Consider the following 61,639-nt stretch of genomic DNA (forward strand, 5'->3'; position numbering starts at 1 on the left):
CACAAAATGGCTTAAAATACGCATTAGCCACCTACTTTGAGTGAAATTTAAATTTTTTGAGGCCCAAAAAAGAAAAATAATAAAAAAATAAAAAATTTCAAAACTTCACAAAATGGCTTAAAATACCTGCGCCACCCACTTTGAGTGAAATTTAAATTTTTGAGATGCCCAAAAATAAAAAAAAATAAAAATTTCAAAACTTCACAGAATGGCTTAGAATATCAGACACCCACTTTGAGTAAAATTTAAATTTTTGAGGTGCCCAAAAATAAAAAAATAAAAAATTCAAAACTTCACAAAATGGCTTAATACCTGCCACCCACTTTGAGTGAAATTTAAATTTTTTAGGTGCCCAAAAAAATTTAAAAAAATCAAAAATTTCAAAACTTTACGGAATGACTTATAATACATGTGGCCACCCACTTTGAGTAAAATTTAAATTTTTTAGGTGCAAAAAAATCAACAAATCAAAATAGATTTCTATTCGAAATCAATTTACTAGAATTAGTCATGTTTTACCAAATGATTTCTCCTCCGTAAATCAATTTCTAAGAGCATTCCAGAAATCAATTTCACAGCAGTAATTTGATTTCCTGTTGCAGAATTGCTACCATTCGCACCTTATTACAGTTGCAGTGTTCAAAAGGGTCACGTTACCCAACTATCCATACCCTTTAATGCTGCAAACTTGTCGGACCAGCCGACAATTCATCTGGTTTCGTTTGCCATTTGCCCTGATTTTTCCTTTCTTTTTTATCCAGATGAAGTTTAGCCTTTTCTCATCTAATCATAGGCAGATCTTTCAGATCAAGATAAGGAACTTCACTTCTCCAATTTAGCTTCGTAATGGGAATCTAATTGATGTTTTAGCTTAGGATTATGAAAAGAAAGGTGAATAGTGAAGGGGACATCTGAACAAGGGGAAACCAGAAAAAGGTACATCATTGAATGAAGAAAGGTGTACAGTGAGTGTAATTGAGCCAACTAGAAAAAAAGCAAACCGAAGATGGGGACTGTCCTGTGAACTGCATCAATCATCTTTTGTTAATAGCACTGCACCATCCCAGTTGATAAGGCCTCTTTGGTACTAAAACTCAAGAACTGTCCCCAATGATTCTTTGGGAGATGGATGGCCTATGCTACTCAAGGACAGTGATGTTGATGGGACAATTTTTATTGTATTCCCTTGGCCAGGAATCTGATAATTTTTTTAATATTCATATATTAATCTTGATAAAAAAATTTAAAAAATGACATGAATAATCTCTGAATTTTGATTTAATATAAAATGTCATTAATGAATTTAAAATTTGTCTAATGTGATCCGTGAATTATTGATAAATATTCAGTATAGTCCTCAGCTATCATTTGCTTACTTCAAGTTAATGAAATTTGTTGATATGACTTCTAATCCTTCAAGTTTGAATGGTAAACAGTAATAAAAAAAAAGTCACGCATGAATTATCTAAGTGTAATATTTATCTCAAATTAATCCACGCCATCAAATAACAATAGACATGTCAACATTCTAATTGTTTTTTTTTTCCTTTTCCAAACTAGATTGATAAAAAGATAGTCATGTTAACTCATGATTTTTAAGAATCCAACTCAGAATATAATAATCAATGTCACCAAATAACTTTTAATTTGTCATTTGAGCAAACAAAAAGACTGCATTTGACATATTAAAAGTCCATGGACGATATTACACATTGGGCCAAAGTTCAGATTACATACACATCATTTTCCTTGATAAAAAAGAACAAACGATACACTTAAAAGTTTTTCCTTCTCAATAATCAAAGTCCTAACACCTTTTAATCGTGACTTAAACATCTTAAATTGTGTGAATTTAGTGGTGCTCTAATGGCACAAGAATAATTTTAGATGATATACAAGATGATGTAATTTTCACCTGTAGCTTGCCCCGTCACTTAAAATATCAACTTTAGTATATTTAGCATTGCCCGTCATGGAAACGATTCCGATGAACAACCATTAGACACATCTATTTCCTTAACACTAGCTTATTTTTCTTATTACTAATTAATCCCCTTTGTTTGCTAAGATAGAATTTCTAGTCGACGGCATGCAACAACAATTTTCTTTCCCTTCTTTCATTTTTTTCTCTCTCTTTATTATCTTTGGGGTCCGGAGACAAGATCACAAAACAGGGTGCACGGGAAAGTCGGTAAGCGTTTCCTTTTCGATTAAACAACTTGTCAAGCTCAAAAGGAAAAGAAGGGGGGGTTTGCAATTTGCACGATGCATGTGACGGAGGGGCCACAAGTGTGTACGAGAGAAAGGAGGAGGAGGCATTAAAGCTGTGGTGGAAGAAAAGGAAGCCTTTGTGAATGGATGGATGGGTTGCCTTGCCTTCCATCCTTTGAGGTCCCATCATCACCTACTCTTGTTCATTTTCATTTATCAGTTTGGAGAGGAACAAGCAAAGCTCGTTTACTTAACAATTTACCTATATTCAGAGCCTTCATAGTGATCTAGAGGTGGGTTGTGATAAAAATACCATTTTGGGGATAGTTTCTCTCCAAGTTGCCGGGCCAATAATAGAAATAATGAAATCGTTCTCTCTAATGTGTTGAGAGAACGGTTCAGTCAACGAGTTTTTCTTAGATTGTTATAATTGTTGATTTTCAAGGGACTTTATAGAGTGTGGTAATTTCATCCTCGAATTGGAATCTGCCTAGCGAAACCTTTAGCAACATTCACGCACTTTTTATGAGGATGTGAAAGAAGTCATTCCATGTATGTTTTAGTACAAGGCAGGAGGCACATAATGATTCGACTTTCCTTGGGGGTCATTTTCCAATTTTGACTAGAGATAATCCAATCCCTCTTTTTCACATCAAGTACTTAGACCATGGTCAAGAGTGACTTGCGCAAATTAAGAAAGTGGGTATTCTCATCATCAATTATCTTTTCTAATTGGTGTACTAATTCCATGATAACCATCTTCACCCCCCCACCATGAGCTACTGATGACAATTCTCAATCTCATGTGGACCATCTGGCAAAGACAAGTCATGTGGCTTAATCAAGTTTTATATTCGCTTTATCTCCTCTTCCTATATGTCAAATTGAAGCACTCTCTTCCATTGGTTCCTTCCTGTAGCGACCTCATCATACCAAAGTGTGGTGGTGGTGCCAAATCCCACTCGTTGGGAGTTTAGTCCACAAAATAATATCACGCCTCTTCGAAAATGGAGAAAAGAAGATATGTTAAAGAATAGACAGAAGAGGAATCATTGAGAAAATATGGTAAGCAAGCAATCCTTGCTGTGTTTGCTTCTCCTACTTGCAACATTGGAATCATGAAGGATGGTCATACAAAAATGTTGCACCTTTCTAATGATTTTGGGCCCTTCCCACACATGGCCATCTATTTATGCCAGTCTGATTTGTGGGAGATCTCCATCATCATGGTTTTGCTGATGCTGGGTATATGCCGGAAAGGTATGTCTGTCGAGGTGTATCAGGATCTGAGACTTCCTTGTTTATCATGATTCAAACTAGGTTAAGTTGCACGAGGATCATACAATGCTGAGGCCACCTGTATGATCATCCTTGGTGTGTTTTCTTCTCTCTCCCATGCATGCCCATCATTAGTAGTGATGGGGCAATTGAGAAGCTATTCGAGTACTCATCTCTGCATCATGCTCTATTCCATTTCATTTCCATACTTGGAAAAAAAAAAACTGAAGCAGTCACACGCCGTCTGTGGGAATCGAACCCACGACCACATGGTTAAAAGCCATGCGCTCTACCGGCTGAGCTAAGACGGCTTTGACATTAAATTTTTTATTTATTAGTATTTTACTTAGTACTCTACTCAGCTAATAGTTACATACTATCCCTGGGATCGTCCTTTCATGGTATGGTAATCACGTTAGGTTCTTCTGAAACTACACCAGTGTCTATCTCGAGCTTTCCTTTCGATTTGTCTTGAACAAGTTCTGTGCTTGTTCTAATTGCAAAGGCACTTCATCTTATCCCGTGAAAATAGAAAAAGTTGCAAATTGATATGGGCTAATCTTCGGAAGTTCTCTCACGAGAAATAGTCTTTTTAGATGATCTGACATGAATTTTACGAGCTCGCTAACCATTGGCACTTAGGACCCGCCCCAATCTTGACCGTGGAATCGAAGACGCCCGGCAATCGCCGTGTCAAGTTCCGAGTGAACTCTCATGAGTCAGTTCCTAAATCCCAATACATCTCGTGTCACGCCCCGAACCCCCGTCGAGCCCGCAACATCCCGCCTCCGGTCGAACAGAGTGCGACGTCCCAGGAATAACGTCGCCGACCCAACGATCCATCAAAATTAACTCGCGGCGGAAGCAATCAAAAAATCCCGGACATTAAAATTGGAGAACACCAGGAAGGAACAAATCGTCAAACCACCAAGCATATATTACACTTCCAAATATTTACATCATCTGCCAATACAAACCACAAAATAATTTATAAGCACACCGAACTATAAACTACAAACCACCAAAATATCAAGATCAGCTCTCTAGGTCAAGACTATCCAAAATGGGGCGCATCCTCCTCCCGAACTATCCCCTACGCCCTCTCGAAGGCGTCCACTCGACTCACCTGTCCTCGGCATCACCACCGAATCCTCCGCACTGTCCTGGCTCACCGACGACTCCGAGTCGACCTCAATCTCGACATTCAGCAGGGGCTCGAAATGGTTTAGTTGAAACAACCATGAGATCACATCTCAATAAGTCACAACCTAAGCCCCACCAGCTATCACGTAATTCCGCACACATCCAAACGCGCAACCAAACAACCACACAACCAAAGAATCAAACATTCACACATACCTGAACTCTCTACATATGCACCATGCACGTTAGCCCACAATCCCAACATACAATTCTTGCACACATGCCATCACACACTTTCCACATATCAATACACGCGCCAATCATACCACAAAGAATACATCACAGCACGCGCGGTTCGATTATAAAGCAAACCTACTTGGGCACGTCCCATACCATGCCTAGCAGATTTTACCCCATAATCGCGCACCGCATCACGCGATACAAACACACTCGCACACTAACTCACACCATGCATCACTTTCACAATCGTCACATGTCAAGCCAAATCGCGCTCGTTCTCAACTCTTTCCACCACTACCGCGCCCGCGCAAAACGCATCGTGCCAACGGTCTTCGACCTCGTCGGGCATCGACACCCGTCGGCGGGCATCGTCACCTCGCCGGGGACGGCATCGTCCCACGTAAACGAACACGCCTCAGACGGAATCCTACACACACTTTCCTTCTACCGCGCCCGTAAACGCATCAGCCAACGGTCTTCGACCACGCCAGCATCGTCACCCCTCGGCCGGGCCGGCATCGTCACCTCGTCAGGACGGCATCGTCCCGCGTAAACGAACACGCCTCAGACGGACCTTACCCCGCGTAAACGAACACGCCTCAAGGTATCACTTTTCTCATCAATCCTCCATTCACGTACCTCTCGTTCCACACTCTCCACACGTACCACACGGCCACACATAGACACGGTCACACACACAAATTCACATCTCGCACACACTCTTCACAATTACCCATCCTCATCACGCGAACACCACACAAACACCCAAGCTTGGCAAGCGAACTCAATGGGCAATCATGCCACCACACCTCACAGCCACACAATCACACATACGAGCTCATTCAAGCATCAAACTACCCATCAAAATGCCACGATAACACCGAATAATTCTCGAGAGAGAGAAAATCGAGAATATGTAAAATCGGGTCCAAACTGGGCAGTTGCGCAGTGACAGAAATCCATTTGAAATAAATAGTAAACCAGCTCCAAAAATTATTATATTTGAATATGTTGTACAAAACATCTCAATGAACATTTTCCGAGAAGAACTAGAAACCCAGTTCAAACCATAAACACCTCGTTTTGACACTCAAAGTTGGACAAAATCCGATTCGCTCGGACAGCCCCTCAGGCCATCAAAATACAACTCATTCAGTATCCAAATCATTTTGGAAAGTCTTGAAATTTTTATATGTTATAACCACAAATGTCCCCAACAATTTTTGTGAAGGAAGTATTTTGAAAATAGGCCTGGAAAAATTTGTAAAAATTCGAACAGACCCGAAGGTCGGGTGAACAGTAAATCGGGCAGTTTTATTTCGGTCCAAAGATGGACTTCCGAATGGTATCAAATGATTTCCAAAAATTCCCAAATTAAATTATGTCATACTTCAAGATGTTGGGAGCAACTTTCATGAATAAAATTTCCCCAAATTCGGCCCTCAAAATTCTCTACAAAAGTAGCAAATCGGGAAGGTACAGTAACCGCGAATCCGCGATTCACCCCGAACCTCACGGATTCAAACCCGAACCGATTTCTACCGAATTCCAACCGCCAAAACTCATTTCCCGACGTCTAATCCAACCCGCAACAACCACTAACAGCCATACTCAGCCACCAATAGCCATGATTAACCACCAATAACCATGATCAACACCTTAATCAACCTCTAATCACCCCAAACCGCACCCAAACGAGTCCGAAAAATACCCGACGTCCTAGGCGAGGTTTAGGGAGCGACTTACCCGAACTCTAGACTAACTCGGCTAGAGCGGCAAGGGGGAACGGCTGGCCGGCGGCGATCGGCGGTGGCGGCTTGCTCCGACGATGCTCCAGCGATGATCGGCGGTCCAAGGCCGAGAAAGAGATGAGAGAATTTTTGGTGAGGGAGAGAGGGAGAGAGTTCTCTGTTGGGGGCTGCCGAGAAGAGAGGGAATGAGGAGAGAGAGAGGAGAGAAACAATTAAATATTTGGTCAAGGTTTGACCAATTTTTTCCTTAATTCCAATTTTGCCCTAAAACACTTGGTCCACATTCTTCCAAACCAAAATATCTAAGGCGTTTTGTCCAATATTTTGGGGCTGATATTTATCCACACTTAATCCCCAAATTCAATTTCCAAAATCCCCAAAATTCGAATACCCAAAAATAGGCCTAGGGGCAAAATCGTAATTTTCCGGTCCCGGCGAATTCCAATTTTCGCACATACGTGTTCCATATGTGCGTGGCCAACATAATATGGCGTCGAATCGTGAAATTCACTTTCTAAGTCCTCGAAAATCGATCGCAAAGTTCCTGAATAAAATAATATTATTTTTCTAATTTTGTCGAAATTCCAATTTTTGGCCAAAACCACTCTAAATGTGCGTGGCCACCCCAAAATGACCTTGGCCGCGAAAATAACCTCAAACAAGCCTCCAAATCCAGCCTCGGTGCCCACAGGGCAAAGCCGTATTTCGAGTTCGGTCGAAATTCCATTTTTCGACCGTACTTACCCCAAACATCATTGGCCACACTAAAATGACGTCATCCTCGTAGAAATAGTCGCGCACGACCTCGCAAAATCGACATCCAAGTCCGGATCCAATTTCGCGATCAAAATCGCCCAATCTCAATTTTAGGGTCTCTCACTAACAGGCGGCATGTTTAGGGATTACGCGTATCGACCTAGGGTTATTCGAGTCATGGCGACCTCGATCGTCACCGAAGGCTCGACTCATGATCGAACTCTTAGGTCCACGTACATTTCCCAGTAGCCATTCCCAAAGGCAGTATCCCGAAAATGATCGGGCCTAAGACTTACTAAAATGAAATGAGAAATAACATCTATTTCATTGATTCCGGAAATAGGTCGAAATTCAGGATGTTATATCTCGGCCATAGAAATCGAACTCGAGATCTCGTGCAAGCGAGGCTAAGCCAGGCCATGGCCCATGATCTATCTCCTTGGATTTCTTGTGGCATGAAAATGAGCCGCATTCATGGGCATAAAAGGCACGTTTGGGCCACTGGATCTTCTCAATGGAGATGGTTTTAAGGCCTATCTATCTATCCATGCATCTATCCATGCTTGATCCACATTTTTGGCTGCAAAATGATACTTTCAAGAAGAATACAAGAAGGTCGCAATCATCGCAGTCCTGGGTCGATAAGCTGAGAAAAACTCGTAGAGGTTAAAAAAAAAAAAAAGAAAAAAAAAGGATTATGTTTTTTCAGTCTCTTTTAAAAAAATTAGCAAAACTCCTTTATAAAGTATAGTTTTTACTAATGACATTTCCAAAGGCCTTTAGTCCAAGACAGGTACGAACTTACTTTGGAAAGTAACATTCTCGGAATGCAAATAGACTTTTTTCTTTCTTCCAATTTTGCCCTCTCTCATCTTTCATAATTCCAGAAATATCTTCAAGATCCCTAACTTGCCGGCGAAGGCCTCAACTAATGGCGAGTAGCTAGCGAGCCACCAACAAGCCATTGCTAGCCTTGCCTGAGGTCAGGTGACCTCAAGCGAGGCTGGCTAGCGGTTGGCTGGTAGCTTATTTAGCTCACTGACAGCTAAGTTTTGCCGGCAAATAATTTGAGATTTTTTTTAAAAAAATTATCAAAACTCTTTTACAAAGTATAGTTTTTACCAACAACATTTAGGTCAAAGTTGCTTACCAATGTGTTTTTAAAATACACTTTACGAAACACTAGTTGAATTTCGGAAATCCCTTTAGCCCAAAGGCCTCTACATTTTTCCAAAGATATTTTCCAAAATCGAACTAAATGCACCCTAAGTAGATAATAACTCAAGCAAAGGGTATTGAGGCACTAAGCAGTGAGTTCTTGCTTAAAATAATCAAAGAGTAGAGCTCCTAACCTCTTTATCATCAGGCGTTCAACACGTGATTAGTGGAATGAAGCGGACAAAGTTGAAGATGAATGAGCCAAAAAGAAAAACAAATTGCCCCCTCTTTCCCTCACACGCAGCTTACCTCTCTGTCGCTTTACTGTTGTAAAAAAGTTGCAGTGCCACGGGCTTTGTCACCTTATCCTTCTCCTTTTCTCTTCTTTTAAAATCATAAAGAAAATCACCATTCGCTTTAGCCTGAAAAGAAAGTTTTTGAAAAATTTTCAAATAGACTTTGTTCCATGCCTACTGCATTGTATCCAAAGGAACATTCAAAAGCAACCTAAAAAAAGAGGTCTAATCCGCATGTGTATATAAACCCGGTTGAGATGAGGCTGAGTATCTAGTGACTAGTGTGTGATCAAATTCCAATATTCACACCCGCTTCTCTTTGCTTTTTGTCTCCAATGATGCATGTAAGGCACAATCGCTACTGTTTTTGCCTTTGCTTACTCATTTCTCTTGTTAGTTTCCTCAATGATTGATGCATGTTCAATGATTGTAGGGTAATTCCAAGAGGCAAGGGTGGCAAGTCCCTGCTTTCGGGAGCTGGGATAGCTACGAAGGCGTTCCTTTCACTCAGTGCTTTGACTCGGCGAGACGGGCCGAGTCGCTACGTTATGAGTACTGCAACGAGGATCGTGATTTATACGTGGATGATGGTCTTTACGAGAGTGATGAAGTAGCACCTGCTGTGATCGTTGTTCCTCGCCGAAGGGTAAGTTGAAAAAAAGCTAACGGTTTCGGAAACATGAACAAGTTATTCTTTTCTCTTGAAAATATGAGCATTCGTTATCGTGAACTTTTTCGCCGCGTGATGCGAAAGATTTCTGTTGGCGACACTTTCGCCTTGATCCAGAGGCTTTTGGATTTCCACGCTCGTCCTCTCTTTGAAATTTTTCTTTTTCATCTTGATTTGAGAAATCACGCTGAATCACTTCATTGTTCGTGAATTTGAGTTAGAAATTTGAACTCTCCAATCACATAAATCACGTCTCATCTTTTTTGTGACTTCATATGTTTTGCGAAATGTGATGAGTTCAATCTAGCAGGCAAAATCTAGACAGGTCTTCTCTAATGTGAAGAACACTTGCCTTACCACATTTGACTATCATAACTCCTCAAGCTATGGTGATCCAGATTTACATCCTCTTATGCGATTTCCACATTTGTAGAGTCTAGAATGCATATGTTGGAAGTAAATAATAATTTTGCGGAGCTTGAGATGCTCTTATAAGGATCACGATCATGAACAAAACTAACGAAATGACTGGCGGAATGTACTTACAAGTTTTTGTTATTTGTAGCAGACAGAAGTTCACGACCCTCATGCCGAAATAGTAAAAGAAAAGCGATGGCCGAACGACCTTGAAGGGTCTCCGATCCCAGGATTTCACTTCAGGGCGAGGCCGAAACCCGTTGATGAAGACCTGTACAAAGTCCCGGCCGAACTGCTTCATGTCAAACCTAGGAAGGCAGGCTTTCAGACCCTTTTCAATTAAAAACCAACATCATAACTAAGCCACCGATTTGTTTGCTAAAGTACCATTTTTGAATTTTTTTTATCATGGCCAATTAAACTTCTCACTTTGTTTGAATTTTTGCTGCAGAAAAGAGGGTCGGCCTTCTTTTCCAGCTGCTTGATTCCAGCCTGTGCCTTGTGCTAGAGAAGCTTACAACGATGAATTCTATAGAATGCTTGTGCTATGTATATCTTTTCGTGCACTTCTATGGGAAATCAAGCCGTGTAATTTCTTTGGGTGCAAGAAGTCAAGCTTTTTTGTGTTGGAATGTTCATTGAGCTTAATCCTTTTTCATCCTCTTTCTCTCCTTTCGCAAGTCACAACATTAATTCTTTCGACCCAAATTACATATTAAAACGAGGAGATGAGCTCAAACGGACAATGGCGCTTAGTTTGTACATGGAGAGACAGTCATCGACTGGTGTTGACATTCGAGTTGAGGAAATTGGAAGAGGCTGATGTGAAAGAGCAAAAAAGAACACTATGAAGGGTAGGTTTGATTTCCCTTCTACAAAAGCGGAGAAAGTCGAAAAGAGCGAAAGAAAAAAGGACAAAAAAAAGCGGGAAAGAACGTTTAATTTTACTTCATAATTTTAATATTTCAGCCTCAAGATTCACGGGAGAGAAAAGTGTGAACTTTGCAAATCTTCCCGTGACACCATCGAGACAGGCATGAACATAAATTGACATAAAGTTCGGTGCATGCAAGTGACCTTTTCCTTTTGTAGTAGACTTTTGATAGCAATTCACGTTGGAAATTAATCAAAAGCAATGCATTGAACTTCTAAAACCCAAAAGCAAAAGCAAGGAATAATCGGGAACCAAGGGGAGGCAAACCTAACGATTGCAGTCAATCATCCCATTGGACTTGCAGTTAAGAACAGTTGAGTACCGAGATCGTGGTCTCTTTTCTGATTGGCGAGCAGAGAGGGGGAGAGAGCCTTTTCACTTTACTTTCAGAGCAAATGGCCTGCTTTCTCTTCTTTTGTATTCACAGTGGGAAAGCCACGGCCAGATGATAAAAGATATTAAAGTTCTCAGTTTCTGATACAAAATTACACTGAACCATATAATTATATTCCTCAAATTGCATACATAGGTAAGAGGGAAGAAAGATGGTTAGCAGTCCAGATCCTCTGAGCACACCCCCAGAGCATGCCGTGCAAACTGCTCTGCTGAATCTGCAACCACCACAAGTGAAAGTAATGCGCAAATCACTGCTTTTTTACTGGCTCTGGCATGGGAACGAATTGACTTGTCCAGGAGGACACATTTGCCTCACATGCCAATTTTAGCTGGCGAGATACGGAACTCTAATGGGAGCCATCAGTCACTTTCACTTTCCGAAAAGTATCTCTGAGCATCGAATGGCCGATACCGGGAGCTTGCATCTGGATCATCCGAAGGGGGTGCTGCGTTCATGGGTGCAAATGCTGCAATTGGCATGCATAAATACATGAGAAATGGCACCAATACACTATTGCAACCTGAATTATAAGAACTCAACGAAAATTTCCAATGACAATAAAGAGCCATCAATCTAAGTGCTGCCTTCAGCTTGCACTAAGGAAATGAGATTGCATCCAGTCACTGTCCTTGTGAGCTTTCAGTATTTGCAATAACATAGTTTGCATAATTTACTCTACAAATAGAAAACCATTCCAGGACACAAAATATTGTTATTTTAAATTTTTTTCTCATTCTTAGGGCTTTTTGAATATTACACACGAATGCTTCAAATTCACCCGCACTTGAATGGCTAAAATAAGGATGGAACCTAATCTAGATTCTGCAATGAGAACATCGTGATAAAGTACATTCATTTTCTTCACAAAGATAATTCCTTTTCCTACAAATCGACAAAAAACACAGCTATTCATTCACATTTGCAATGTCATAGCCATCTGACATCTAGGGAAATGCTTGAACAAGAAAATTAGCAAAAAGGTATATGGAGAAAATTTTTATCTTCTAGCTTAAGAAGTTAAAGGAGGTACTAATCAACAAAAAGAGTGAACCAACAGACATGATCAATAGCATCTATATCATGCACGTAAAGATAAATTTCAGTATATTACTCATTAAAAGCATGCTGCTGCTGACGCTTGAGTGTGTCAGAACAAGTAATAACCATTAAAGGAAAATATAGCTCATACGTTTCTTATAGGTACTTTATGCTCATTTATGACTAGATAAATTTTTTTAGTGATAAATGAGATTTCATTAAGAAGGTACCAAGGGGGTACTGCCCCCATACAAAACAGCTATAGGTAAAAGCTACCATATGCAAAATAACGCACAAAAGACTGTTTCTAACATTTCCGGAAAACTAGAAGCATGAAATTGAACTTAAACATATATAGATTTCGTGATATGAAGTAAAAAGACTCATAAACAAGTCTGTAGACGAATCACAGATTGATGACATCACAACCAAGGGAGCATGTCTATAAAATTGGAAACATGACTCCCACAAATAAGGATGGATCTAGACTTAGAATCTTGGGGGGGCCAAAACGGTCAAATACGGTCCCTCGGGGGACCAATCTCCCATTCTTCCTCGTCAAAATCAAAGTTCACTTTTGATTATTTCCATATAAAGTGTCCTAATATGCAAATTATTGATTTTGTGTTATGACACTTCGTGTGGGAGTTGCGAATTTGAACCATAGATACAACTAGGTAATTGAGGGGATTGATCCCCTAACCATAGATACCCTGAAACCAAATATTCTTAACTCACGAAATATTACTTTTAAACAACCATTGATTTAGCTAATCACTACTGGTTGAGAGCTAATTTCTTGCCACTTAACATCAAACTTTTTATCAACCCATCAATCTTAGTTATACTGACATGGAACAATAGAAAGTTGTTAATTTGATAAAAGATCTTAATCAGAATTGGTCCATAATCTTAAGAGCCAGGTTAATTTAAGGGTTTCTGTATAGTGTTTTAGAATGAGAAAAATAAGAAGAATTCCTACTTTTGTAACCATGGATATTGTGAGAAATAAAATTCAAAGTTTTAATTTGGAATTCAAGTAGACTCGGTAATCCAATCTATTCACTAGGTCTCCTGATTTCTGTTAATTTGGAAGCTGTGATTCAAATTTTCATTTTTGTTGGCAAAATCTAATTGGACTGGCTTTTTCAGGGGCAAAGAGCAATTGAGATTTACATCCGTGTAAGAAAACATAAATTATGGGTAATGGCAGACCCCATTCAGAGAGGTCATGCCCACAATTACAGACCCATTCAGAGAGGTCATTCAACCAATTGATTTTGAAAAACAGATAAAAATGTGAAACTGGCCATCCAGCTGAGGGTTACAATTCATCATTTCATTAAAATCCAAAGAGTAACTTAAAGTGCTTTGCATTTTCAATTGCATTTTGTAAAGATGAAATAACAGGTAGATACTAGATACCCAGAATATTTTCCATAAACCCACTCGTTACTTAGTTCAAGGGACAGATGCCTTGTGTGATGTGGTATGATGTAGGTCCAATGCAACCAGCTCATTTCTCAAAATAAAAAATTATGCTCTGCCTTATCCTTCGTCTAGCTAAATAATGATCTGCATTTTATAATGAATGGAATACAGGTGATACCCAGATTAGTTTCCATAAACCCACTAGTCTTTAATTCCAGGAGCAGCCGCCTTGGGCGACGTAATAAGAATGTAGGTGCTAAGAATGTAGGTGCCAATGCAATCAGCTCTTTACTCAAAACAAGAAATTACATCTGCCCTATCCTTTTATATGTATAGCCAATCCATCAACTATCGAAAACAAGGTATACCACAAGATTCACAGAAGTTCGAAAGCCTACAGACGTGTGAGACAGATCATGTAGCTTGACTTCTTATATGGGAAGCTAAAAAATTCATGGTGACGTGTTACCACATAGGTCACAAACAATAGAAGTTGGTGGCAGACATGTATGTTACCTTAGGAGTAAAAAATCACTGGCAAGCAGCTCATTATTTGGTGAAACCAATGGACAAAGATGAGTCATTCAAAAAGTCAAACATGACCTTACCTTTCTCCCTCATTCTTCTCTCTCTATCATATTCAAACTTATCTCGAATTTGATTAACCTTTTCCCATGTATCACCTTGTCCATTCCTTACAAATCCTTGCTCCTGCATTCAGAAAAATTTACCGTCTTTTAGATACCTTATAATACAATGGACGTGCAGAGATTATTGACAAATCATTCAGAGACACAGCATTGTAAGTAGCGAGGAAGTAACCATATTTGCCTTCATAATAATTCCAGTCCCATGGTGATTTTATCAGATAAAAAAAGCAATACTGTAAATAAGAGACAAGGATTCTGATTCCACTCCAGTACCTTGACTTGGCCTGCATAAGACCTCCTGCTCCTGAAACATAAAGAAGATATACAACACAGTTATAGTTGGTTCATACTATCTCTTGGAAGCTGAAATAAAAGCTATGCTTTACTTTTCATGACTCAGCTAGTGAGAAGCTTCCCAATATATGATTTGTGTCTCCAATTCAGGGGGCTAAAACTTGTTTAAACCACATCAATTGAAGAGGAGAAAATTTCATGCTTATCATTGCCCAACCTGTATGGGGAAAAATCTTGATCATCATCCTCAGCAGATTCATAATTTGCATGATCTTGGGCAATTTTCTTCGAATACCCTTCATCCCAATACAGCCTCTCCCAATTCTCTCTAAGCTCATTATACAGTTCCATATACCTTTTGCACCAAGGCTCATGCTCCTGAATCATTACCGCAAGTCAAAAAAGATAATGCAACAAGTAAAAGAAATCCAAAGAACAAATTTCCAACACTTCAATTGACTCATAGCACATAGGTGAGATTCAAACAAAACTAATGTGGGTTCTTTCAATTCTCTATCACACACTGTTCACACAGTCCCAGCATATACACCAATACTCATCCTCCCGAAAGATCACCTCGAATCTTGGTCGAATGCTGCAACACAATACGGAATACAGGCGAACAGTTCTGTACATCATTACCATGAGTAGAAAAACTGAACGAACACTCAACAAAACACCCTTAATAAATGGTAAAAGGAAAGCAGTAATTTGAAGAGCTAGAGACCATGTAACCTACAAAGCCAAACACCATTTGCATGACATCCAACAACGCAATCGACACGCAACCCACATTCCAGCTGAAGACGAAATCCAAAGCCTCACTCCCATCAACATTTCACACAGCGCGACCGACAAAGGAGCTACAGACACATCTCCCACAACACGAGCGCCAAAAAAATTTCGAACAGCAAATCGAGTGTCGGTACGGACCGCCTCCTTGAGCACGAGGCGAGTGCGGCGCATGAACTGATCCCTGAGCTGCTTCCGCCGCCTGTTGGGTATGTTGTCCCTGGGGATCACGAAACGCTCGCGCGGGGGCACGTTGTCGCCGATCTCGTGCATCTCGCCGTCCACGATCCACCACTCCGATTTCCCGTCCGGCTTCCTGAGCGCGAGGGGCGGCGACTTCGGCCGCCGCCGCGGCGGGACGGCGTAGTGCCGAGGCGAGCAGAGGGAGCCGCCGCCGCCGCCGCCGACGCATCGGCGGAAGGCGGGGAATCGTTTCGCGAGGGATTGCATGGAAGAGTTTGGAGCAAGCTCTCCGGGATTGGGGAGGTTACTGTTTTGTTCGGAGGGTTTTGTCGAGGTTTCTTCATTTTTGGACGTCTTAATTTGTTTTTCAACTTGCCCCCCTCAGTTTGTGAAATTTGCGGCAATGCCCCCCAACTAAATTCTTATCGCACTTTTGATCCCGTGACCGGACGTGTTTTATTATGAAAGGCAAATTGATCATATATCATCGACATATGTGAGAAAAAAAATATAGAGTCTACTAAAAAGTGTAATAATTTCAGAATTACTAATAGATATCCATTCGACATAGATCTCGATCAAATTCTCGTTGAAATTATAATTACATGATATCGAATACTGTATATTTCAAAGTTATTATTCTACTTTTTTTTTTTGGTCGAATATTATTCTACTTATATATGTTTGTGTGCATACTTATACGACGAAACTATCCTTTTGTAAGTCGTGTGCTGTCACGTGATCGAAGCTCCGAATATAATTTGGCCGGAGTCGCTGTCCAGGGATGATGCACGGCAACCCGATTTCCGAAATTCGGAGGGCAAATTGTCTAAATTGAAACATTGGGTGGGCAATTTTGCGACAGCCCCAAAATCTTGGGGGGTATTTTATAATTCATCTGCATTTACTGTAGAAAAGAAAATTGAAATAAAAAGGAAAAAAAGCAGAGAGGCAGTACGGACGCCCATCTCGGGGAGCTCGGTCGAATCCAACGGCTCCCGTCGAGTTCCGACGCCGCTCGGCAATGGAAACGAAACCGCCATCGTCGTTTCTCCTTCCCGCTCTTTCCACTTCGCACTCGAAGACTGCACACGCGCAGCGCATAGCAGAATCGCCGGGAGAGCATGTGTGGAAGAGCTCGTTGCAGCCTCAGGGCCGACGACATCCCCCGCGCCGCTCACCGCGGCGGTCAACCCTCCCGCACCATCGACATGGACCGGTATCGCTTCTCCCTCCCTCTCTCTCTCTCTCTCTCTCTCTCTCTCTCTCTCTAGGTTTTCCGGTGTATGCGCGAGCGTGTGCATGGGTATTCGTGTGGGTTCGAGAGCGCCGGAGGTGCAATCGGATGTTCGATCGCAGAGAAATCACTTCCGTCGATTGCGTCGATCGAGGAGCGCGATTGAGCTATGCCCTAGTTTTCTGCCTTTTTGTTTTTTCCAGTGATAACAGGCGATGCCGTTTCTTTTCTTTTCTTTTTTGTGTGGAAAGTTTCGGTTGAAAGCAAGCAAGTCTGCGAAGACTTCTTTGGCGAATGAAGCTTCGTTTTTGTTCTCCAATGTTGCGCGAAGGTGTTTCTTGCTGGTGAGTTAAAGTGTTAGGGACGTGTGCTTTGTCACTCAGGTACCGCCCGGGCTATAATTTCTCGCCGGGATGGAATGTGCCGGTGGTGCGGAGGGAAGAGAATTCCGACGGGGATGATTACGTGCTCCACTGCATGAAATGGGGGTTGATTCCCAGTTTCACCAAGAAAAACGAGAAGCCTGATCATTATAAGATGGTATTAAGCTATTGGCATGCAAATCTCTTTTTTTTTTTATGACTTGAACTTCTGTGGTGCCGCGTTAGTTTGTGGACTTTAATGATGTCTTGCAGATTCTTTTTTTTTATTTTGGTCGGCAATGTTTGTTTGATTTCGAGAATTAAGTTAGGATAAAGTTAGAACTTATTGGTTTACTTTGGTTTTCTGCATGTACAAACTTGCATCGTGTCTAATTGATGTCTGTCTGTCTGTCACAGTTCAATGCTCGGTCAGAGTCGATAAATGAAAAGGCTTCGTTTCGTCGTCTCATTCCCAAATGCCGGTGCCTTGTGGCTGTTGAAGGGTATGCACATATCTAATCCTTGCATGAATTGATCTCTTGGTCATGGAACACAGTGGAGGCATATGTCTTCCTTTAGCTAGCAGTCTCTATTTTTGAGATGACATTAGTCTTATAATTTACCTTTTTTTTTAGCTTGGTTCTTATATTTTACGTGAATGGCAATCAACCTTCCCTTTTTAGTTCTTTTTCGGCAATCAGCCTTTCCACTTTAGTTTTTTCCCCATCTGCCAAATATATGTTATAAGAATAATCTTAGTCCAAATGTGTTTGTTAGCCTAATACACATTTATGTAGTGGTATGTGGTCTCTTGTTAATTGTCAGGTCTGCAATCACTTTTCATCTGTTACTGGAGGCAGTGCCAAGGACATTGCTGAAATTAAGAGCTTTAGTTGCAGATATCTTGAGGACTCTGTTTTCTAGTTTTGGCATGACTGGAACAGAAAAAACATAGGATAATGTGATGACTTCTTAAGCTAGAGTCCAACCACATCTTAGTAAAATCGTTAGGTTGTCTGGAGTGTTGTTGAGAATTTCCCTTACCATAGTTTGAACCTTTTCCTTATCTTGATTGACTGTAATGGGTTCTATTGATTGTCTGAAGTATCTGATGTCTTGCTACTTCTGTCTATTCTCCGGAGCACATGTCATATTTATGGTTAACTGGCATTTTTTTCTGCCTCTTTTAGGGGTCATGTCGTAGATACTGGATATTTCATTGAGTGTGGGATGTTTTGTAGTTTGCTTGTAGGTGCTTAGCTTCTTCTTTCAAGTTTTCTGCATCTTTTAGTGTGTTAATCAACTTGGATGTAATTTACAGATTCTATGAATGGAAAAAAGATGGATCCAAAAAGCAGCCATATTACATTCATTTCAAGGATGGTCGTCCCCTTGTATTTGCTGCTCTGTATGATTCATGGAAGAACTCAGAAGGTTCATTACTCTGTTAAATATAAATATCAGTCGTAGCGTGTATTGATTTCATTGAGAAAATCCTTTCCTTTCCGTCTTTTGTTTGGTACTTATTCTTTTTAATTCACTTCCTACGTCACGGCTACTTTGCTTGAATTCCGGCCTGGTAATGTACAATCTTCTGGTCTTCGATGATGCATCATTAACTTTTGTTTTGCTTTAGCTGGTCCTGCTCCCAATTGTCGAGTTTATTTGTCCTATTTCTCTTTCTACTCTTTCTCTGGAGAAAAGGCAGAAAAGGCTAATTTAACCTAATTAGAGCTGCTCGACTTTGTATGGACATATGATTCACAGCCATATCACTGAGCAAATGCTTTTCTGCAGGTGAAATTGTTTACACCTTTACCATTGTCACAACTTCATCATCGCCAGCTTTGCAGTGGCTACATGGTAAACAATTCTTGTTTTAGCTTTCTTATCTCTAATCACATGGTTTCTCTCGTATTCTACAGTGACTTACTCAATATAGGTGTACTTTTGAGTTATAATCAGTAAGCTTTATCTTTGCCAGACCTAGCATAAAAAAGTGATTGGTCATGCTTTACAGAAGAGGCTTAGATGTATACTTTTTGAAGGATAAGATTTTGTGATCAGCTGGAAATTGTGGTTTCTGTTTAAGATTGTAGGAAACTAGGATATGGGAGAATTTAAAATCAAGGGTTCGAACTTTTTATGCTGAAATTAGTCCATTGATGTTTCATTTCTTCACTACCCATTCAAGGTCTTAAGAGTCGCCTTCTTTTGATCATATTTCATAGCAACTTGAGCAACAAAATGGCAGTTCTTCTTGTCATCTGTTTATAGTAGCCTGAGATACACAATAGACACTATGGGCATGGATTATGCAACAAGGATTTTGAGACAGGAGAGGGATCATGTATAGAGTTGCACTGATCTTGCACTGCAGACAGGATGCCCGTTATTTTAGGTGACAAGGAGTCAACTGATAAATGGCTGGGTGGCTTGTCTTCTTCCAAATTAGATACTGTGCTCAAACCATATGCAGAGCCAGATCTGGTAAGAGCTCCATGACTGTGGAAAGATTGGATGAGACCTGCCTCATGTAATGCACCCAGCTTATTGAAATTCTTTGTTTAGGTTTGGTACCCTGTGACACCTGCTATGGGCAAGCCATCATTTGATGGACCAGAATGCATTAAGGAGGTAAGCTGAGCTTGGCTTATCTTCTTTATTTGTAACAGTCACACAACAGTCTCATTTATGAAATATACTCATGATGGATGGTACACAAGGCCCTGAAGATTTCATGGACGGAGCACTAGAAAGTTGGCATAAAAGAAATTTGTATTTATGACAGTCACACAACAGTCTCAATATGCCTTTGGTTTCTTTATTTTTTCTAGCAGATAATCTTAGGGAGTTGCTGATAATTGAGTCATTTTTGTTGCTTCTGAATGTGCTTCCATGAGCGGCTCATAGTTGATTACGTGGAGGTATGTTTTTTGTGGATGGTGATGATCTCCTGGCGTTTTATGTTAAAGAAGGTGGTCAAATTGCCATACTAGTCAACGAGCTAGCAAAGAGTCTATCCTCGTTCCTCTCCCTGACCACTGGATCTCTTGTACTCATTGGCACACCACGAAGATTTTTATCTATGTAACATTGTCTTTGCACTAGAGCAGATTTGACCCTCACAGAACAAACTGAATGTCTTTTTCTCCCTTTATCTACTCTTTTGTCACTAGAAATCTTCTTGGGTTCACATCGGTTACTTGTTTGCAGATCCAACTGAAGAAAGAGGACAAAAATATGATTTCAAAATTTTTCACGAGAAAGGAAATCAAGAAAGAAGAAGAAGCTAAGGGAGAAGAGAAAAGTTCTCATCATGATTCTGTCGAGACTGATGTGCATACAAGCTTTAAAGGGGAACCTAAAGTTGAAGACTGCAACGAATTCTCATCGCCAACTGATAAATCTGACGTTGCTAAACATCTTGATGACGCAACCGGACAGGGCCAAGTCAAAAGGGACTACAAGGAGTTCTCAACTGATTCCGATCAAGGCACATACCAAACAAATGTGACCCAAACAAGTCCATTGAAGAAGAAAAGAGAGGTTAAGAGTAATGAAGATAAACAACCGACACTATTTGCATACTTTACCAAAAGCTAGTTTGGATGCTTTAGCAAGATTTGTGGCTTCATTTATGTCCCTTGTCTGTATAAAATCGTACTTGTTGTATAGAGTGGTGACAGCTTACCTCCATTTTGTTGTTGGAAAGAGGTGTAGCTTGTATTGCTTGGTGATGTGTATAAGTTGCATTTTGCAGGGACATGAAAAAACAGATGAATCTGTAAGATCTTTGGGCTTGCAAATTATCGTTGTTAGCTGTGTTTTTGCTTGTGACAACGTCGACCAAAGTCTATTATGTTAATGCTTGTGACAATGCTGAGCAAAGTTTATCCTTTGCACTTTTGTCTCCGCTCTTGATTCTAGTTCGTGTAATTTATTCCATGAGGAGGATGAGATTAGTTATTCTGAGTTAATGGTCTAGAGAAATTGTTAACTGTGAAAATTTGTCTAGTAAATTACCAGGGTTGCATTGTTTCTGTATTGCCACTACAAAATCGAAATTGTGCTAGAAGAGCAGATTCAGTACAGACCCCATAAGCCAGCACCCAGCGGAGAGGTCAAGACATGGTAGGGTCTTCGATCGATTGAAGCTAACAGGGTGGCTTCTTAATTATGCAGTTTTACTCTGCCGTTATTATACAGATTTAGAAAGTGAAAGAAGGGGGAGAAATTTTACAGTAGAACGAAAATGCTGTTAGCAGTCAACACAAGGGAAACAGTTGCGGGCGCAAAATGGGTAGAGACCAGATACAATTGTCCGTCAAGCTCCCACTCCATGCTATCTGCATCACAATCTTCTTCAGCACCCGGAACGGGCTTGCAACGGCTCCCCACCGGACCACCGGCCGCGTCCCTAGGCAGAACCCGCGCCGCTTGTTGCCGAGCCGTATCATGTTGCCCCTCCGCCTCCTCAGCCGCCGGTGCGGGCGGCACCACCCGACCAAGATTGCGGAATTCGACAGCACAGAGATGCTGTTGGCATCCTTCTTCTCCATATTGCCAATATTGGGAGTGTTTGGCATCTTCATATCCAATCAAATGTTTATATAGTCTGTGAGGTGCATCTATTGGTGTTAATCATTAGGGTCATGATGGCTGTAATTATCACCATCATTATGTTTTAGAGCCTGATACTAAAGTGAAGTGAATTGTGGCCTTTGGAAGGGGCTTCGCCTTCTTTTGAACCTTTTCTTCTCAAGCCTTGTGGTAGTCATGATTACAAGAGATAGGCCTCTACTCAACTGAAGAGGAATTGATAGAAGATGCAAACAGAACGTATCAATTACCTTGGAATCCAATCATGACATGTATATGATTGCACTACCAAACTTTAAAATATAATTAAATAATTTGCTTTTCTTTTCCCTACTCACTTTAGTGGATCCACCAAGTTGAGGAAGCTTTTGGCTCAAAATAATAGACTGATTGAACAGAACTGATTATTAGGTATATGTTCCAGATAAATATAATTTATGTAGAAAGTTAAATTCTCTTAAGGATTTGTATATACTTTTCTAGAATTCATTCCATTTCGGTCATTTTCTCAACGGTACGATGTTTTGAGTAATGCTTGATCAAGACCAGTTTACAGATTAATATAAGTGAGGCAATGTACCATAAGTCGGACTTCAAAAGAGTGGTCATATTCAATGCACAATTAGAATCTGCCATATAATTGGATATATTAAATTGTGTATCAGATTCGTAAGGTACTAGGGAACTAATTCCAATATTTCTTTCCATATGCTATTGCCACCTCGTACACTGTCAAATGTTTGTCACACATATTTATTTGATATTTGCGAAAGTGCCACCTCTCTCTCTCTCTCATGTACCGTCATCGGATTCTTGGCGAGCGCCATCAACCCTCATCAGTCTCGGTGAGCCGAGCTTTATGTCTCATTGCCCATCCCTCTCTCCCTCTGTGAGTTTCCTAACCTCATATCAACATCCATAAGAGGTCGTCGAAATCGCGTGGGAGAGAGAGCAAGGTGAAAACCGCTGAAGATGTGGCGGAGAACGCGGTCGGTGACCGGGCGGTTGCGATGATGAAGCGTAGGTGGTGGCATGGTGGTTGGCAAGAAAGAAGAGATAGGGACCGTGTGAAATCCAATTAGAACTCTGTATCTAAAAGATGCTAATATTCTAACAAGGGCCCTTCTAATAAATTGTAAGCAGACCAGATATGTGGCACGCATACGAGGATAAAGACAAGAGATGAAACTGTGAACAAGAGATGAAACTGTGAATCAGACAAAAAAAGAACTAACTTTCCATAAATTCTATCAACGGGGCTAAAAGACGATACCCACCAAATTGAAACCCCAACCACTCCCTCCGCGGGGTCCTGGGTTTTTTGCACACCCCTACGAGCAATAGCATCCATCTTCGGACCTTAGAATGGACCCCAACGTGATGCCGAGAGAGGCAAAACAGAAGAATTTGGGCCCGCGAGGTTCTCTAATTTCCAGGTAATTGTCTGCAATATGAAGAACACCGAGAGCAATCCGAGGACAATCTCAGCGACCCGATAAGAACTACGAACCAATCAGTCCCCTGCGACACGTACCCCCTGCTCCAATGTCCCCCATCCTCCAATGTCCAATCTCTCTCCTCTCTCTCTCTCCCAAGTACGATTACGTGACTCTTTGAAAGCTCTACATCTGATTTGATAAGACTGCGCCAATTAAGGCTTTGAGCTTTGGGTTTGGTCCAAGAACTAAGAGCGTTGGCTTGTCGAACACAAAGACTCCTTCCAACACGACAAACCTCGTTTTAGATATTTGACTATTGTAACGCGACCAAACGACAGCAAAAACGACGTCTTCTGCCGTTTGTCGTACGCACGCAGCTAATATAATATCCATAACCATATGGACATTCAAGCAAAAACGAATAGCCATGGAAATGGTCTACTCATGTTAAGCATGAATCCTAGCAAAATATCCACCTTTCTTCGTTCACAGGTTGAATTGGGAATTTCGAGGGAAACAGTAAAAAAAAATCACGAATTTTATCGCACTTGTGCCAATTTAATTATAAATCTTTTGACCTAGGGCCAGTTCAGTTCTTTCAATAAATTTTGGCAGAATAATAATATTCAAATATTTTTTTTCAAATTTATTTATTTATTCTTTTTATTTTTTTTCCCTTCCCTTTCTTCTTCCTCCATACAGTCGCTGGACCTCGGCTGCCGGCTAAAGGTGAGAGCCGGCAAGGGCAGCCTTGCGCTAGGCTAGTGAGGTCAGGCCTCGCCCATGGTAGAGGGCTTGAGTCTTGAAGGCCGCAGCTTCACGGCCTCTGGCGAGGGCTAGGTGAGGCTCGCCAGAGGCCGGTGAGGTACCTCGTCTCTGGTCAGTCTCGGCTAGCGGTTGGAGAAAAAAAAAATAAAAAAAATAAAAAATTCAAAAAATATTAAAATATTATTAAAGATTGTCAACGTCAGCATCGATTGTACCGCGTAGGCTGCCCAACCCATATTCACGTTAATAATATCCGGCCAAAATTAACCGAAATAACTGAACTGGCTCTAAATCAAAATGTTTAAGATTAAATTGATATAAATACGATATGTTTATGATTTTTTTTCGACATTTTTCTTAGAAATTTTTACCAAGAAGCAGCATCCGGTTGGACTCGTCAAAAGTCAATGCAACGCGTGTAACATAATTATGATCAAATGTCGATCTTTAAGTCTTATGTCATCACTTTCAAATCTCGGTTGCAGATTCGCAATGAAGGGGACGACAACTCGTGATGGGAAAAGAAGGCTAAGCTATCACCTACAGCTCAAGCACCCATAAAAGGACTTACAATAAGACCACCATATCTGAAGAGAGATCCCAAGGGGGATTGGATTTTAGCTCCTAAAAGGGTAACAAAATCTTTGAGGATATGTAAGAGTACCTCGAAATCCCACTCCATATCATCCCCCATGCAATACATGGAGGGAGAGAGGAGACCCTGTTCAAGACTTTATATCTCCATTTTCCAACCGACCACCGCAAGATTTGGTAATTTCTATTGCCCATTTTTACCACGATCTTGACAAATTTGACAGTACGAAGCAGAAGGGTCTCTTTCCCATAGAGAAGGATGAGAGTTTTTTGTCCAAAATAGAGCTAATTATCTACATCTGATTAATGGACGGGCTTGAACCAGATGGTTATGGTTGGTACCGACTAGCGTGTCTAAAATTTTTTATCCGGACTCACCCATGATTAAAAAAGTTATTAAGTTTCCGATACGAACGGCGGTGTTTGGGCACTCCTAGATTTGGTCACCTAGACTCGAGAAGGGATTGCTTGTCTAGGCTCATCCATTTTGCCCTCCGGACAAATCGGGTTTGAGCAGACCGCCAAGTCTATGATGAACCAATATCTAAACTTTTTCACTAAACTAGATTCTAATCGTATCGAAACCATTGCCATGGATGCTCGACGTAGCAAGATTGCGAGAGTACAGTAAGATCATGCCAATATGTTAAAGTAAGCCACTTCTTGCGACATTCGACCCAAATTACAAAATAAAGACTCTTAACACACACTAGAGAGAAAGTTACATATAGCACTATTATTTGGATCAAAATGAAAAGAAGCTCAACATGATCAACCACTCTCGGCCACAACAGCGCCAGCAGTATCACTATTGCCAACAAGGGTTTTGGTGGTGATGGCTTCTTGCTTCTTGGAGGAGGCCAATTTGGAGAGAGAGACGGGATACTTGAGGGCGTTGAGCTCGACCTTGCGGAGGGCTGCTCGGCCCAAGTCGATGCCGCAGATGTCGGAGAGCCTGACCAGATAGAGCAGCACGTCCGAGAGCTCCTCGCCCAAGTGCACTTTCTCCTCCTCTTCCCAATCCGGAAGGCCCTTCGGCACCTCCCCTTTCCACTGGAATATCTCCGACAGCTCCCCGATCTCGCCCACCTGTGCGAAGAATCAAAAAGACCAAAGAAAACACTAAATTAAGAACCCATTTGGTACGGTTTTGCCTCGTTGACTGTGATGTATTGTAGTTGTGCTATGAACAGCTGGGAGGTGTTGGCCCCATACTTTTAACAAAAATGCAACGCCTCCTCTCACAACTGAAACCGTGAGCAAGTGAAGAAAGATGATCCAGGAATGATTTAATTGACTTATGAAAGGTCAAAAGTTACACAGTGTGTGTGTATCACATAAGAGTCCTGAAAGAGAGTGCGAAAGATAAGTGGGAACAGAAGGCCCAGCTTTTCTTCATTATCAGGCCAATGAAGCACTCAGAAACAAGTAAGGACAAACAGATAGCTAGTTAAAATAGTAATCATCATTGAGCCAAAGCTAAGTGGGTGTTGCAGTTTGTCTAGTGGCATGCGAATGGTGACGGATGCAAAAATCCAGTGAATCCCATAGATTATGATATGTATATATCAATTATGCCAAACACCAAGTGATGGGTCCGCGCGTACGAGATCCATCGATCAAACGACACCAAAGAAATGCTATCGAGTTTGGACTCCATGTCTACAGAACTGATTCACACGCTTATGAAAGAAAAAACTGCAAATATATGCATACGTTTTGATCACATAACTTTGATCAATTATGGGGGTCAAAGAAGATCAGCCAAAAAAGATGTCTTTTTTTACTTTTTGGCCAACAATTAATCACCCAAAATGGCAAAACCACGACGAAAAAACAAATACCCAGAAACGACAGCCAAAAGACGAAGACCAAACAGAAAAAAAAAAAAAGAGTGACGGGACAGGAATTTTCTCAAACAGCCGGATCGGTTCATCGCCCAACATAAAAGATTGAAAATAACAAGGGAAGAAGATCACCAGAGCCAAGAGGAGGTTCCTGGGGCTGTGAAAGTGATCCCAGTCTCTCTCCTCAGCGAACTCGGCCATCTTCTGCTTCAGCAGATGGATGGTCACTGTCTGATCTCCCTCCTTGACCATTCTCTCCCTCTCTCTCCCCTTTCCCACGCAAGACTAACGACAACGGCTATGATCCAAGAAACGAGAGAGAGACTGTACGCGTCTCTGCGTGTGTGTTGACTAAAAGCCAAATGAAGCGATCGACGACAAAGGGTTCTGGTGCAACTTTCTCGGGAAAGAGAGAGCTTCAGGTACTTTGCAGAGACAGAGAAAGAGAGAAAGAGAGAGAGAGCAAGGCGAAAGCGTGAGGGGGTTGTCGTCTCAGTGCCAGTATTTAAGGGGGCAACGGCAGATGATTTCGAGGTAAGTTAATTAATCATTCTTAGGTTTTAAGGTAGGATTAGGTGACGAGCCAGCCATCGATGGGCAAGGGTTTTTTTTTCAACAAGTGCTTTCGAAATCGCATCCTTTCTCTTATGGAAATATGTTTAACTTAACCGATTTGTTTTGCTCAATCCAAGTCATCCATTTTTTACCCAAATAAAATTATAGGTCATCATCAACTCTGTATCTCAAAATTAATTACTAGGATTTTTTCAATCCATGAGTATCTCCGAGGGAAAATGACACAAATAGTCCCTGAACTTTGGCCCAATGTGCTATTTGGTCTCTGAACTTTTAATTTGTTCAATGTAATCCCTGAATTTTAAGCTAATATATAATGTGGTCCCTAAACTCTTAATTTGTTTAATGTCATTCCTAAACTTTTGGTACGTATTTAATTTAGTCCCTGAATTATATGAAAATATTCAATGTAGTTTTCAAGGACCACAATGAATAAATTAAAAGTTCAGGGATCACATTGAATATTAGGCTAAAGTTCAGGGATTATATTGAACAAATTAAAAGTTTAGGGACAAAATAGCACATTGAGCCAAAGTTCAATATTGTTTTTGTCATTATCTCTATCTCTTAATATCTATACATATTACTATACTTGACCATATATTTATTAAATGTACTTCATATTTATCTTTCGTTACATATACTGAACAATTACTCTTGGTAGTGGACAGTAGATATGCAGCTGTCTATCTTTCATAAATTTAAAGGAAGATGAACAATTGTTTGCGCGTGATGAAGAATTGTTCATTCCATGCATAACGTGAAATGGTTGATGCTTTGTCCAAAAAGTTAAAAGAGCGAGGATGGAATAAAAATTAGGATAATTGTTAAGTCCATTGCCTATAGAAAAACAAAAAAGTACTTACACATTTGCCGGTCGGATGAGTAACTTGCATATATGGAATTAGTTTTCGAACCGAATTTTTTTAATATAATTCAATGGTGAGTGTAAAAATTTTAGACTTCCCCCTCTTCCTCTGTCATATAAATTTAAATTTTTTTTTTGTCATTTTCCACACCAATTCTCATTTCCCCCCTTTTCTCTTACTTTTAACACAGAGCATTGGTGTATTAAAGACATAAAGCTTTCTTTTATCTTATATTTTCTAGCAAACACTCCCGTGCTCTTGTGGGTCCCACTTCTACTTCTTGCCATATATTTCATTTATATATTTTATTCACTGCATATTTTAGCGAAGATATGATGTAATCGACCTCTATATATATATTACTTTCGATTGGCTTGTTAAACCACATGTAAATGCCACGTTGTGTCATTAACATACAAAATAACTTTTAATTAAAATTTCTTTCTCAAGTGATATTCTTTTAATTATGTTTTTAACAAACTTGATAAGTTAGTGGTTTAGGACTATTACACTAATGATCCGAGGTAATTAGGTAGTTCAATTGGTGCTTTTCTTAGGCTTGTTTATTTAGTGGGAAATGTAACAATGTTTTCTAATTTCAACCGTTCTTATTGTTAAGGAAACGAGTCAATAAATAGTACTTTGATTATTAATAATAATTTGTGTCTAATTATTTTTACTGATAATGAAAGTAGTTTTTGGTTAACATGTTTTCCTAACAATATTTTTCTTAAAAGGGTTGAATTTCTACGTAATAAACGGAGTCTCAACTTTATCAAAACAGATTAGAGTACAACTATTTTCTCCGGCTAAAGAAAATGGAAACCACCACTAGTTTCAGTCATCATCATCCAATGGAAACTTATTGAAGCCGACGCTAAGGAAACACTATTTAATTGCCAAGACTCCGTTTGTTACATGAAAGATATATAATTTGAAAAATATTTTTGTAGAAATGATCGTTTGAAATAATTAGTCAATAAAAAATATTTTCATTATCGATGATAATTTATGTCTATATATTTTCGTGGAGAATGAAAATATTTTTCATTCATTTATTTTTGTAAGAGATATAAGTGATTATTATAAAAATATATTTTAAATAATTTATTTTTTGGAAATAAACGGAGGTAATTATGGTCTCTACTTTGCTCGTTTGGCGGGTTGAAAGAAGATTAAATTATTGATGTTGCAGCTACAACGAAAAGAAACGTAAAACGCTGACGATTTATTAGGAATTTTGTATTATTCATCTTCGGTGGAGACAAAGATATTTGCACACATATATAGTTGCAAATGACATTCTAGCAAATGCTTATGTATGATGTCGTCCACATTCTAGTTTTGCATCAATACAAATAAAGAAATATTGCACATACATCTCGTTTTAATCTTTCTTTATTTCTTTTTTAATAGTCTAGAGGCATGAGCTTAGAAAACCGACTAGTTGGAGGTCAATGGAACACACCACAAGCGCAAGCCCAATGTATCAGTTCTTCTTGTCAATACTTGGTTTGGTTGAGTGGCATACTATACTTATCTGGGATGATTGTCCAAAAAGTCCTAAATCTATTGTACGGTGGCTAATTCAATTATAAACCTTTTAATCGTGCCAATTTAATTCTGAACCTTTCACGATTTACCGATATAGTCATTTTGGTCAATTTTGATCGGAAATCGTTGACGTGGATCATGGGCGTCCTATGTGGCATGACAAACTCTGACGTTGACAATTTTTGCAATTTTTTTCTTTTTTCCTGTTTCACTCTGCTTGTCGCCAACCACGGGCGAGGGCCACCTGGACGAGGGCATCCCTTGCGTCCTTTGGTTGCCCTCATGTAGGGCTGCCTAAGCGAGGGTCACCCTTGCCTAGGCGACACCAAGTGTAAGGGTTGAGCCCTTGCGACATCTAGCAAGGGTGACCCTCGCTTAGGAAGGCTTGAGTGAGCCCTTACTAGAGGCCACAAGGGGCGCAAGGGTCAAGCCCTTGCCAGATTTGGTGTCTCGACCACCCTCACCTATGGCTGGCGACCTCCATCGACCATTGTCAAGGCCCAAGAGCCGACGGAGGGAAATAGGAAATAGGAAAAAGAAAAAGAAAAAGACAAGAAAAGAAAAGGAGAAAAAAACAAAAAAGAAAAACGAAAGAAAATGAAAAAAATTCCGAAATTTTTAAAAAAATTTGAAAAATTGTCTATGTCAATATCAACCATGCCATGTAAGACAGTCGGTATTCAAAATTGATCGAAATGATTACTTTGGCAATTTGTTAAAAGGTTTAAGATTAAATTGACATTTTTAAGATTGAATTTATCGCTGTATATAGTAAGTTTAGATCTTTTTGGATAATTTTCTCGTATTTTATACAGAGAAAGTGACCCTTTCCAATAAAAATTTATCTATAACATGTTGATATTCTTTAATATATTAAGAAATAGTTGTGGTCATTTGTGCCAATGAAATCCTTGGATCGAACACCCTTTTGGCTTTTGCTTTGAACTGTTCATTGTACTTTCTCTTACATGGTTATTTTAACTTCTTCTTGTACTTCCCACAGTTAAAAAGCCAATGCAATTTGCACCACTTGGCTTAATCAAATGGTACTTCACTAGGCACTAACTTGAAGGGAATCAAAGCACATCATTAAACAAATTACATCACAAAGTGAATTTCATACTCTATCGTTCCTTCATCGTGATTAATGGCATACATAATTTCGAGCCCATATCGCTGGAGAGATCAAAAGGAAAGAGAGTCTTCGGCAATGTTGTGATTATTTAATGTTAATCAGGGTCGAGGTTAAGTGCATTGACATAGAGTACATATACAAAGAAGACAACTTGAATTAGACCAAAAACTTTGCCAACCCTAGATTTAATAGTAGCAATACAATCAACTTGACCGATAATGAAACTAATTGCGGCACTTGATCGCCATGGACATGCACGGGCGTGTGAATTATTTAATATGCGGCAGATCATAATCGATTCTTTGCACTAGATTACAATTAGATCCTCTCTCATAGGTACTGCCCTAGAATAATGTTGAGGGTGTCCAATCTTTCGATCAATTGATTTAAAGTACGCTATCGACCTGGAGAATGCGATTAATTTAAGCATGGGTGATGTCCTGCCCGCTATTGCTGGTGAAGAAAAATTAATTATGATTAGTATCGTAAAGCGTCATGAGAGAGAGAGAGAGAGAGAGAGAGAGAGAGAGAGAGAGAGAGAGAGAGAGAGAGATCGTTGTCCATGAAAGTGGGAGTGAAGGCAAAGATATTACAATTCGTAAACATTCCTCGCCCGTGACTGAGGATAGAGTTTTCCTTTAGCTAATGAAGGTTGGATTCACTTATAACCCGCAGATATCTGCATATGTATAGCCCATGAAATTGAGAAGGCTAATCAAACTTGTCCTTGAGAAGAGAATTGACATTTTGTGCTCTCTGATCGATCGACATGATAGCTTGTAAACCCTTAAATTTTTTGAGTTGGAGAACATGTTTCAACCTATAATACATATGAAATTTGTTCTTTCATCATGCTTAAGAGTTTTTTCATATGTATGTATGTCGTCTGCGCCTGTCTACTGATGTGACGGGTAGCCAAACTTTGTTCTTTATTTGCCAGTATTTGCACGTCTTGCTCCTTCATGTATCTTTGTTTTCCCCAGGAGGGGGAAATACCTTCTTTGTGTTTTACGTCTAAAGGATGTCGAAGTCCGCATGATACCTTAGACAAAGACGAAGCAATTTAAGTTCTTGCTTAGGACCAAATATATATTATTATTTTTCCAGCTTGCACTTCAATTTAACCTACCAACTTTAAATGATATTTAAAGTTTTTTTTTTGGGGGGGGGGTGATAAAGTCCTTTTGCAAAAGAAAAAGTAACTTCCTTGTGCATATGATCGTGCCCTTTGATTTGTCCTAGACTTCTTCGTTTTAGTAGCAACTTGCAGGTTTAGTATGCCGGGCTAATGCCAAGTTCAACTATTTCTGCGCAAGAAAAAAGAGAGGAAAGAAACACACGATAATATTCTCAATGTAAAAGTCATACCCAATATTTAATTACATCCATTAATCAAAGTATAGATTAAGTATGCTCTGCACGCTAGTGCAGGTGAAGAATATTAAGTTTCGTCATTGTCGCAATGCTTCATGTGAGAGAGGTTGGACTCCCTAAAAGTGGGAGTGAAGGGAATAAGATTACACACTGGGTTTCTGTTTTCATCTGCACCCCATTACAAATTAAGAATTCAAGAAGGAGCTGTAAAAAAGTTTGATTGATTAATTGTTATCTAGATGCATGGCTTATTATTAATAAATTTTTTTGTTAATTTATACAAAATTTGCACTAGAGGTCTAGGGACTGTGGGGGAGTACTATGTTATGAATAAAATACGAGAACAATGAAAAATCCAAGAAAGAAAATAAAATAAATATGCTAGCACGAATTATTATAATTGTTGGGAATGAATTATTGGAAGGTAGAAATAAAGAAAAATGAGGGTGAGAGGCAATTTGACCAAGTAGAGCAAGTTGGACTCCATGAAAATGGGAGTGAAGCGAATCAAAGTAAGGCGAATCAAGCTGCCCACTCTATCATCAAAACAAATTGAGGATGGGCCAAACCCTAGTGGTTGCTTATTGGTTGCTTTTTAACAATAGAGCTAGCTCTGAAGTTTCTTTCTGCTGATGCCCGAATATTTTTTCCTTCTACTTGCGGATAACTTTAGTATTCTATACTATATTTGATTACTTACAATAGTCCATCATAGTGAGGTAGGGTTATGTAAACGAGGGATGTGCAAAGGAATCGGAGACCATCCGGAACCAGATCGGACGGGCCCAAAACCAACAGTTCCCATGGGGACAAATCCGGTTCCTGGTTCTAGGCGTGGAACCGCCCTCCAAGACCAAATTGGTATAGAATATATATATGTTAAAAAAACTCTAGCTCACTTTCAGTGAAAGTAAGTCTTTTTTGCCTTTTGCCATTTACTCTACAATTCTACACGCGGTCCTCAAAATAGAAATAAAAGGAAGAAACCCGAGTCTCATCTCACTCTCATCATGAAGTTTCACGCGGTTATGCTTTCAACTTTGTCGATGTGTCTTAGACTCCCAATCGCCTCGCGCCTCGCCTCCGGCCCTCCCTCACATCTCGCTCTTGCCTTGCAGCTCGCCTCTGGCCCTCCCTCACATCTTGCATCTCTTCACATATTGCATCAGGCTCTTGCCTCGCCTTCAACTCTGTCGCTGAGTCGCGGACTCGCAACCAAGTGAAATTTTTTGCTTTTGGGTACTCATTCTTTTTGCTGTTGTTGGCGAATTCGATTTCCAACTTAGGGTGCTTCAAATTATGTTGAAGTTTAGTTCGGGATTTGTTAGTTTTTGGCTTGTTGTTGCCTTTTGCTCTTGCTCTAGCTGCGACTCTGGGTGATTATGTTTGTTGTCTAGTTGTGAATCTATAGGGATGGGGGGCCGGTTCCATTGACTTATTACGGTCTGGTTCCAGGGTGGATCCATGGAACCAACAAGCGATTCTCGATTTCAATTTTTCGGAACTGGTCCTTAGTGGGCGGTTCTTGGTTCTAAGGTAGGAACCGCCCACCCGAACCATGCTCACCCCTGATGTAAACCTACGTACCAACCATCACGTGTCTTCGTTAGTATATGAGATCATTCCACATTTGGGCTGCCCACTCGGATTTTGGCTCATGTCTTACCTGTTCATAAGATTAGTGGATTATTTCTCCTACATAAGAAGGGTTTCCTTCACCACAAAAAAAAAGAGCGCAAAACGCTAAGAAATTCCTTATTAATCAAGCATCGCCTCAGTAAACACGCCATATCCCAAACACCGCTCATCAGTCACCTTCATTTTGAACAAATCAAAGCATTCCCAGTTGATGAAATCATGCATTTAAATTGGATCTCACATGCTTTATCTCCATTGGGGTTTCGTGTTTTCGCGAAAAATGGGACTTTATGCCGTAAACGGTATATACGTTTGCACCGGGTTCAACCTCATCCGTACATGTCAATTTTTAAGCAACTCGGGCGTTATATAACTCTTAATTATTCCACCGACTTTAAAAACTGACTAATCTTTTGGTTTAATGGTGGACTGAACCTACTCCAGTCTTCTTCTTTCGGTCCCCAATTTTTGGATTTTCTTCTGCTTTTCTGCTTCTTCTTCTTCTATGTGTCCATACTAAACAGTAAACAACACAAGTCTTTGCCTGAACATCACGCAGTATGCCAACATAATATATTGCTAGTGGAAGGCGAATGGCAATCAGATGTGCCCTCTCTAAATGTTTTAATTAATAACGCCACTGAGCAGAGAGAACACATCAGTGGATTTTGCCACGTTAGATAGGAGATTAGTAAAGATTTCTCTAATATGGAATTAAATTAATGTAAACAGAAAAATCTCTCATGATATCGTCGCTATCAAGAAAGAAAAATAAAAAACCACCGACTTGGAGAAGAACAAGGACCAGTTGTTCTCTTTTCTCAGGTTCACGGGTGCACATGAAAAATTTAGAAGCGACGACAGGTGAGGGAGGGGATTGGTTTTGCAAGAATTTGCTGATCTGCGAAAAATTTAGAAATGATTGTCGGCGGGAGTGATTTTTTTTTTTTGGCCAGAATCAAACACTTTTCATTGATATCTAGTAAAACCATAACCCCTTTTCGGAGTCTCAAAACAGAGCAAATCTTTAAGGACCTGCGGAGGACAAATCAACCGGTGATCAGTGAGTGTTTTGTTCCTGTGGGTCTTCGCTACCTAGTCCGCGATACTGTTTGTATTTCTATTACAGTATTGCAGTTTTAAATTAGTAAAGAGAGACAGCAACCCACGTGCTTCAGTAATGACTACCCGCTGTTCCCACGGCAGTGCTTGTGAAGACTTCAAGGTGTTGACCAGATTCAGACAATCTGACTGGACAGTCAGTCTTTCATCCGCACGTGAGGAGAGAAATTTGAGGGTTTCTACCATTGCTAGGCATTCGGCTTGCTCGGCTGAGGAGGTAGGAACGTCCTTTGCAAATCCGTCGATCAGAGTTCCAGCTGAGTCGCGGTACACACAGGCGATTGATCCTTCGAGTGATCTAGGTTGGTGTGGTTTTGCAAGAATCGGCACCCGAGGAACGCACCCGACACGAAGACCATGACACCACTATATCATTCGAATCATGGCGAGGGACGCAGCACCAAAGACATCGAATTTATTAGAGGCCGTCTTATTTGTAATTCATGCATAACCGAATCGAGGGCACTGCTAATTGAAGACATGTTTTTATTTCGATTTGCTCTAATTGAACGAGTGTTTTTATTAGTTTTCCTCAATTAATCTTTGCTCTACTATTAATTTAAAAAAAAAAGAGTAAGTTGATTTGTTCTTTGTTGGAAAAATAGGGCTCGATGGCCACTCGTAGGGCGATGTCCTTACCTCGTAACCTTTCAATCGGACGACTCGGATTGGAGAAATTACAACCCCATCGTCCACTATTCCCTTTAAACTCGCTACTAAATCAGATCAACCCATTTAAGTTTCTTGGATCTCAAGGTCAATAAATGAGCTATGTCCTAAGATCGATATGCCAAAGTCCACCCTAGGCTTTGCTCTTCCGTGTGCTATTATTCTCCAGGGAACAGGCATGGCTTTCCGACGTCACCGTCAGTTGGACACCGTTATCGAAACCGAAAGTGTGAGTTTCTGTCCATTGAATTTGGGAGATTAGTGCTCAAAAAGCTGAAAAGATTCCTGAAGTTTGGGCTTTACATGGGGACTATATGTACACAATCCCCGACAGTCAAAAACACGTGCGGATTCGGTCAGGTGCGATTGTTGGTGTCAGATTCGATTGAAACGGGTCGGGTTTCGGCCCAAAACAGGAAACGGATCATTAGGCGGGCCGGGTATGTATTTGGGTCGGACATGATTTTGGCTGACTCAGATTACTGGGGATTGGACCGGTACAAGTCCATGTGAGATCTGAATGTAGCCTATGCTGAGAAGCGCCAAACTCTGTTTTTCTGTTCTTTTCCTTTTTGTTAATGACCATGTAAAATCCGCGTCGTTCTCACTTGTGCCGGTTTTGGTGTGAAAGATCCACGGGGCAACGGGGAGGCCCCCGCCCTTGACACGGAGCGAGTCGGAGTAACTGCTCGTGGGGGACTCGAACTCCACACGGGTTTGCAGAGTGAAGAGCCCCGGCCAGGCACACTGCTGCCTGTGGAGCGAGAAGCACTTTAATTTAATTTCGGTTGGCAGATCAAATCGACATTTTTTTTGCAATCATAACATGACATGATACTCATTGCTTAGTAGATGAGTAAATCTCAAGTTCGGACCAAAAGAAAAAATCAAGTTCATCCTATTAGCCTGATGGTTGGTTCCGTATCGAGTTATGATGGAGTACGTTAAAGAATATGGTAATATTATTTTACAAATTTGGGCTAACAAAATAGTGTGGGATATAGCAAGCAAGGGGAATCATGTTCACCATCCAAAAAAATTTACTGCGTCATATTGTAAATTAGAATCGATGAAAATCATAATCAACGATTAGAAGAGTAGTTTTTTGGGTATAAGGCAGCAGTAACTTTTTTCTTTTTAGCTAGAGTACGAGGAAAATTATTTTATGTTGATTATACAGCTGATGTGGTGTAACAAACCAAACACATCATCGATATGACATACATCACAATCGGCCTTCGCATTTCAACTATCGAAACTCTCCCTTTTTTCCGGACAATTTCTCGATGTATTACCTCGTTGTCTAACCATCACACAAAGTGTTATTTGGATGCTTAAAACACATGGAGGTTTGGCATCTGTCTAGAGGATCTTTCATATAGAGAGAACAACGATAGACAAGCTTATAGCTCGTGAAGAATGTTCGATCTTTTATACTCATATCGCATCTAGTATCAATTCTTCTAACTACGTACATGAATTGGCTCAACCATTAAAAAGAGGACTGGATTCCTATAGTTTAGGCACATATCAAAAAGTGCAACCAAGAGAACAATGTTAGCTTTAGATCGCTTGTTCAAGATTTAGACTCGTGGGTGGATTGGGCTGGGCTGTGCAATCCGCGTACGTTTCTAATCCACCCCTCTAAAAGATCGTGGGATCCACCCGATCAAACAACACCGTTGGTCCCACTGAGATTGCATACATCCGATTCACCAAATTGATGGGCACGATGAAGATCCAACGTCGTGTTGTTATTAGAGTGCTCGCTACAAAAATACGGGCTGGGTAGACAAAACGATTTTGTAGCTAAACCCCATTTTCTTGTGGTGTGAATATAAAACAGCATGATCGAGAAGGATTAGATTCAAAGTCTTTCATGTGATAAAGGAATGATGTCTTGTGGCCATTGAGAGATAAATGTCCATCACGACCATTAATAACTACCAATGTACATGAATGAAGAAGCAAGTGGCTCAGCAATGGCTGAAAATGATGGATGTTGTACTCCTAAGAGGCATGCTTTCTCGATGACCCTTGTAGAACTCTCAGGAAGAAAAAGACCCAAAAGGCCAAAATGCACTCAAAAATTGAACAATGCACAAGAATGATGGGATCTTTTCATTTCTTTATTTTTTCTTTTTGGTACACTCTAAGAAAGGACCCTTCATGCCCAAGTGATGGATCCTTCTTGGCTTCATTAAATCCATTCTTGCCATTTTCTGCAAATGAAAACAAAACTGAAGCAAAGCCCCCCCCCAACATGTGATTCCCCCTAAGCATTATTATGTCTTCTTTCTTGGGACCACCTTCCATGTGACCAAGACCAGAGAGGACTAATTAGAAGAACACACCCTCTTATCCTCCCAAATGGCCAAAGTGAAAAAAAAGAAGACAAAAACCCTAGCAGCTCGTGGAGACTTTGTTTGGAATGTCCTCCTCAACTTCATACTGATGATTGAGTTTTTACAGTAGAGGAGTTTCCCAACGTCTTGCAGAAAACTAAGTCAGACACATTCTTTACTTCCCTCATGCATGTAAATCCTCTCTGTTTTGTTTGATTAGTACGAATAAAGTTTGAAATATCTTGCATCATCATATGTCATACCCTATCGAAACGTCGAAAATGCTTAATCCCAAATGCCGGTTAAATGCGAATGTACATGACATTTGAACTCGAATGGTGTCCAAGATGTCACATTTTTTCTACCACTGCGCCAAACCCTATGGGACTTTTCCTTAGAATATGGTACTAAATGTATGACAAGTACGAAAAAATTTGCATGACGTGTGCATGAGAGCTAGAAGCAAAGTCATTTTGTGAAAGACTTAATCTAAAATATCAATGGAAATACTTCAATGTAAAAAATACATTTATAAATAACAGAGGTAAAAGTAATTGTGCATCGCATCAGCGAGGGCTAGTATATACTATTCTCACTATCATATCTGTTATCATCACATTTCCTTGCTTATGTAAAAACTTCTTGCAAATTGTATTTCCCCTCCTAAACCACACACTTTTGTATCTCCGACAGCATATTAGTCGCTCAATTTTACTATGATAAGCTCCTAAAAACAAAAGGAAAATCTGCATGCTTTTATTTATTCTAGGGTTTTAGTCGTCACTGAGGTTTGTAGTATTCCATGTGCATTAAAGGTTAAGAAGAAGGAGAAGAAGGAGAAGTTGACATTGCAAGATGGACTATAAGAATATTTATTTATTTATTTTCTTCTGCATTTTAGTTCTGACAGCAGAAGCACATTTTGCATCTCAACAAAGACGAGTAATTAACTCCAAAACCGAGGCCTAAAAGATAAGAATAACACGCGAGACACTTCCGTCTTTCAACAACGATTTTGCTACACTAATCAAGAATTCGATTGAACCATATCTGACCCTCAAAGAACAAAAAGATAAAAAAGAAAAACCCTAAAAAATTTGGACAGCCACTTCTACTTAGCTACTCACTCTTATATGCAGACAATAGAAGAAATTTAAAATGAAGAAAAGAAAATAAAGCATCGAGAGTTTTTTTCTGTTTCTCTTTTTTCTCTTAGGTCCAAACCCTCATTCGAATAATTATGATCATTACCCAAACCCTAGATTAATATAAACTTATCTAATTTTTATTTACCTATGACAAACACATCTGTAGTGGTAAGCACTGTTAATGGGATCATTCCCTTCAACTGGAACTTGTTCAGCCCTGCATCTGTACTTGCAACCTCTGCACTCATTGTATGTGCATATTGGCCTCGTCGACCCAATCATTAATCTCCTTGAGTCCCTATATATGTTCTCATCTTTGTCCCCCTGTAGCTTCATACCCTATAAAAATCATATTCCATTGAGAAAATAATTCGAAGAATAATTATTCAGAAACACAAGAACCCTTCAAAAGCAAATTACTAATAATAGCAAGTGCTAGAGTACGTAGTATAAAACATGCTGGTGCTACTGAACATTGAGGTATGATTCTCTTCGTCATCATGTGTTGTTAAGTTTGAGTTGACATGGCCCATTTACTTCGAAAGGTTTGAGCATATAATGAAAGATTGGTTTATGTTTCTGCGGCAACACTTGCAAGAGGTTTCTGAGTGCTCACCTGCAAATGCACGGCCTCTCTCTGTAATGAAGCTACATGGAATTCAGGACTAGTTCTTGAACCTGAAATACCAACAAGAATGACTTATCAACTCATCTTGTAATGAAAAGATAGCACATTTGAGAGAAAAGTGTTTAGATTGCAAAAGAACTAAGCCTATAACACACTCATCAGGATTATCTGCCACACTGACAATGACCTTGTATAACGGAAGCAGCAAGAATCAAGCTGAAGAGAAGCAGCAGAAAGGGAGGTACTTTAAGTTTAGCCATTCTTGAAATGCGAATCAAACCCTCTCTCTTTCTCTGAAGTTTCAAAGCGAGGGGTTCGAATTTATCTGAAAGATAAGGGGGAGAGAGAGAGAGAGAGAGAGAGGACTGAAGGGGTGGGTTGTGGTCAATTACTGACCATAAGAGATAGACTGACCTAAAACCCTGCAAGTGTTTCAGATAAGAGGCACACTCCTTCACCACCTAAAAAATAGAGAGGTCCCCTACGTACTCTTCAACCGACAGATTGCTTAGTAATTCCGGACCCGCATGCAAAAAACCAAAAAAAAGAAAGTTGAATTTAATTGCAATTTGCTTGCCAAATTACTAAATTGCCCGTCGATTGGGATATAGTAGTGATTTCTTTCAAAGGGTAAGAAGGGGCTTTTCTGGATCGAGAATCTTGTGTGGAAATTGAGAAGTTCTTTTGTGGGTTCATCATCATCATGTGTTGGCCCCCGAGAAGCAGCTTTAGGAATTGCCTAGAGAGAATAAAGAGTGGAAGATCCTGGATGAGCATGGAAGCCATGTATGGGCTCTCTCCGAGTCAGATATGCAATGTGGCAAATAATTCAGGAATTTAATGCTGTTTCCAGTGTAAAATCATGGCTCCGCCTAAAGGAAAAAAATATTTTAGTCTTTGCTGTGTGCAGTTCTATTATCTGTTATGCTAGATGATATTACATAGTTCTGTGTAACAATACAAGTCTACAACTAATTGTTGCTTGTTCAATGATGATGTAATTGTTCTTTCTATTACACAGAGGGACTTGCTCACCTAACCGTTGTCGCATTGGAAAGGAGAATGAAGAATGTGGTCCTTATTACTGTGGACTCACATGCATTAAAAAGAGCATGAGAAAGATCAAGATGCTGCTGCTGAATCTATGAAGACAGAAGCACCAGTGGAAATGATACGACACTGATTGTACTTAACGCCAAGAACAGGACCACCATCAACTTGAACTTCTGTGTTAAAATCACGGTGCCCAGCATTTTTAAAATTTTCCTTTTTCTTTATATTATCATTCACCAAAAGACTTCCACTTGTTACTACAATGAAGGTCCTCTATAGTTCAACTGGAATTGATTTGACCGGTACAACGGTAATAGCCGGATACATCAAACTGCGATCCAAAGTAAAGAATCGAGGCAACTGATTTTAGTTATTAGATACGATTACAGTCAGTTCATCCCTATCAATTTGTACTCTACACGTTACAACTATGGAGAAATGTAAGCATGCAACTTCCTTTAAAAAATAAACGATTTGCAAAATTTGGTGTTATGATGTGAAGAAGCAGCTCGAAGCCTCGAACATATCAGAAACGATCAATGGCGTGCTCTTCCATGGGCAACGGAAGCTTACAGAATCCAGAACACGTCTCAGAAGTCGCTACAAATCCCCAAAGCCATTCACTTTGCAGCAAACAGATGAAACTAAGGAGTTCCAAACAGGGACTTCCGGCATATCGCCCCGGCTGACCATCTCCTCCAACCACATGACAGCTTGATATTGCCTGCCAATAGTACAAAGGCCTTGTATAATTGTACTGAAAAATCCAACATGAGGAAGATGCGAGTTGATAATCATCTGCTCCAAGATTTTGCTCGCTGTCCCAAATCGACCTTCGCGACAGAGCCCATCCAACAGAATTTCATAAGCTTTCTTGTCAGGGGTGCAACTTAACTTTTTACGCATCTTTTCTAGATATTCAACGGCCACAACCGAATTCCCCTGATTACACAGTCCTTCAAGCAAGATATTATATGCTCTTCGTTTTGGAACAGAGTTGTCCTTCACCATCTCCACATCAATGACCTTCGCTGCTCCTTCCACTTCACCATTCCTGCAAAGAGCAGCCAATTTTGCTTCGTAAATAGAATTCGGTGGCCTAAAGCCTTTTCTGCGCATCTCAGAAAGCACCTTTTCGGCTTCTTTAATCTTTCCTTCATTATACAGGTCAACAGCCATGGCACTATAACTAGCAGAACTGGGGACCCCGCCCTTGATCAAAGAATCGTTGATGGAATGCTTCATGACCTCTAATTCTTCAGCTTTGTTACATCTTGTAAGATCAAGAGACTGAAGATGCTGCCTAGGTCCTTTGAGTCCTTTCTTTGAGATTTTTCTGACAATTTCTACCGCTTCTTGAACTTGGCCATTATCGCATAATGCAGACAAGAGGGTTCTATAGACAGCAATATCCTCACCACTTCCCTTTTGGGATATCCTCCAGAACATTGAGTACAGCAAATGGGTGGCTTCATTCAATCTCCCATCTCCGCACAGTCCTCTCATGAGAATACCATAACTCTCTCTGTTAGGATAACAATTTTGGTAATCCATCTCCTGGAAAATACGAAGCGCAAGATCAGAACGCCTTCTCTGGCATAGAGCATCCATGAGCAAATTCAAGGAACGAAGACGGGACTTCACTGCCCATCCATGAGAGTTCTGTACAAACAGATGATAGGCATCTTCAAGCCTGGATTCTTTTACCAAAATCTGTAGAAGGGCATTGAAAGATTCCGTCCAGTTCACACAATTAAACAGTGGAAGATTTTTGAAAAGACCAACAGCTTTGTCAAGCAGTCCATGTTTCGCATAGGTGTTAATTGCAGCTGCAAAAGTGGAATCTGCACACTCGCATGAATCCTCTTTCATCTCATTGATCACCTCTTCCATCTCACTAATTCGGTCACAGTTTGCTAGAATCCCAATTATGGTGGAGTATACTGGACCATTATGACGATAGCTCGGGTACTTATGTCTAGCTTCTCTGAAGATTTCAAGAGCTGTAACTGGATTTTTCTGGCACTTTAGTATCTGAGAAAGCTGAGTAGGATTTAGGAGTCGTGGCCATCTCACAGGCATGGTATCCACAAATTATCTATGTCAAAAGATGGGGCCCTCAATTCTCAGCACACATCAATGTCATGGCAAAAGTCCTCCAGAATCCTACAAGTTAATCTATCAGCAACTTCGCATGGCCCAGTGAAAGCAGTAAGCACAGGTTCCTGCATGAAGCTAAAAATCTTCTATTTAGAGGTTGAAATTCGACAGTAGTTTATGTAATTCTAACAAATATGAGGCACTGGAGATAACTGTATTGCTAAAGAACCTCACTGGATAGATCACCAATGCGGTCTGATTGACTGATTATAATAGACCATTTCATGATCACCCGCAGGAAACCTAGGTAAGATAAGCATTACAAGTATTACAAACTCTGGTCAAGATTCACCTGATCAGAAGAACATTTTATGAGCCAAAACTGATCAGCAAATGGCCCACATGCAAGTGCCCTAGAATCAAATCTGATGTTTCCTCCGATCACTAGCAGCCTGCAAGGGCATATCAACAGTTACAGAATGACTAAAAGCATAAGAATGGCATTCTTAACGTGAAGTGATTGGTCAAGCCAACTGGGCAGATTGTTTACACCGCAGAAAGCTGGATCCGTCGTGTTGTACCTCATAAATCTAAGATCTACATAATCATGTTTGGATGTTGATTCAAATCATCCTGACATCCACACACTCAAAACTCCGAAGCAACTATATGGAAGGATTTAGCTACAAGCATGCAATGCAGACAAAGGAGAAAGATTTAACTTAACAGGCAACCCGATTTTTGCCAAAGAATTCTAGAATCCTGCAGCAGCAATTTCCCCTACTTCTTACATATTTCTTATCTATATAAAGCACCAACATCGTATAAGCAGTGTAGAGACTTCGCCAAGTTCAGTACCCTGGTTGACGACTTTTATCAAACACCATCGAGGCAATCAAGAATCAAACACATCGAACTTAATGTCGAGAGTTGACGAATCATAATTGCCAAGTGCAATATCTTATCTCCGACGAGATCATAACCACCACACCGACTCTGCGAAATCGCAACCCGACACTAAAAATTCAGCCGCAAGAAGCGCGAATTTTGTCCAGTGTGAGTTAAATTTCATCCATTTTCTCGACCAATGGCAGTTAAATGATCAAACTTGACATCACCCACGTAAACCCAGACTCTGCAAAATCGGCACAAAGGACCAAATGGAGGAGCAAACATGAAGGAAGTGGAACTGACCCAGTGTTCTTTTCCTCATCGAGCAAGTGAAGTGAGCGCGGGCGAAGAGAGAGAGAGAGAGAACACCTTCTTGATTAAACTTTGGTTGCAATAAACGGACAATCCCTCGGGTTCTTGTTGCTTCTTGACAGAACCTATGACCTGCTTGCCATGCGATTATTATTAGAGAAGATGACACAAATAAACCCTAACGTGGCTTTTAATTTCTTCAGTGTGGTCCATGAACTTTAACTCAATATACAATATCGTCCCTGAACTTTTGACACATATTCAATCGAGTTCCCGGACTAAATAAAAATGTTCAATAATGTCCTTGAATTTGAATTAACTGAATGATATCATTGAATATTTTCAAATAGTCTAGGGATAAATTTGAACATGTACAAAAAATTTAGGGATTATATTAAATAAATTAAAATTTTAAGAACCATATTACACATCGGCTTAAAGTTTCAGGAATCATATTGAATCATATCACATGGAGGGCGAGCGCCAAAGTAGGCCCAAGTTCGTGGCATCATCCCTTATTATTGTACCATTCGTCAGTTCTTTTTGCCAATGGAACAGTCGAATTTCCAAAGTGAAATGGAGTACCATCGTTGCTTATTATTTTAGTCCTCTAATTAACTTCCTTCTTGTGTAATCAAATCTTGAATAATCTTTTGCAATCAAGTCCTTCTATTTTACAAACATTAAATTGCTTTTACTGTTAAAAAGTAAGTAAAATTAAAAGAAATCAACCTTAAATTGGTGAAACATAAAGCAAAGGAAGATGCGTTTTGCCGCGTTGGCTGGTAAGACGATTGCGGCGGCAATTGTGACATAGTAGTGATAGGTTGCACGATTGAGGTTGTTTAGTCGCGGATTGCAATTTCCGGCTCTCTTAATTCACTGCACCACCTTTTCATTTTTGTTAAATTGTTTTCCTTTTATAATTTTGAATTAATCAGTTTTTATTTTGAACAAGAATTTGATCACGAGACTCACCAGACCCGAGGTATCAATTGGTGGGCCTAAGCACATCATTTGTCTCTTGGACCCAGATAGGCTCGCCCCAAGCTCCACAATTTACATAAGAAAACTTAGCATTTTCCCAATCATGAGAAGGTCAGAGCAAGGATTTTCAAACCCAAGAATAATTAGTCAAGTCTAATCTTCGAATCCTATAATTCATTTAAATAATAATAATTAGTTGCATCACATATCATGTCACTTCGTTGAGGATATTAAAAGAAGGACTTGTTTGCGCAAATTCGGCAATCGCTTGATTGTACTGGAAAAAAGAAAGAGGTAGAGGATCAAATTCAATAAATAACAATACTTAGAAGACCAAAAGGATAAGATGGACTTAATTGAAAGGATGATCCATCATTGCAGACAATTTGCTGTGCTTTTGGTTTTTCTCTGCACTCGTTACTGCTTCTGGTGAGCGATGTATGGAGGAAGGGAATATTCAGTGAATCATTGCAAACATCAATAGCAAAATCCAACTCTCATGCATGGTCATGGACCACACAGGGCTTGGGACGAGAATGTGAAGAGAATTGCTGCTGCAGTCAAATCCTACTGCTTTTTATTGAGTGGAGCAAAAAGGAGGCACTTCATGTGGCTGAGTTTGTCTCCTCTTGTCCAATCGTTGGACCATAAGAAGAAACAATCATTATAATGCCCTTTCATAGTACAGAGGCAATGCATAATGCTAATGTTGAATGGTAAGGCTGTGGAATCAATTACTGGACACAAAGGCATAGTGAGTGAAACATATTGGATGGATACCCAAAGTACATCGTTGTTATTTACTTATTTTTTTCCTTGTCTCGTGCCTTTGGCATCGGAGTTTCGTCTGCCATCAAACGGGTAACTTTAACAAAAGCAAGAAATGTGTACGTGTAGGTGTAGTCTATGGATAGACCAACTTCTTCATAGTTTCCCCGCTAGCGATGTTACTGTCATTTCTGTCGAGCGGAAAGAAAAACGGATAGAGCTCGTATCGGACGTAACAACTGCTATACAGAACTCGACAACCCTTCCGGTCATTGCAGAAATTTGGGAAATTCCCGACAGCGATGGCCAAGCACTGAGCACAGGACAGCTTGGGCAGATCTCTGGTGCATTGGACCAATGCATAGAGAGTGACGAATGGTGTGAGCTTCGTCTCGCCTTTCCCGAGCCCTCTGTTCTTAGGCAGAACCGCATCGTCTTCGATCCGGTCCATCAGGCTCCCTAGCTCTTTGTTGAACTTTTCGGGGTCGGTCACGTTCTTGACATTGAAATAAAATATCCCAAAAGATGTGTCGACCTCACCGATAAAAGTTTGGTTGTTATACCGTAGAAAGCAGTAGTCATACCAGATCCTTGCATCGGCCTGGTCTGGGCAGAGCTGGCGGATTTGCTTGCCCGCGTCTTGGATGCAACTCGAGCAGTCATCTTGGCTTACATCTCCTCTGCATTGTGCTAGGCCATATACCTTGTCATGGCCTGAGCCATAAGAGGTCGTGAGGAAGCCAGTTGACGGGGCTTTCAATACTAACTCGGTCAGGACATGGTCGATGTTCGACCAAATCGGGCTGCCCTTGCTGATGACCGTGTCTTGATTGCAGAATTGGCCCAAGGGATCGGCGGATTCGGCATTAGAAACAGATGGGAGAACTAGGAAGAAGAAGAAGGGCAGGAGATTGAATAGAGAAGTCATGGTACAAAGTTGTGTTTCGATTTCAATTGGAAATTGCGACTTTTCCAACCTTTTTTATCAGGTAAAAGTAGTGGGAGTGGATTGTGCGTGTGTGGGGGCGTTGAGACAGCAGGCATATTTGACCCCAATAGTTGAGTCACACCACGTTGACTTTGAAAATTAAGAAACAGAGCATTGTTTCTAGAGGGTCTCTAGTTTTTGTTTTCTTGCATCAATCGATCCGATCATTGGTAATGCTTTCTCAATAATGCACTATCCACAGACCCACTGCACTTGCACAACCTTTCTCTGACTCCTCAAAAGCCATATTTTCAGAAGAAAGATCTCTTAGAACAAAATTCAGGTTTCTGCTTTGGGTAGTGGTATGCAGTTCTGCTGTGATATTCTTCTATTCATATTTGATTAATTAGGAGTTCACCCGTGTGATGTCTCAACCTCCAGATGACAGAATTCAGCTCGGCCTAGAGGTGTTTGAACTTTTCTCCAGTCTCAACCAAAAATCATGCCTTAGAGTCTGGGGGTGAGTTGACTCGTGTGCCTTGCGATTGAATTCTTTGTTCACTTTGGTAAATCAGGATGAATTAGCTCTAATCCCAAATAACAGGATCAGCTGACACAAAGTGAGGGAAGACAAACTCTTGTTTAAACCCAAAACTTTCTAATCTTCATCACAAGATATCATGTGGGAGGATACTTCAACTGCATCGTCATATGCAGATTTGATCTGCTTCTCACAAAATTGCTTTCAGTTTCAGTTTTCTTCAACTGCATAAGCTAAGTGTAGTCACATAGCTACGTTCAGGCAAAATAAAGTTGGCAATTGGTTAAATTTAATTAACTAAACTCATTTCGTTTTACCTGACAATGTCTTGGCAGTTGAAAACAGCAACGGTGGGCGGGCTTACTATTTGCGACCTAAAAGATCCAATTTGACAATTTCCAAGAATGAAGCACCACCACATCAACCCAATCTTGAAAGCTGATGATTTTTCCACTTCATTCCAAAGACTCCTCCGAAACCTTCTCGAATGCATGCATCTGCATGTGGTCCTTTCCTCTAGCATGAACAGTCACCCCTCTTCGAAACGGGCAAAAAACAGCGAACCACTTGCACAGTCGACGCGAATCATGGGCATCAGGTCCTGTAGATCTCGTCTGCGGATCCATGACAGGATCAACGACAATGACAGGTATGGCCGGCGACAGAATCATCTCTGGACAACCAATTTGCGCAAAATAACAGCTAAATGAAAGCTTCCCAATCTCATATAGGTCCGGCAATTGCGTAGCCGTGTCACCACCTTCATGCTTTATCATCGCCTTATAATGTACATAACCTCTTGATTTTGTACAGATCATACCCTGTGTCGTGCCCAATTCATTGAACGTAGCTTTCGTCCTACAAGCGTGTGCAGACATCGTCCAGAGCCGGAAGTCTCGACTTTATATTGGTCAGTAAGTCACCCAATAAGTCGTATTTAAACTCTTTTTTTGCACCGAAATAAGAATAACATTGAGAAAAATGAAGAAGAATAAGAGAATATCCGAAGTTGAAGTGGAAGTTGAAGTTGAAGTCGCTATCTGTGATTCCACGCTTGGATGCGAAGTCCCCCCCACCCCACATGGCCACACCCCACGATCCACCGGCACCGTGCAGCTATTTTTGAACGAATTAGAGTGGAATTTATGTAGTTCGACTAAAGTGGGCCAGGCCCACGACGTCATCCTCATGTCATCCGACGTCATCAAGTATTTTTGGATGGATGAAGAATAGTATATGGTCCCTTTTTGAATGTCCACATTTCAATAAACGATGAAAATATATACATCCGTTCCGAGCAAAGTTGCCCTCGCCGATACGGCCGTTTGCTGCGTTTAATATCTACTGCGCAAAAGATCCCATGCAAGATCACTAATATACCAAAGGGTAAAAGCTGCAAAAACATCACAAATTATACTCACTGTATGCTATCTTTATCTTAAACTTTTTTCTGTGACACTAAAAATCTCAAATTTATACTTGTGTGACACATATAGTCTCTGTCAAGGTTCCATCAATGAGCACCGTAAAAAATCTGCCTACATGGACGTCGAAAATCCTACGGTGTTGACCGGCACCCACATGGCCAACGACGTTGTTATGGCTAAAATATCATCTGACGGTATCTTGATGGATAGTAAATGTGTCATATAAATACAAGTTTGTGATTTTTTAAGTCATAAAAAAAAGTTTAAGGTAAATGTATCACAGTGGACATAATTTATGATTGTTGATGTCACAAAAAAATTAGAGTAAATATGTCGCAATAGACATATTTTAAAATTTTTGGTGACTTTTTCCCTGTATTAAAATAAGGGTTTAAGCAAGTCCCATGCAAAAACCAAGATAGGCAAAACTTTGATTATTTTCCCAACCACACCCTTCCTTTTAGGGTTTTTATATGAAAATAATCGCTTGTAATGCTTGAAATAATTAGTTAATGAAAAATATTTAGTATCGAGAACAATTTACGTCTAAATATTTCGTGAAATGAAAAAAAAATTCATTCATTAATTTTTTTTAAGCGATACAAGCGATTATTTTTAGGATAATATTTTTCAAATCATTTATTTTTCGCGAAACAAACGCATCCTTAGATAATATGTTTTTACATTATAGTGTGGTCATAACGACGTGTATTCTATCGTAATCTTAACATTAAAATTTGGTATCTCACAGACGTTAGAACCGTTCTCAATCAACTACTGAGATTTATTTATGATTCAAACGTCCACCAACCGTCTGATAAAGGGTTTCTTGATGACAATAGAATTACTAGCCTAGGGATTAGTAGGGACTCTAGTAGAGGGAAAGGTGCGGTCCATTAATCCACTATATGATAAATAGGTGTGGTCCATTAATTAACCCCTCTACCAAGGTAACACTTGGCCACCAAATCCGTATATAAATGCTTTAGCTAAAACAAGCTTGAAAATTTACCATCAATGATAAAGTTAGTCTTGCACAATTAGAAAAATTACTAACTACTAAAGTGGTCCTAATACCAGCCTTTTAGACTATCCATAATGACATTTGACACTGATAGGTGTAATGAGTTTGGGGATAAATTAAGATGTAGTAAACCCTTTTTTAATCTAAGGGTTTATTTTGGAGTCGCTTCGATATTTAATTTTGTACTTTGTTATATTATTTGAGTTCTCACCTTTGTTTAGTGTCAAGCACTGGAAATCTTTCGAAAAAACATAGGAAATCTTGCAAACCATTTAAATATTTGACTTATTATAAAATAATCATAGTTTTCTAACGTTTTAAAGTGTTTTTTCTTTATCTTCAAAATTTTGAAAGAAAAGCGGAGGTTATTTTTTCTAGGTCAAAAACAAAATAGACACTTTATGAACTTTTTTCTTACAAAAAAGTAGATCCGTTTGCACCTGTTTGTGAATAAGAAAAGGAGATTTAACCCATTGAATTCGGTGAAATCTGGAAGAAAATGCTGAATAGGGGAAAAATAGCGACGAAGAAAACGAGCTTAGAATCTACTATTGATATTCGTTATTTATACCGGCTAATGTTTCCATCGACTCGCTAAGATTATATCCCGGGTTTTATTATTCTCGACATTAACCACATGTAAATTTAACTAAATATGACCATAACGATATCTATATGTACAATCGACTAATCAATTATATATATAATTAAAGCGGGAACTTAAAAAATATTCGCCTCTACGCTCACCACGCGACACTTAACTTTATCTATGTAATCACCACATGGCAAGTCACATGCCACATTTGTTGCTTTGTCATCCCAAAATGTCTGTTTTATATTGATTTAAATTTAAACAAAATAAAGATAAAGTATTCTCAAATGTGTTCTTAAATCGACCAATAAACAAATAAAGATTACATAGATTAAATAAATTTCTATTTTTTTTTCAACTTATGTCATTGATTTTGATCTTGGGAAAAAAAGAAAATAGAAATAAAGTAACTTTAAATAAACAATTTATCGACTAATCTGAAATTAAATTGAAATTACATAAATATCTTATTACATGAATGGCACTCAAGATTTGAAGTATAGCTTTTGTTTATTACGTGAATATATGAATTATTTTTCCATTTATATTAAAAAAAATTGAAGGATAACTTATTTGGTTACATGAATAGAGTTGATTTAATATTCACTAAATTTAAACATTACAACAAAATAAAAATAATTGCAATTTATTTGAAACATTCATGTTTACATTTCATTTAGTTCTGCTTCCTTCTTTTAGAGTCCACTCATTTGAAATATATATCATATTATTTTAAGCAAATTTGTTTAAAGAAAATGAAAGACGATATAGTTTTTCTACCAAGAAAATCCACTTAATTTGAAATTGAGATATTTTTCAGGAAAAGAATCAGATATAAGAGAAGTTCATAAGTTTTGACTTATTAGTCTATTTTTCGACAACTTTTGTCTTTAATTTTACAAATTCCAACTAAACTTAAATATTAGATAAAAAGTTATGGCCTCGAGTTTTCACTTTGTGACTCAGCCATTACAAATATTAGTAACAAAATACGTTAAAAAATATGGCACTGTGTAATCCACATACTCTAAAGTTCAAATACAATAGAATTTGCACAAAAAAAAAAATTATGGTATTTTTTTTTGGTAAAGAAAAAAAAAATCCTAAGTAACACATCAATGAATCCTAAGTAAAAAAAAACTTATGGTATTCAAACTCTCATTTTCTAATTTTTCTATTATAACCAACTTAAGAAAGATTTTATTTCATATTTATTACACTCAATGAATAAAAATCCTAAGTAACACATCTGTAAGAGCTTATTGTAACTAATAACATGAGGGAGAATAAACACGTGCAATTATATGTTTACGAATATATGCTCATGCACAGCGCAGGCCACATAACTAGTTAGAGGTGTGATTAGTCGACACTTCCTTCAACCTAGAATGGAGGAATAAAGGTCCATTAAGAGAACAGGAAAAGAACTTCCACCCTCATAATCAACTAATTTAATTTGGTTGGACGAGACTGTTTTTCCATTCACAATCATAAATTTTTTTGCTCGCCCCAATCATCTTAATGAATGGACGATTTCTACAAGTCCGTGCGTTAACATATGAAAAAGGTTTGCCATATTTACCGATATAAGATCACCGAATAGTCCGAAAAAATTACTATCACCTTATTAAGTTTATCAGTAGCAGCCCCGAAATTTGTAGAATTTTTATGCCGTGAATTATATTAGGAAAAGATGCTACTCTCAATCTCTCCTGTTTTAGCTTACTTTAAATTTGATATGGTAACATATCAATGATCGTAAAATGGTAATTAATATGGCTCTAGCCTAGAGGGCGCTTTCTATATGTTATATTCAACGACTTTTTAATTCAATATAATTGCTCTTTCTAATGGTATCATGTTCAATCAGATGTCTTTCATTTCAAAAACATACATTTTTAAGTGATTATATATATTTAAATATATATGAGAGAGAGAATATTTACGGTCTTCGATTTTTATCAAGGTAATTCTACATTTTACTATTGTAGACACGAGACTAACTTTTGCTTATAATCAACAAGTGATAAACCTAGGCGATAGTAAGAGAGTTTGCTGAACAAAAGAAGTCATTAATGAAAAGAACAGTCGACAACTTAAAGAGCATAGTCAACTTGCCAAGGAGGTTAGTGACAGCAAATATCCGTAATCTGGGATGAAGTTATTGACATTGATGTGTAACTACTAAGTAGCGATAGTTTCCAATCTGTAAATTTTTGTGGATTAGTGTTGTTGTAACTTCTTGTAACCGCAAATAGGTTTAAGAAGTTATTTGCTCTTAGATTTAGGAAGTTATATTTTTAAATTCAATTAGTGTTTGTAACCATCGAGTGTGGGCTATAAATAGCCACATCGTACTCAAAGTTCTTTGCAAATTTATCTTTATTTTTATTTTTCCACATTTTACATGGTTTAACACGATTGTCTCCGGTCTTTGTACTTTAAATTTCTTGTCATTTACTTTCATGTCCAAAATCAAGAAAAGACCTTTGCAATCTTGTCGGTTCACACATCGATCCATATATATTCGAAGATATTTTATCGTCGATTCAATTTTGATGAAACATCTTTTTGGATATATTGAAAGGTATTTCGTGGCCGATTCAATTTCGGCAAAACATCTTTTTGGCACTCCTACTTGACGTATTTTGTGGATTCAAGGAGACTACGATGGTAATAACTAGAAATGGTCTGATAATGCTGCTTGCAACATCAATCCAGTGCCACAAATTGGTGACGAAGTTGGTGGGCACTCCGAATCTTCAGCTGTTAATTGAATGGCAGACCAACACAAGGGGGTAGGCCTTTCCCAAAGTCTCACTGAAGAGCAGTTGAGAGAAGTTGCACCAAAGCCTCGTATGGTAGCCACCATGAAGAGGCAATTTAGTAAGGAAAAATAAATTTTGTCGATGACAAGGAGGCATGATGACTCTTGATTTTCTTATTTAAAATAATCAAATGATCGATGAATTATTTAAAAGAGATATGTTGACACAAAAAATGACTAACTTTTGATTATAATCGACAAGTGACAAACTTAGTCGATAGTAGCAGAGTTTGGTGAACAACAAAAGTCCTAATACTCGCCAAGGAAGTTATCCGACAGCAAACATCAATTATCTAGAGATGAAGTCATCGACATTGAGATGTAATTGCTGAGTAGCGATAATTTCAGATTTGCAACCTATTGTAGATAAGTGTTGTTATAACTTCTTGTAATTGCAATAGGATTAGGAAGTTATTTATTTTGATCATAGGATTAGGAAATTATCCTTTTAAATTCAATAACCGTTTGTAACCGTTGATTGTGGGTTGTAAATAGCCACAAGGTACCCTTTGGAATCCTCCAATCAATCCAAGAAGTCAACCTTCTTTGCAAATTTATCTTTATATTTACTTTTTTGCAATTTACATGGCCCGAACACGATTGTCTCCATTTTTTTTTTGGTCTGTACGATTGTCTCCATTATTCGTACGTTCAAATATCTTGTCATTTAATTTCCTGTCCAAAATCAACAAATGACCCCTTCGCAACCTTTGTTGATTTACACATGAATCCATGTATATTCAAAAAATATTTAATCGTTGATTCAATTCCCATTGAACATCTTTTTGGATATATTGACGTTCTTACTTAGATTTCTCGAACTTTCTGAACTCTCTATGCATGTGTTTTAGGGTGGCACCAACCGGGTAGCGTGTCCATGCAAAAAGAGTTAATGCTACCGCCGCAGCTAAATCTCTCCCAGACACGAAAAAAACCAACAACAATGAAGATGATGATATAGTGAAATTTAAATCTCTAAGGTTGTAGAAAATCCAGATGTAGTCAATGACTACACCATAGTAACACCAATAAACAAAATTAGACTAATGAAGAAACCCGCATCATTTCTATCCACCCTCCATCCGCCATTGCTAGGTCCAGGAGCAGGTGCAGTTGCGGTGCCAATGCCGCCACCGTTCCGTGATGAGACCAGCGTGAGCTTCCCCTTCGACTCCCTGTTGGCTGCGGACAACGAGTGAACTTGCGGTTGGTTACCGATGACCGCACCGCCTACATTCCAGACTTGGTTAACGCTCGTAGCGTCCTTCGGCACCTTGACCGATGCGAAGACCCTCATCTTCCCGTTTGCCTCATCGGCACTCAGGTCCCACACCTCAAACGATAGCTTGGACTCCGTGATCGCGATGTAACTACTGCAGTTGTAGGTCTTGGCAACGAGGGAGCCGTTATCGAGCCTGAGCGCCATTAGGGCTTGAGCGCCAATCATGCCAGTGCTAACAGGATTGATGGCCCAGGCGACCCATTTGCCGTAGGAGGCCGGAGCAGCGAGGTATGCAATGGCAAGGGAGGAGTTGGAGGCGTTGTAGGTGTAGTGGAGGTAGGCGCCAAGCCGTGGGAGGTCGATGCAGTTGGCATAGACCTTGTTGGTGAATTTTTGGGACGTGCAGGTGAGGCAGAGAGCCGGCGAGAGGAAGAGAGAAAGGAGCGAGAGGGAGAGGAGGAGAGAGAGACCGGTCATTGTAGTACGCAGAGAGCCTTGATCGAGAGAGAGAGAGAAGGCCGACTGATGTAGCTATTGTAATTCATCTAACCATTCACATCTATATATACTGTTTTCTTGCACAAGACCTGTCGTTTTTCATGAGGAGAAACTTCACTTTTAATTAGACAAATTCAACATTTGCCAAATATTCCATTAACGTCGTTAATCGAACAAGATGCTGAATATCTTGCCTACCTATATGCCATGTCTAGTTGCGGTCCATTCACGTCCCCTCTACCATGGTAACATGTCGTCTACCAAATCCGCATATAAATGCTTTAGCTGAAACAAGGCTACAAGTGAGTTATGTCTTCGATACAATTTTCCAAATCAAAAAAGTTGAATCTTACATAACATATCTTCGCTCATCTTAGGCTATCTATAATGACAACCGACAGTGATGCTGAGCCGATGTAGCACGAAAACGAGCTCCATCGAGATAAAGTGATTCGGATGGGCCAAAGGCGGCTGATAATATCTTGTACTTTCGCCAAACGTAGCAAAGTAGAAGGAAGGCGGGGAAAAAAAAATCCTAACCTAAGTGAATTTCATCACCTCGCAACAATTTAGGGCTTGTTACATTAACTATTCTTATCTTCTTTTAGTAACAAAAGCAAATTCCAACGTAAGCTCTTCCTAGTTTGCTTCCTTTTGTTAAGGAAATTTCCTAATAGATTTTGAAGTTGACAAAACTGTCTATGTGAATTTTGTAAGTCTGATAAATACTCTGAAGTATTTTGATCTAGGTAGATATATTCTGAAAATGGTAATTCCAATACTTCAAGAGAACTAAATTTTCTGGATACTTGGACTTTACGAGGACTAGAAGGAAGATCTCAGACTTTACGGAAACCGTATCGAGAAGTTAAGACTCTACTGTAAAAGTCACTCAGTATTAAGCAGATGAAGAACTTCAAACTTTACTTCTAAAAGGTTCAAACCCTACTGAAGACCCACACTAACTTAAGTTCTGAATGTGAAACAAGAACCAGAAGTTATCTAGACTCTGAAATTATTCAGAACAACCATAACGGCTAGTGATCTGGCATGGATTTCACAGAATGAAAGTTTTGATTGACTCAATCTTAAAAGGTTATAATGTAAAATTGATTAACAATTAAACATTAAGGCAAGTATATATCACAACGGATAAAGATCTACTTATGGAAACTAATATTCTGGTTGTACGGGCAACCAGATTCAGCGGGATTCAAATTTTGTCAACCAACGGCTACTCGATCGATTTTATACAAGTCTTTCCAAGTTCAAAATTGAAAAATGATCCTCTAAAGACTGTCCAACAGCTAATTTGGAAGTGAAGGAGTATAAAAGAAGATTAACGAGAAGCAGAAGGAAGAGAACGAAGTAAAAAACCAACAAGTCCAAAGCTTGAGTATACTCTGATTCTACTACTTGTAAGGAAAATTGTCAAAAAAGTCCTAAACCTTTTGCATTGGTGCCAATTTAGTCCTAAACCTTTTTTTTGTGCCAATTAAGTCCAAAATCTTTTGCATTGGTGCCAATTGAGTCCTAACCCTTTTTTTTGTGCCAATTCAGTCATAAACCTTTTACATTAGTGCCAATTTAGTCTTAAACCTTTTTTCGGTACCAATTAAGTCCTAAATCTTTTGCATTGGTGCCAATTTAGTCCTTCGACACGTGAATAGCTATTAGCCGAAAGGACTGAATTGGCACAAATGCAAAAGGTTTAGGACTGAATTGGCACAAATGGAAAAGATTTATGACTGAATTGACACAAAAAAAGGTTTAGGACTAAATTGGCATCAATGCAAAATGTTTAGGACTGAATTGGCACCAAAAAAAGGTTGGAAACTAAATTGACATTAATACAATTGTTTTAAGACTTTTTTGACACTTTTCTTACTACTTATCTTTCCTCAGCCAAATATTGAGATCTTGAGGGACATTTTGCAAGAGTGATTGTATGAGATAGAGAATTCTATCATTCACCGAGTGATGTCACTCAAAACTTGTATTTCTTTTTTATCACATAGTGAAATCCAGCCAGTAGCCTGTCAGTGTGGGAGAGTGGACATAGACTTGATCTAACCCTAACCACTATAATTTCTTGTGTGCAGTTTCTCTATCCCTAAACTCTTATTCTATCTTTTATACTGCACACTAGCATATTGTCTATAAAAGTCTGCTCAGAATCTGAATGTCTTTTAGACTTTAATCTTGATTATTTGTTTTCGCTTAAAAATTGATCAAAAGTTTTAAATCACCTATTCACCCCCCTTCCAGGTGATCCTTACTAGCTACGTCACCCTTGACCCCAAATTAGTTCAATTGATCCAAAAATCACCTTTAATTGTGTCAAAATATGTTGGCTGGGTCTGCTCATGTGGGGCCTAGCTAACTTATATAAAAGGAAAAAAAAAGAGAAAAGTTAAAAAAAAAAGAAAAGAAAAGAAAAGCTTCGTGTGTGAAAGAGCCCAAGAGAAGAGAGAAAGGCCGAGAGAGAGAGCAAAGGAGAAGGAAAAAAAGGGGTGTGACTTTGCGGTCTTGATTCGAAGGCCAAACGTTGACGAAATTGGCTCAAATTTCAGTATGTTGTTCGTGAAACCGAGGGCTACAAATTGATCGATTTCGGTCGTTGAGAACCTTTTTCGAATTCTATAATTGCGGTTAGGGTTTTCTTCTTCATTTGTGGTAATTCACTTTTGGTGATGGAAATACTATTGTCTGGTTGATGTTGAGCCTCTAGTGTGTGAGTAGAGAAGAACAGTTTGTGTATCCTACTATTTTTTGTGATTAATGGAAGTTTTTGGGCCGTCCATGATTTTTTCTGGATTGGGTTTCCATTAAAAATATTGGTGTTGTTGTTGCCTTTATCTCCTTATCATTTCGGTATTATATTTATATATTGTGAGGTTGTATTACTAGTTGTTACTGGGCTTAAGTCGATTTTGGTTGATTTAGTTTTGGGGAAGAAATTGTTTATGAATTGGGTTAATTCCTGGTGAATTGTTGTCCGATTCTCCCTAACTTGTTTCAAGTGTTTTTGAAACAGGTATTGATTAGCCCCATTTAACTGAAGCTACAAGGCTGGGTGTGCAAACATAGGGGCCCGAGTGCCCCAATGCTGCTTGCATGGAAAGCCCTAACCATTCTAGTCAATTTTTGAGCAACTCGATACTTTCGAATGCCCGGAAGGCATATCAATAAAAAAAAATGGATCACGCTTTTTCCTCTCCTTTTTTGGCTAAAACACTTCTCAACACGGTATTTTAACAATATTACCCGCCGCTCCTTGTTTGGGCCTTCTGGCCTAGGCAACCACTCTCTACCCTCGTCAGACTGAGTCATTACTGGTCCATTAGTTTCTGCGTGGTTCATCCCAAATCACAAATATACTGGAGGGAGTCCCACTCTTATACTATATTGTGACATTTTGGATTAACTTACTTGGAGTATTGTCCGCTTTGGTCGGTTCCATATCGAGTTTCATGATTTTGTCATTTGGTGCACTGACAGTCACTTTCCCAAAAAGTCACTTATCATGGTAGTACTCCAGTTTGAGCGCGCTTAACTTTGGAGTTCCAAAGCAAAACTTGTTGTTACATCAAAAGGCACTGCATGAGTCAGTTCCGATTTTTCACAAACATATACCAGGCATGTTTTCCCCCTATTTGGTGTGCAATTGGGTTCATTTCTGCCCCATTTGCCATCTTAGAAGCCTGTCGATAGCAACTCCTTATCTAAGTCCTCTAGCCCCGGCAACCACTCCCTGCTCTCATCGGACCAGGTCATTACAATTTGTCTAATTAGTCTAAATTTGACTTAATTGCACAATTTAATTTAAAATTGGGTTGTTTTGATTAATTTATAAAATTTGTAACATGTCTATAGTGTGACAACCTCAATTCGGACCCTATTTCGGCAAGAGAAGTGGCTAAACTTTCGATACACTAATAGCAAGGTTAGACCATGAGTCGATTCACAAATCGTGCATGGGTCAACTATTCGATTAGGATGGGCAATTGAGTGTCGAGAAATGCACTCGACTAGAGTACTCGACCATGGAAAATAGCTCGACCATAAGGATTGATGCAGGATGACCTTATAACGCCACGGGTCAATCAGTGAAAGGTTCGGAATCGATTCGATGGAAGTGTATATAATCGGACTGCGGGTGATTCCGCATAATCATTATACTAAACCCGAACGATCCTAAGCTTATTTCACAAGACCACGTGTCCCGGGTAAATAAGTCAATTCCGCACGATTACATGACAATCGATAATGATCTATGGATTAATGAGACTCGAATATGGATTGATTGACAAATCAACCATAAGTCACGCTAGCAACACCCAAGAGGCCGCCTAACTCGAATAGGCCGTATTAGGAGCACTTCCCATTGAAGTTTAGCTACGAGCTTTGGTCCGGTTATAGGTTTTTGATTAAGGATAGTTCATAGACTTTTCTTTCCGGTTTAGTCGAGATAGACCCCCGGGAATAGTTTGGACCCCGAAACTTTGGACAAAGGAATTATTGGGCCGAGAATGGAAGCCCACAAGTGGGCCGCCCAAGTGGGCCGCCCAAGTGGGCTGAGATGGCCCTCACGCCCAAGGCCAAAGCCCAATGGGATCAAGGAAAGCCCATTAACCTTTTTAAGCTTATTTCTCTTCAAATTGAGCCTGTTCAAGCCCAAGCCCAAGCCCATGTGAATAGAGTTGTGAATAGTGCCGTGAATTGTGTTAAGAGCTGAAATTACCAAATTACCTCTTCTAGAAGCCATCATTGGCTTGTCTTACAAGATCAATTTCTAGCCATTGATCTTGGCTTGTCTTGCAAGAGTGGATCTTGGCCATGCATCTTGGCTTGTTGGACAAGGAGGAAGAAGGGCCAAGCATTTTGTTGGCTTGGATGAGAAGACTAGTCTCTTCCTCTCTTTCTCTCTCTCTCTCTCTCACTCCCCCTTGTTGCCACCCCCTTCTCTCTCTCTTTTCCTCTTGTTTTTCCTTTCCGTTTGGCCGTTGTTCCCCGCCCTTACCGCCCCCAAGCCGTGCCATGAGCTGCCCTTGCCAAGCCACCGCCGCCCGTCCAGCCCACCAAAGCTGCTATCCAGTAGCTGCCCCAGCAAGACCCATTTCCGTGCCGCCACCCTGTGTCGTTTCGGACCGAGCCACGCGTAGCCCTCGCCTCCGCTGTTGCGCTCGTGTCGTCGGAATCGTTTTCGAGGGAGTTAACGTTCTAATCCTTTGATTAATACATTAAACTTGCTTAGGTTTAGATTATATTAAGTTAATTATGCTTAGTACTAATTAACGAGGGATTAATTGATAAGCTATCGCGATAAGTGATAGGCGGAAGTGATAAGCTATCGCGATAGGTGATAAGTGGACTTGATAGGCTATCAAGAAAATGTGATAAGCTATCGTCAAAGGGACGATAAGTTATCGGGTATTTGTTAACAAGCTGTCATCAAAAGGGTGATAAGCTATCGTGGGTTTGGTGATAAGCTATTACCAAAGGGGTGATAAGCTATCGAAGAAATGGATGATAAGTTATCGCGAGAGAGCGATAAGTTATTTGTTTTTATTTGATAAGTTATCACAATAGGGCGATAAGTGGTTGCTAAATGTGGTTTGTACTTATATTATGTAATAATTCTGTATATATTTCATGTGCTTTAGAGCTTGTTATGTCACGAAATGTGATTGCCTATTTTATAAACCTTGGATGTTGTTTTTAAAGAAAGGTTTTATGGACATGTAAATAGTAAACCCCAAGGTGTCGGGTTTATATGTCAAGTTTTATAAGTTAAATGGGGCAAGGATGTTTAAAAAAAAGGAAATCATGCAAAGTTTGATGGGTTGATTGTGTGTATGTGATTACGTGTGAATTTATTACTGCATTTTTTTTATGTGTGGAAGTTGCAGTAATTTGTTGTATGAGCACGAACCACGTTTGCATTTGGCTAAATGCTGAGATATAAATGAGTTGTGTGATTATTGTGCTCGTGTGATCACATAAAGGAACTCGTCACCCAGCGGGGATCTGGGGACGTTGCCCGAATAAGTTCGGATGCTCGGCGGGAGTCCGGATGCCGAGTCGCGATTAAGGCTGAGCCGATGCTCTTAATTGAATACCGTCTGGGAGGGGGTTCCAGATGATGCCGTGCCTGATGGGACGAGACGATGCCTGGTTATGCCGAAGACCGCCAACCTGATGCGAGTAACACGGGTTGTGCTGTGACCCTGTGCGGTTGTAGTAATCGGAACACGCGTGAAAGAGTGTGGATGTATTGCGCCTGATTATGGAATGAAATTGTGAGGCACGGTATGGGACGAGCCAAAATGGTTTCACCTTATAATCGGAACTTGTGTAGATGCCTTGTGCATGGGAATGCTACTGTGTTCCGATTATATTATATGCTTGTTGCATTATGATTGCACATGATGGTTTATAACGTACATGGTGTGTGTGCCAAGACAAGGTAAGCATGCCTGCGATTGTTTAATGACATGTTTATTTATACTGGGCTGCGTAGCCTGTTTGTGTGTATAGTTAGGGCAAAGCAAGGGTTGTTTTGCTATTGATCTACCGTCGATATGTGGCTGCGTGTTTAGGTGCGCCCGATGTGAGTTGACTTCTTAATCGAGGCTTAGGTCGTTAACTTATTTAGATTTATCTCATTCATTGTTGTTAACCATTTTTAAGGTGTTCAGGTATGAGTATGCATTGCGTTCTATGGGAACCGGTTGTTTTGAGGGGGAACACCTTTTGAGGTTGTCCTCGTGGATAAAGGAGCTAGGTTTAACCCCATACCTTTTGTGGTTGTAATCAGGAAGGTCTCCGTGACGAACTTGTAATATATTAATTCCCAATGTACTGCTGTTAATGTATGTATATATATTTGTTGTATGTTTTCCTGTCTATCCATGTTGTTA

The 61,639-nt window shown here is 39.7% G+C and overlaps 8 protein-coding genes and 1 non-coding gene across 17 annotated transcripts; 2 read left to right on the forward strand and 7 right to left on the reverse strand.

Moving 5' to 3' along the window:
• Positions 1-3,727: 3,727 nt before the first annotated feature.
• TRNAK-UUU (transfer RNA lysine (anticodon UUU)) lies at positions 3,728-3,800 on the reverse strand. Its single transcript has one exon. It is a non-coding gene; the product is annotated as a tRNA-Lys (tRNA).
• A 5,154-nt stretch (positions 3,801-8,954) lies between these two features.
• LOC115690516 (uncharacterized) lies at positions 8,955-10,552 on the forward strand. Of its 3 annotated transcripts, none has more exons than XM_030616873.2 (4): positions 8,955-9,177; positions 9,267-9,479; positions 10,069-10,236; positions 10,372-10,552. In XM_030616873.2, the coding sequence occupies exons 1-4, from the start codon at positions 9,169-9,171 to the stop codon at positions 10,426-10,428; spliced, it is 447 nt and encodes a 148-aa protein (XP_030472733.2). In that variant the 5' UTR covers positions 8,955-9,168; the 3' UTR covers positions 10,429-10,552. The 3 variants fall into 3 exon arrangements, with proteins under 3 accessions (XP_030472733.2, XP_030472734.2, XP_056170940.1); XM_030616874.2 differs by having other exon boundaries at positions 8,957-9,177; positions 9,267-9,483; positions 10,076-10,236; XM_056314965.1 differs by having other exon boundaries at positions 8,970-9,177; positions 10,072-10,236.
• A 559-nt stretch (positions 10,553-11,111) lies between these two features.
• Positions 11,112-15,979, reverse strand: LOC115690515 (uncharacterized). The gene is made up of 5 exons (XM_030616872.2): positions 15,598-15,979; positions 14,882-15,042; positions 14,644-14,674; positions 14,329-14,431; positions 11,112-11,717 (listed from the first exon to the last, which is right to left on the reverse strand). The coding sequence occupies exons 1-5, from the start codon at positions 15,904-15,906 to the stop codon at positions 11,611-11,613; spliced, it is 711 nt and encodes a 236-aa protein (XP_030472732.2). The 5' UTR covers positions 15,907-15,979; the 3' UTR covers positions 11,112-11,610.
• Positions 15,980-16,609: 630 nt separating this feature from the next.
• Positions 16,610-21,081, forward strand: LOC115690514 (uncharacterized). Its single transcript, XM_030616871.2, has 8 exons — positions 16,610-16,858; positions 17,260-17,416; positions 17,656-17,741; positions 18,560-18,672; positions 19,036-19,101; positions 19,619-19,728; positions 19,810-19,875; positions 20,455-21,081. The coding sequence occupies exons 1-8, from the start codon at positions 16,764-16,766 to the stop codon at positions 20,842-20,844; spliced, it is 1,083 nt and encodes a 360-aa protein (XP_030472731.2). The 5' UTR covers positions 16,610-16,763; the 3' UTR covers positions 20,845-21,081.
• A 4,296-nt stretch (positions 21,082-25,377) lies between these two features.
• Positions 25,378-26,968, reverse strand: LOC115690517 (uncharacterized). The gene is made up of 2 exons (XM_030616875.2): positions 26,621-26,968; positions 25,378-25,730 (listed from the first exon to the last, which is right to left on the reverse strand). The coding sequence occupies exons 1-2, from the start codon at positions 26,738-26,740 to the stop codon at positions 25,413-25,415; spliced, it is 438 nt and encodes a 145-aa protein (XP_030472735.1). The 5' UTR covers positions 26,741-26,968; the 3' UTR covers positions 25,378-25,412.
• An 11,658-nt stretch (positions 26,969-38,626) lies between these two features.
• Positions 38,627-39,916, reverse strand: LOC115690519 (EPIDERMAL PATTERNING FACTOR-like protein 9). The gene is made up of 3 exons (XM_030616876.2): positions 39,734-39,916; positions 39,535-39,596; positions 38,627-39,257 (listed from the first exon to the last, which is right to left on the reverse strand). The coding sequence occupies exons 1-3, from the start codon at positions 39,804-39,806 to the stop codon at positions 39,060-39,062; spliced, it is 333 nt and encodes a 110-aa protein (XP_030472736.1). The 5' UTR covers positions 39,807-39,916; the 3' UTR covers positions 38,627-39,059.
• Positions 39,917-40,943: 1,027 nt separating this feature from the next.
• Positions 40,944-44,036, reverse strand: LOC115690570 (pentatricopeptide repeat-containing protein At1g05600). Of its 7 annotated transcripts, none has more exons than XM_056314788.1 (3): positions 43,894-44,036; positions 43,052-43,151; positions 40,944-42,824 (listed from the first exon to the last, which is right to left on the reverse strand). In XM_056314788.1, the coding sequence occupies exon 3, from the start codon at positions 42,679-42,681 to the stop codon at positions 41,200-41,202; it is 1,482 nt and encodes a 493-aa protein (XP_056170763.1). In that variant the 5' UTR covers positions 42,682-42,824; positions 43,052-43,151; positions 43,894-44,036; the 3' UTR covers positions 40,944-41,199. The 7 variants fall into 7 exon arrangements, with proteins under 7 accessions (XP_056170763.1, XP_056170762.1, XP_056170760.1 ...); XM_056314787.1 differs by having other exon boundaries at positions 40,944-42,834; XM_056314785.1 differs by having other exon boundaries at positions 42,934-43,151.
• A 1,408-nt stretch (positions 44,037-45,444) lies between these two features.
• LOC115690523 (cysteine-rich repeat secretory protein 55-like) lies at positions 45,445-46,841 on the reverse strand. The gene has a single exon (XM_030616879.2). It carries the CDS (start codon positions 46,583-46,585, stop codon positions 45,794-45,796), a length of 792 nt encoding a protein of 263 aa, XP_030472739.2. The 5' UTR covers positions 46,586-46,841; the 3' UTR covers positions 45,445-45,793.
• Positions 46,842-53,952: 7,111 nt separating this feature from the next.
• Positions 53,953-54,814, reverse strand: LOC115690524 (cytochrome b561 and DOMON domain-containing protein At3g25290-like). Its single transcript, XM_030616881.2, has one exon. It carries the CDS (start codon positions 54,693-54,695, stop codon positions 54,006-54,008), a length of 690 nt encoding a protein of 229 aa, XP_030472741.1. The 5' UTR covers positions 54,696-54,814; the 3' UTR covers positions 53,953-54,005.
• Between the last annotated feature and the right edge of the window lie 6,825 nt (positions 54,815-61,639).

Source organism: Syzygium oleosum, unplaced genomic scaffold (genome assembly GCF_021117445.2).
Source record: "Syzygium oleosum isolate NSW1041296 unplaced genomic scaffold, Sole_v2.1 Sole_v2.09, whole genome shotgun sequence".
NCBI classification, from domain to species: domain Eukaryota; kingdom Viridiplantae; phylum Streptophyta; class Magnoliopsida; order Myrtales; family Myrtaceae; genus Syzygium; species Syzygium oleosum.

Coding starts and splice junctions, on each gene's coding strand:
- LOC115690516 (XM_030616873.2), top strand. Junction 9,480..10,068: donor TCGTTGTTCCTCGCCGAAGG/GTAAGTTGAAAA, acceptor TGTTATTTGTAG/CAGACAGAAGTTCACGACCC. Junction 10,237..10,371: donor TTCATGTCAAACCTAGGAAG/GCAGGCTTTCAG, acceptor TTTTTGCTGCAG/AAAAGAGGGTCGGCCTTCTT.
- LOC115690515 (XM_030616872.2), bottom strand. CDS start 15,906: ATGCAATCCCTCGCGAAACGATTCCCCGCCTTCCGCCGATGCGTCGGC. Junction 14,675..14,881: donor CAAGATTTTTCCCCATACAG/GTTGGGCAATGA, acceptor TTTATGTTTCAG/GAGCAGGAGGTCTTATGCAG. Junction 14,432..14,643: donor CTTATGCAGGCCAAGTCAAG/GTACTGGAGTGG, acceptor TTCTGAATGCAG/GAGCAAGGATTTGTAAGGAA.
- LOC115690514 (XM_030616871.2), top strand. CDS start 16,764: ATGTGTGGAAGAGCTCGTTGCAGCCTCAGGGCCGACGACATCCCCCGC. Junction 19,729..19,809: donor CATATGCAGAGCCAGATCTG/GTAAGAGCTCCA, acceptor TTCTTTGTTTAG/GTTTGGTACCCTGTGACACC. Junction 19,876..20,454: donor GACCAGAATGCATTAAGGAG/GTAAGCTGAGCT, acceptor ACTTGTTTGCAG/ATCCAACTGAAGAAAGAGGA.
- LOC115690517 (XM_030616875.2), bottom strand. CDS start 26,740: ATGGTCAAGGAGGGAGATCAGACAGTGACCATCCATCTGCTGAAGCAG. Junction 25,731..26,620: donor GGAACCTCCTCTTGGCTCTG/GTGATCTTCTTC, acceptor TTCTTCGCACAG/GTGGGCGAGATCGGGGAGCT.
- LOC115690519 (XM_030616876.2), bottom strand. CDS start 39,806: ATGGCTAAACTTAAAGTACCTCCCTTTCTGCTGCTTCTCTTCAGCTTG. Junction 39,597..39,733: donor TGCTGCTTCCGTTATACAAG/GTCATTGTCAGT, acceptor TTGGTATTTCAG/GTTCAAGAACTAGTCCTGAA. Junction 39,258..39,534: donor GAGAGGCCGTGCATTTGCAG/GTGAGCACTCAG, acceptor TGATTTTTATAG/GGTATGAAGCTACAGGGGGA.
- LOC115690570 (XM_056314788.1), bottom strand. CDS start 42,681: ATGCCTGTGAGATGGCCACGACTCCTAAATCCTACTCAGCTTTCTCAG.
- LOC115690523 (XM_030616879.2), bottom strand. CDS start 46,585: ATGACTTCTCTATTCAATCTCCTGCCCTTCTTCTTCTTCCTAGTTCTC.
- LOC115690524 (XM_030616881.2), bottom strand. CDS start 54,695: ATGACCGGTCTCTCTCTCCTCCTCTCCCTCTCGCTCCTTTCTCTCTTC.